We start from the raw sequence: 60948 nt of genomic DNA, 5'->3' as shown, positions 1-60948 counted from the left end.
AGAGAGGTTACCGAGAAGGCGAAGCCAATACTGAGCCAAGAGCTCTTCCCGACTGAGGAAGACCTGTGCTATCTCCCTCAGTCTCTGGATCTTTTCGTCTGATGGAAACGCTTTGTGCCTTAGGGTGTCTAATCGCATGCCTAGGTATACCAGTTCTTGAGAGGGGAGCAGTTGAGACTTCTCGAGGTTTACCACGATCCTCAGATCCTGGCAAAACCTTAGAAGCTCGTCTCAGTGGCGGAGAAGGGCCGCCTCCGAGTCTGCCAGAATCAGCCAGTCGTCCAAGTATCTTAGGAGACGGATGCCGACTCTGTGAGCCCAAGATGATACTAGGACGAATACTCCCGTGAATACCTGGGGTGCTGTGGAAAGACCAAAACACAGTACCCTGAACTGGTAATGCTTCTGATTGAACATGAATCTCAGATACTTCCTGGAAGACGGGTGAATTGGGATCTGGAAGTATGCGTCCTTTAGATCTAGTGCACATGAAGTCCTGGGGTCTTATCGCTTGTCTGACTGTGTCGGCCGTTTCCATCTTGAAAGGTGTCTGTTCGACAAACCTTTTCAGGGTTGAGAGGTCGATGACTGGTCTCCAGCCTCCAGACGCCTTTTTCACAAGAGTCGACTGTAGAAGCCTGGGGACCTGTCGAGGACCTCCTGGAGAGCGTCCTTCTCCAACATGGACTGAACTTCTGCCCTGAGGGCAAACTCCTGTGCGGATCCCTTCGCACAGGAGTTCGATGGAATCGGCACTCGAGTCAGTGGAGGGAGAGAGAGCGTGAATGGGATACGATACCCTGAACGAATCACCTCGACCGTCCAGGGTTCGGCCCCGTGGTGAAGCCACCTCTGCCAGCGGCTTTGCAGGCATCCCCCACAGGTGGGAAAAGGGGAGGATTGCCTGTCTTATTGGGACCGGCCTCGGCCAGATCCCTTCTTACCCTTTCCTCCACAAAAGGACTCTTTGCTGTGAAAGGCCTGCTTTGCATCCTTTTTACCCTGCTGTTTTGGGTCTCTAGCCCTTTTTGGCTGCGGGTTTAGCTGTGCTTTCCGCTGTGGCTGAGAGGGGTAAGGTCTAGCTGTTAAGACCTTTTGGATGAGGGAGTCCTAACTGAACTTCCTCCACCTTTCTGCCACCCGCTCAACATCCTCGGGATGGAACAAAGAATTGCCCTCGAAAGGACCATTTCTTAGTCTCGCTACTTCGGCCTGAGGGAGATGTCTATAGAACATGCCTATGAAGGCATCTCTCCTCTTCAGGATAGTGTTGGCCCAAAGGTTCACTAACTGATGGGAGAGGAACTCGATGGGAGAGGAACTCGATGGCTCGAGTGCCAGACAATATTAAAGTCTCCAAAGACTTCCTGGAGGACTCCCAAGACAGGTCTTTAGACCGCATCAGTTATCCTAAGGACCCTAACCAGAAATCCAGCCACGAAGTAGCCTGCATGGCGTACTTCGCCACCTTCTCCTGGTTTAGAATTTCAGAGGCCGAAAAGGAGACTGGAAGTCCCCTAAGTTTCTCGAAGGGGGTGGCCTTCGAGAGTGCCTCTATAGAGTGGTCGAGAGGCAGCGTTGGAAGAGATTCCCCCAAGGATCTCATAGTACCTCCTCTGAAACACGTACGGAGGAGGTAGGAGCTTGGAGGACGAGTTGGAGCGGAGAGAGGAGGTGGACCCAGTTGCCTGGGACACTGCCTTCTGTTTGGCACTCTCCAACCCCTTAGACCAGGGCAAAGCTGCACTGGTCCTTTGAGGTTTCTGAGTGTCGTAGAACTGGTCAAGGACCGTTTCTTTTCCATCTAGAGGGGCTGCCGATGGATCTGGAAGTCCATTGATGGAACGGATGCAGGCTAGGACCTGCCAGAAGGCGTGTTCCGACTCCTTCCTCTCATCCTCTGTAAGCTTAGGGCTAGCGGCTGCTGGCAGAGCGTCGTCCCTGAGATCGCTCTGCCGTTCCACGTCCGAGCTCTCATCCATAGGAGCCCGGAGTAGATCGAAGTCGTCAACTGTATAGACTGGGAATAGGGAGACTACTGGGGAGGTGCTCGCTTCCGGCGTCCTGGGAGGCAGTGAGGAAGGAAGCCTGGCCGAGGATTTGGGAATGGTGAACAAATCCTTCGGTTCCCTCCCACGAGGCCAGAGGTCCTCTGTCCCCAAGGGTTTAGAGGACTCCGTCGGCTTACGGGTGGAATGTAAGTCCGTTGCCGTACGGGGTGAGTCCTGTCCGGTCGCAGGTCGTGCCTCCCTAGACATTCTCGACTGTTAAAGGACGGAAGAAGTCTCCATAGGAAGTAACCCTATCCTCCTTGGGGGGCGAAGGAAGAATCCTTTTCCTTTTCCCCTTTGGCCTGGCCTGTGGCGTTTTAAACTGCAGGGGGCTAACCTGAGGTTCCTGCCTAATCTCCTCCAGAGGTCTTTTGCGAGGGAATGACCGTCTCCCCTTGCCTGAAGGACCCACCTGTGAGGGATCTTCCAAACTCCTCCTAGGATCGGAGGGAGGAGAGGACCCTGGGAAGAGAGGAGGCGACAAGGGAATCCTACAGTAGGTGTGTTACCTAAGGACTGGGAGTAGGGAACGACTCCTTTCATGGCTTGGCCCATTAGATTGAATAAGGTGCTAAGCCACGGGGGGTCATGGGCTCCTGAGGAACTAAGGGGAAGGTCCTTAGGAAAGAACTGCTCCCTGGGTTTAGGAAGCTGGGCAGGTTTCCTAACCCTCTTGTCTGATGGAGGCTTCCCTACAGGCAAGATCGGCACAGGCCTACCCTTAGGGATAGGGTCTGGGCTCGGTCACGCAGGCAACTGTTGTCTCTGTTGAGGCCTAAAGGGCCCGAGAGACTGATTGTGAGCGCCAAGATGGTCGTGCGTTCTTACGCCAAACTGTTGGTAGGCGGAAGGGTGCTCGTGCGCGCGCCCTTCCCGATTGCGCGCCCTTCCCGATTGCGCGCACCTTTTTCGCGCTCGTGGAGTGCATGAGGTTGTTCGCGCACCTGACGCGCATAAGGTTGCTCGCGCTCATGGCGCGCAACAGGATGTTCGCGCGTATGGCGTGCCATAGGATGAACCCGCACACTATGATTGCCATTTTGTTTGCGCGCGCCAAGGCGGTCATGCGCGCCAAGTCGGTCGTGCACGCCGATTCGGTCGTGCGCGCGAGAGCTCTCAGGTTGGTGAGAGGACTCACTGCTACGCTCACCCGAAGGTTCATGATAGCTTGTGTTGTGTGAGCGCGAACGATCAACACAACGAGAGTTAGAAAACTCTCTGTCATAAAAAAAATGACTCTGGTCACGAGAACTCAAAAGTTCAGCGTGAACTGTGTTAAGTGAACCCGAAGGATCAACGCAACGAGAAACCGGAGTTTCTCTGTCACAATACAACGAAGTGTTAGCGCGACTAGAGTTACGAATCAGCGTAACAGAAACCCAAAGGTTTCAAGTCGCGAGAGCTCGAAGGTTCTGCGCGACGGAGACCCGAAGGATTCCTGCGGTCATGAGAACCCGCAGGATCAACATGATAAGAGCCCAAAGCCTCACAATCACACCAGCCCAAACGGTGATCGTCACGAGACCCCGAAGGGTCAACGTGAGGAGAACCAGCAGGTTCAAAAAGACGTCTCCTCACAGCCCGAGGAGGAGACCGTCCGAGGTGGAGAGGGGTTACCCACCCCTCCACTCTACGAACCTCCGGAGAGGAACGTTCCACAGACTCCGCCCGAGGGGGAGACTGATTAAGGTCAACAGATAATTCCTCAGTAGGGGAGGAGAGTTTGCCCGAAGGAGAACTACGCTTATAACAAGGTTCTCTTTCCGCTCTGGAGGAGAACCTAAAGCGTAAGGAGATTGCCGATGCACAGAGGCAATCTTCTCTTGCAAACGAGAGATATGTTCCCCTAAAGGGGAAGCTTGCCTTGGAGAGAACCCTGCCACCACCCCTGTGGATTAGCTAACTCCTCGGTGTCGGAACCAGACTCTCGGCCTGACCGACAGGCAACAGCGCCGGCGCCCAGAAGAGGAGGATCGACCTCCGCAGAGGAAGGAGATGACCGCCTTCTCTCTGCTCCCCTTTGGAGGAGTTCGAGGAGAATTTCCTTCGTAGGGAGACCATCGACGCCCAGCGATGGATATAAAGACACAAGGTCTGGAAAAGAATAGGTGCTCCCTGGGGGAAGAGAAGGAGCCGACTCACTAGGGGAGCCGCCACCTTCGTCTATCCCACAGGGTTGACCCGGAGTCAAGAGCCCTGCGCTACTGCTCGACCGTGGCCCGGAAGGGCCTGGTCGAGGATTAGCTTCAGGCAGAGATTTGGGCGTAGAGGAAGCAGAAGCCCGCGATTTCTTCGATTTCAAGGAAGACCCTGAAAGCGAAGATTCGCGTTTAGACTTCTTCTTCTTATGCGTAAACCTCTCCCACTGGGAGGCAGGCCACTCCCTACACTCGGAACAGGTGTTGTCTCGCGAACACTGAGTTCCCCGGCAAGCCGGGCATAAAGGGTGTGGGTCTGTCTCCACGGATGACATGAAGGTGCCGCAGCGGCGGCCTTCAATCCCTGGACATGTCCGCATAGCGGGACAATAACCAAACACACAAAAGAAAAAGAAAAAGTAATAAAGTCAAGGCAGTTTGTTTAACGGGAGCCAAAAGCAAAAGTGGTTACTCAACCGACACGTGTGAGTGAGCCAACCCCCTCCCACTAACTAGCAGATGGGGTAATTATCCCTCACTAAAATTGTCTTGGCTGGTTTTCAGCGTTGCTGAAAGTAATACCCTATAAATAGCAAAGGTTTGTATGTGTCGAAACAAACAGATTTTAAATAATGTATTAGATTTAATTTTACCACTTACAGTATACTATAAAATTTTACAGTATGGTCTTTTGACCAAATTTTCTCTTTTGTCATTTATATATGCAAAGTGAACTCTTAATTCCATGTCTATTCAAAATAAGCCAAATAATTTTTTCAGTTTACCCCTAGGTATTATTGAAAGTTGTTTTGCCTTTATAGTCCAATATTGTAACTGTTTCTGTCTGATAGCATTGCCCAACATACTGCACATAACACTTTTATTATTAAAATTGCAAAGGAAAAAGATTAGGATGTGTTAAGTAAATTTGTAAAAGAAAAAATACAGAGTAATGTATGTTAAAGTATATTCTAAAAGATTTTTGGCTGTGAGAGCAACATTGCTATTGTATTCACAGCCCTCAGACCTCTTTGGTAACCGTAACAGAATAATTAGCTTGGATCTGCAAATACTCAAATCTATAAGGATGAAAACTATTTAATAAAAAAAGAGGACTTCTTAGAATGCAACATACCACACAACCTGTCATCCAATCCAAACATAAATAAAAAAAAAAAGTTCCAAAAAGACTTAATGTCAAAAGTATAAAAATAAAAATCTAGAAAAGCAAAACAAATACAGTATCACCAAGATGAATTATTCTTAACATAGAAAAATAGATATTTCACAGAAATCAAAATTACTGGAAAATGCAATACAGAAAGTATGTAAGTTCCCAAGTAAAAAAAAAAAAAATTTAAATTACTTAAAATTGTAGAAGCTACATTTCCCTTAGAAAATCAAAGCCAACTATTATTATACTAACCTGCAACATTACTGAATAATGAATTGAAAATTCTTCAGTACTCGAAAGAAAGTGCATTGCTATCTGGAAATAAACTTCTCTAATACACTACAAATTCTAAATGGCAGATAACTAACTTTTCAATAGTAGTTGGCCTTTAGCTTTGCTTTATAGTTTGTGAAGATTAGTAACCCATAGCAGTACAAGTCAATTTAAAATAATTAAACACTGGATAGGTGCGTTCAACACTGAAATGAAACCCAACAGAACAATTTCAAACCTCATAAATCACAATGACTGAAAATATGATGAAGGTTATGCAAAATAATTGTACTATTGATGACCTTATGAGGTAAATAAGTTATGAATAAACTATAAAGGGAGAAATTAGACAAATACACTTCTTCCTTTGAGCTTATCCTCACCTGAAGTCATCTCTCCTTCCTTCAAAATGAAGGATGTCAATTGCTTTCCTTGAAATAATAAACCATTTCGGCACAAATACCTTCCGTAACATTTTTGGGAAGCGAGTCCCTCAAAGAATTTTTTTCACTACACAAGCCTTCTATACAATATAAAATTGAGTTATGTTCCTAGTCAATAATTTCTCTAAAATGAGGAAAAAAGGACTATTAACCATCACAATATGCATCTTTTAAACTCTACAAATGCATGAATGAGAAAAGTATGCGTGCACATTCTAACGTTACAAATATCAGGTACTGATTTGCTACAAGGAAGAGCAGTAAAACCATCTCCCTTACAACAAATGTTCTGGAATTTCTTAAATCGAACACAATATTCCTTACAGTTTGCGGATGTCAACTTAGAAGCAACCTTGGCATATATCAAAAAAACATACAATGATGATACATAAACAATTCCCCAAAACACATAGATCACACCAGTGGCAAATGATAAAATGACTGTAATTTGAGAAACCATTGACATCAAATGCTGTAATGTCTTAAGGACACTCAATTGCAAATCTTTAAAATTGCTCCACAACATGGAAACATTTAAACATCCTAGCTGAATTCATGACAAAAAAGCAACCCCCTTCCATAGTACGATGTCTATACTTATTTTGCACCTGGATAACCTTGAACAGAAGGCAATGAAACAAAATATTATAAGCCTATTAATAACTACTGTTCTGTACATCAGTGAAAGTTGTACCTGGCACAGTCCTGATAAAATCACGTCCTTTTTCCTCTACTTACAAAAAAATACAAATACTGAAATGTAAAATTTGTTATGGTTTTGTCCAATTAAAACATACCAATTAAACAAATACAGAGACCTATTATAGGTTCTTCAGGCAACCTAGGTGAAATAAAAAGTAGATTTGACAATCTGCTGACAGATGTACAGACATTTATACATTGTTATAAGTATGGTCTTAGATGCCAGAGCTGTAAACTATCAAATGACCTTGACAATCACTAATCACTGATGATAACATTTGTTTCAGTTGCCTACTCAAAACACAGTACCTGTTTAAGCCTTACAACCTCGTTCGATAATCGTTAACCCGTACTTTGCATGAGAACTCTTCGAGAGAGAGAAATATTCTTCGAGTTTTAAACAAAGGAGCACCAATTGCATAGGGAAATCTATTTTTGAGTTCTTCCAGATAAGGGGCATTGGGATAAAATTCCTGGAATCACACACTATACTGTACTTGGCATATAAATCGTATTCATCTTCTCCTTCACAAATTCTTAGAAGCGCAATGTACATCAAGGTTACGCCTACCTTTGCATCAGCATAGTTGTGAAACCTTTACATCAGAATAGTCGTGAAACCAGGAATCATAAGTAACCCTCATTACAAAGCCCTTGAATTGTTACCTCTCAACAAAACATCCCATTTATGTATTCTTCGACTAGTTTGCTGTAATAAAACTAGTAATCTTGACTTCAAGAAACTGTATTCAGTACTATACCTTTGTGCAATCTGAAACAACTGCAATTAATACTGTGCCAACAATATGAGGCAACGATGTTTTAAATTAAGATACACACAAATAAAATTGCTTCTTTCATCATATACAGGATACAATGTTTGAATAGTAACTGACACAAGGAGTATTACATGTAAGAATAGGCAGTTAAAATCTCCAGGCTTCTTACATCAAATACATCTATTGAAGAATAATGGAGCAATAAACACAGAAATTGCACAACTATTAACACACCTGGCAGAGAATATGGCTTCCATGAAGCATTTTCAAGTATATGGCACAAGACCTAATAACGATGGCACCGTGGGGGAAAAATTACACTGGCTACCATCTACTTCAATGGTAATGTCTGGTTTCATTCTTGATAAAACTACAAAGGAAATGCATTGATATTCTATAGCAAAAATCTCACTTTTTTCAAGGAAAATATTGTACAAATATTAAAAAAAAAAAACAAGATGAGGTAATGAATAAAACATTTCAAAACACCATCATTCACAAATCCAAATACTGTACTGTACTTTCTCTCAAAGACCCCAACAACGAATGACGTTTTCTCAAGTCACGCACCACACTGAGTAAGTGAAAAGCATTGTATTTCATATCCAATCATTCATCATCACCAGGAATAATTTTCTTTTGTGTATAACACAAATCAAAAATAATAACAACTGAAACATTTCAGCCTGTCTCATCTAGGTTCCATCGCCTCCACTTCACGAGGTTTAATATGTTTGATCACTTCCCAATGGCACTGGCAGCATATTAAGGACATTTCCATCTTTTTCAAATTCACCTGAACACTATCAGAGCTGTCATAGTGTCTTGAGCAGCCAGGACATGACATTTTATTGATGCGGCGGTTCATGAAAATATCACACAGCAAAACAGAACACTGAGGATATTGATTCTGCTTCTCAGCCACTAAAGGCGACTGAGGAACAACATTCTGCTTCTCAGCCACTGAAGGGGACTGAGGAACAACATTCTGCTTCTCAGCCGCCACTAAGGAGTTATTTATCAGTGGCAGAGGTGGTGTTAGCACTGGTAGAAGACTTCTGTACTTACTACCTATAGGCCCATTATATGGAACTTTATCTGAATTAACATTATTGAATAACTCCAGCGATCGGTCAAACGACCGAAGTGATTTGTGTCTTCTTTCGTTAGCTTCAATTGCAGCTTTCCGTTTTGGTCTTTTTTCTTCTACAACGCTTCCAAATACAGAATTTCCGGCAACTTTTACATTTGGTTTTTGGTTCTTGTCACATAAACGACTGCTATAGCAACTAAAATTGTCTTCAGTGTATATGCGTTTTATCACAATACTACACTTTTTAATCTTGGGTATAGAACATCCAAAGCCCTCACTGGATGTACTGGAAATCAATGCCAAGTCTTCACTGGTCACTCGGTTCATATTGGCTTGTTTCCGACTGGCACGAGTTGCCCGAGAGGCACTGCTTGAGCTTAAATGACTTTCATTGTTAGGGGCACTAGCATACTTTTGATACTTCCTGATATTCCTCAAAGATATCACTTCACTCTTAGGTTCACTGAAATTCACCATATCACTGGATCCTATGTATGGATCTTGTTCCCGTTTCATAGCACTATTTACATCTTCGCACTTCACAATCAGTGATTTAGTATCAGCAGTTTCCACAGTAGAGACACGGGCACGCAGAGGATTTGTGATTGTGATTTTTAAAGGCTTTTTCATTAAATTCTTGTTTGTGTCAAATTTCGTTACTTTGGAACCAGTAAGCGAGCCCGAGCTCCTTCGTTTACGAGTTCTTCTAGGGCTTTCGGGTTGAGAAATATGATTGTCGGGGTTGTCGTCTTCTTCCTTCTTAATGGTCCCTGGACTTAAAACCTCTGTAGCCCCATCTTCTCTTCCATTGATAATACTATCAATAGTCCACCTAGTGTATTTAACCATTGGATACCTGACATGATTTCCCCGGTCAGACCCAACCTCATTTTTACCAACATACTTCCCACTAAGAAAACTACTTTCATCTGGTTTGCTATGAAGTAATTTCATCTTGATAACAATTCTCTCCTGAGAACTAGGAGAGGCAACAAGATTGGACTTCCCAGAGGACTCTGCCTCATTCTCTTTCTCAAGATTTTCATCAGAGCTCATGCCAGCTGTAGATCTTAAAGAACTAAAATCCCCTTGTTTATAGTTTTCTTCTTCGTGCTGCGAACTGTGGGACGAGTATGGCTGTTCCCTTTGGTTACTGATCATCTCAGGGGAAGCACCATGAGACTTTCCTCCTACTCTCGTGTTGTGATGACCAGCCACTAATTTTTCTGAATTCATCGGTGCACATTCCATTTCAATCCCGTCGTCATCGTCGTCGACTTCGTCCTTGTCAACACCTATACGCGGAGGTTTGCCACTACAGGAAGCATCTGCAGTTACTTTGTCATCTAAATTTTTTGTGGACACAAACTGTTCTTGGACTTTCTCGTTCGAGTAATTGGAAGGATTTCCGTCATTGGACCCTGATAGGTTTTTTTCACAGGAGTCATTACACGCTTCCCGACAACCTGTCGAACTCCTGACATCCCCACTCACGCTGTCGTTAGCAAGATTTTCACGTGAGCCTCCACCGATTGAGTTTGCAATGATTTTTTCGTAAGATGCATCTTCACTATACTTATCACAATTGACAGAGGTTGAGCAAAGCCTCATATCACCATAGTAAGAGAGATCTCTTGCATCTTTATAAGAAGACTTATTAATACCTAACTTATTGTGACTAGCATTTTCAAAGGATTCGGTGAAACTAGGAAGCACAGCAGTTTTTGTTTCACCAGACGTCTCCACAAATTCCCCCTGGGGTCTGTGCTGAGAAAGGACTCGGAAGTTCTGAAGACCGTGAAGATCTCCGTAATTATTTGTGCCAACAGCCTCCTGTGATGACGTGCTACCAATTGGTTCATCATACCCGGATTCAAACTCGTGAGCATCTCTTTTTAACGATTCAACAGAGTTACAACAATCTAAAGAATTTCTTATGTTCACATACCCAGTGGACTCTTTGAGCCTTGACAAGGCTTGCTGATCGGGACATGAACTTTCTATGCTTTCTCTATACCCTGATAGAGCCTTGTTGGGACTGCCATGTCCAACTCCATCTGCAAAATTAGGAAGGCTTTGTCTTGGGCTGGTCTGATTATTTTCTTGATAACCTTGAGTTCTATCCTTCTGTATCAAGGAATAAGCCTGTTGATCCCTTGGGCTTGAGTGGTCCATATTTCCCTGATAAGACGGAATACTCTGCTCCACAGGAATCGCATGAGATGGAACAGGATGATGCCTTGGACTAGTGTGGGTCAATGAATGCTGATAACCAAGCATGACCTGATCTCTAGGACTTGAATGAACAACGTTGTCCCTAAAACTAGATATCTCCTGGTCACCGCTAGTCGTGGGACTTTGCATCTCCTGAAATCCTGGTAACATATCTCTATTACTACCGTGACTCACACACTCTCCATATCCCTGTAGCTGCTCTCCGGGGCTAGTATGACTAACTGCATCTCTATATCGGGATGAAAGTGTCTCAGTGGGACTAGCGTGATTTACTGCCTCTGGGTAATTAGGTCTTATGGTACTTCTAGAATTTACGGGATTCATAATATCTTGGTATGAAGGAAGAGGTATAGGTTGTTCCGTCGGACTAGTTTGGGATACTAAATCTCGGTAGCCTGAAGCGGCTTGCTCTCTGTTGTTTGAATGTGAATTAGATTCCCGAAAACTTGGTGGTAAAGATGGCGTTTGTGTTGCTAGATAGTTATTCAGTGTTTCAGAGTCTCTGTAACCAGTTAGAACAGACTGTTCTCTATAGCCACTATGAATATTGGAGGCTCTTGTATCAGAGGCCTGATAGTCATTTGGACTAGTGAGTACAGCATGCTCTCTATATGAGGAGGAAGCAGTAGTATTTCTCATTCTTTCAATGGCAGCTGAATCTCTATAGCTATTTGAAAGATGGCTTGCTTTATAATGAGCAGAAGATGATTCCCTAAAGTTTTGACACATACTAGAATTCCTGTTGCCAGAATGAGATGAAATCTCCGAGCTTGGCCGTTGGTAATGCGACGACACCCTGTACCCTAGTTGTAACTGCTGATCTGCATAATTTTGAAGAACGTGTGTTTCGCGTCCCATAGAACCGAGCGATGAATCCCTCACACTGGGGTGAACTGGCATGATTTGGTTACAATTCTGTAAAGGTGTATCTCTGGAACTGGGGTTCGAAAGGACCTCTCTTTGGTTATGCGAAATCTCTTGAGAACGCACTTGGTTTGATACGTGACTGGAACTACTATACGGGGGGAAATCTCTATAGGGAGTGTGCATGGAGAAGTCACGGGGAGTGGCATAGTTCAACACTTCCGAAGAATTGGCACAACGGATGTTATTTGCACCGCTGTGGATATTGTAAACACCGGGGTTAGGGTGAGAGCCATAAAGACTAGAGATGTCATGCAATGGAAAGCCCCCGCAGTTAGAAAGGTTACCAAATCCCATGGTGTTTGAATTTGAAACCATCCCTCCTGAGGCATTGATACTTGGATACTGTGAAGTAGTCCCTTCCTGAGAATATCCTAAAGCTGGACCAGGAAAAGATACACCACCACCACCTTGACCTAGAAAAGATCCAGCATTTGGATGCATGCTAAAAGTCCCAGAATTCAATTGTGCTGGAAATCCTACAGCATTTGGCTGAGAGGACAATACTTCGGAACTATTACATGAAGCATACATATCTGATACTGAACGGCCATGAAACTCCGACTGATTAGTTGTAAAGCCACTCGGTCCACTAGAACTCGTCAGTCTTCCTGACTGGCTTCCTTGTTGAAGTGAACTTCCCGATATAGCCTGTGAAGGAAGAGTCATGGGTAAATTTTGTGCTACATGTGTCTCAGAACTTGAAATATGTGGATGACCAACAGAATGCAAGGGAGATGGATTCACACCTGGGTGATTATGATTCTGGTGTAAAGGTTGAACATTCTGTGATTGATGTCCAGATCTGGGCTGAGGAGAATCTACTGAATTAGACTGCGGAGATAATCCTACACCCCTAGACTTTGGAGAATGATCAGACCTAGCTAAAGGCGATGCTTGTGCTCTTGACTGGGGAGAGACTTCAGACGATCTTGACTGAGGAGAGGCTTTCACAGATCTTGACAGCGGCGATATCTGGGATGACCTGGAATGAGGGGACATCTGAGCGGTTCTTGAAGTCGGTGAGGCTTCTGACGATCTGGAGTATGGCGACATGTCGGCAGATTTGGACTGTGGGGATACTTCGCAAGACCTTGATAATGGAGAAGGAGTTTCAGGAAATTGAGAAACCCTTGCAGGTGTGCTTGCCTGCTGGTAAGACCTAGACTGAGGGGAACATTGAGCAGCAGACCTACCATGATAAGCCGAGGGACCAAGTGGGGCAGACATCTCACCTGAATTTGTTTTCAATGCCCCATAGGTATTTGAGACTGCGGATTCTTTGACACCAGGATATTCCGGAGGCTGTGAAGGGCTGTCCTGCATCGCACGGTCTTTGACATTTTGCTGCTGCTGCTGCTGCACATGTTGGCTGTAGTATGTGTGACTACTATACCTCTGAACATTGGTATTAAGCGAGGGGTCAGAATTAGCCGGTGGAGCTGGATAATGTGGGGAAACCGGAATACTAGGCTCATAATTTGAATGAGACTGACCTGATTTTGTGCGTCCATCACTTACATTTTTGTCTGACTTGCCATACAAATCTGATACTCGGGGCTGTTCATAGTACTCTCGAGAGGCGTCTGGCAAACGGTGGTCTTGTGCCCCTCCGAATCCAGGCTTAGGATCCTCAGTTGAGCTTGAAAAACCAGATGAAATAGAAGTTGGAATAGAAATCTGTTCCTTGACATTTTCTCCAATATTAGACTTACTATTTTCTTTGGTAATAAGTGGATTAGCAGTTATGACTGAATCTTTCAAAGGAAAAGTTATAAGCTCTTTTCTGATACTTTTCATACCCTCGTCTTCGTCTACCATTCGTCTAACAACGGTTACACCTCGTCTTGCTAGTTTGGACTCTATTTCCATTGCAGATTTACTTTTAACACTATTGCTACTATTACTAATACTACTATCTGCACCAACTAAACTATTCCCTCTCTCACTAGAATTTATTTCTCCAACTGATGAACTGGCTTTATCATCATTTCTCTCACTACTAATGCTTTGTTTTGCATCCAATAGTGAGCCATTATTTATTCCATTAAAGAGACTTGATCCACTGGCACATGGATGCATAAGCTTAGAGTCCTCATCTGCCTCTGAGGTATCCAAACTCACCTGTCCTGGAAGACTGTTGCAACGCCTTTCAATTTTTTGAGCATTGTAGAATGCACCAGGAGTGCTGGGTGGAGGTGGTGTTTTGCTGCCAGGGGAGTACTGAGGAGAAATGAGGGCAGATCTCCTCCGAGCTACCAGAGACCGGAGTCCTGGCATAGCTCCCAACCCTATCCTTGAGCTGAAAGAAAAATACCTCATATTAATCATGCAAGTACAGAAAAAGAATCACAAAGTATATGAATTAATAATAACATGAAACAACTGAAAAACTGCTATATAATAAAAATGGCAAACTATTGACAATATGTTCCTAAAAATTTATTTACAATTACATAATCACATAGGAATTCTTTTTCACCATAAAGCCATCACTAAAATAAGTCCACAGGCAGTTTTCATATTTCAAAGACACCGCAGTCTTTTGTCTAAAAGGATGCCCTACTCTTTTGTATTAAAAATTATATTGCTTTAACAAATGCCACCATTAAATTACTATGGTAATTAGCTCTTCTAGGACACTCCAAAATCAAACCATCGTTCTCTAGTCTTGGGTAGTGTCATAGCCTCTGTACCATGGCCTTCCACTGTCATAGGTTAGAGTTCTCTTGCTTGTGGGTGCACTCAGGCATGCAATTCATTCTGTTTCCTTGATTTCCTTTCCTCACAGGGCTATTTTTCCTGTTGGAGCCCTTGTACTCATAGCATCCTGCTTTTTCAACATAAGAGTTGAAGCTTAGCTGGTAATAGTAATGATAGTAATAGTTGGCGGGTGGGAGCTAGGCCCCGCTCACTCACCAGGCATTGTAACCTTCACTTTGACCTTAAACTAGGACTTGCAAGGTGACTGAGGCAGAAAGTGTAACGTAAAGGTCTTGGGTTTTTAATCAGGAAGAATACAAATCACTAAATTACTTGTAAAATTTTTCATTTGTCCCTACATGTAATACAAACTTATCTTTCATAGGACACTCATCCTTAAGGGGGAGGAAGTCCCTAAAACCAATATGGCTGTTTTACTAACCAGGGAAATGTCAATGCACTCTAGTCTTGGGGAAGAGCGAAGGTAATGACTCACATCGGCCTCCTCACAACATGAGTAAAGAAAAAATGATGTACAGTACATGTTATGATAGGTCCCTACCAGGTAAATGGTAGGCGGTCATAGAAGAACCTATATCCGTAAGGATGCAGTATCTGAATGTATGGTCATTATGAAAAGTGGGTTATATATATTTCATCCATCCGCACCTTCATTTGGATGGATATGGGAAATGCTTCAATAAAAAAACTCGTCTATAAAGAAATGTTACTTGATCGTGAGGCTAGCATGCATCTAGTGTACAATTCGGTATATAACGGAGCAATTGCTTTACCCCAATAACAGAGAAAAAGAAAGACAGGAATGGTAAAAAAATTCTACAACTCCTTCTGGACTTATGCCGCAATCTTAGACAAGATGCTATTGGTTCCATAAGAAAGCTAAGTTCACAACACGACTTGTTGAGTTGCTATCGCACGACCAAGGATGAGGTTATCCAGGGTTCCGTGGGTAAATTATTGTGGGTAGATGGCAGCGAAGGCTGTCTATCGTACCATATTCATTCCTTCACGACTAGTGCCACTGACAGGTTCTTTAAGAATGTTAATGTTAGGATATTCCTGATTTCACGTGCTTGAACCGGGTCGGTGCTTCCAAAACCTTTTTGGAACTGCACAACTAAAGGTGCACGAGTCAGAGGAAGCAATGTTCTTGGGTATCTTTATCTATACCCTTTCAGTGCAGGAAAGTCTTTGGTGCTCCCCAAGGGGACCTGAGCTCTTTGAAGAGCATTGCAGTACCCTCACAGGACAGAGGAGCGAGTCATCATGCAACCTGCTTGGAGAGCAGACTTCCTCAGTAGCATGTATGCTTACTATATTTCTGTTGCCCTTTGAGGATAAACAGAATTTAGGGCAATCGCATTCATAAGATCGCACTCTTGCCCTTATGATCACTCTATCCTGGCCAGGATCTTGTGCTCATTGTAGCAGCGAGCGCACTCTTCCGCTCTCTCATCATCTATCGATACCAGACTAGTTGTGTGCTTAACATCTGGGTGACCAGGTGAACCACAGCATGCTCACAGTCTTGTGCAAGCTTACATGTTAAGGAGCGTGGCACTAGGAGGAAGAATGAAGTCCTCCGGTCATTTACTAAGACTAAGGTCACATGGGAGTTCATGAACAGATGGATGTTCAAACTCTGGACCGCGAATGCGCGAAGGGGCACGTGCACAAACATAAACAGGATCCCCTTCATCAGATCTAGTCTTCAAGGTGTGATGGCAAGACACACAATATTTGTAATCCTTTTTGCGCTGACAAACAAGGGTGCACACAGTAACAGGAGAAAGACCGAAATCTTGTGAATTTTTGCTAAAAGTGAATTCTCGTGGCTGCTGGTAAGCACACACAGGAGAGGAATCCCTTATCAGAAGACGTCAATTTACGTCTTTTCCATTCAGGGGACGAATGATCCACGGAAAGCAAGATTCTTCCACAAGTTCCTTGGAACCTTGGGCAGAGAGAAGGGCATTCTTCTTACACCACGAAGGAAGGGCAGCTCCTGAGAATAGTTTTGTCAGGGGATCAAGGTCCTTGCATGTAAGTGAAAGTGCAACTAGAGTGGACGCTCCTTTAAGCAAGACATCAGTCCCTGCTATGAAGAAGTACCATCCAAACACAAGGATGGCCATAACATCATCAGGGGGGTCATCACCAGGGTCAACAACTGGAAAAGATTTAAAGGACTCACACTGCCACCAGTGGAGGGCAATGGGAAAAGAATCAATGGCAAGTACCATGGGTAGGAGGAGGAGGTCCAGCTGACTTCCTTAAGCTTTGAGGATAACCCTGAAAGAGAGAAGTTGCGCTTAAAATTCTTTCTTCTCCTGCTGCATACCTGCCACTTGGAGGACGGCCACTCCCTAAATTCCTCGCAGGGACAAACGTGAGCAATTAAGCAGGATGGATACAAGGAATGGAAATCAACCGATGACCTGCTCATGATGGTCCCACAGCTACGAATGTTACCTCTAGGGCAGGTCCACATGTCTACTTTCTGCTTGGGTTAAAGCGCCGAGGGTATGTCAGTATGCATCGGCAGCTAAAATCAAAGAGGCTACTCAGTGAGCAAGCATGGTGGCAGAGCATACCAACCACCTGCCGGTAACTAACAATACAGTAACTTGTTATAATCTTAACAGCTGCTAAATCATGCTCATATTAAAGGATGAAGATTTATATTTGTGTAGGAACAAATATGACAAATTCATAGATAATTTGTATTTTTCCTAACTATACAAACCTTAGCTATTTAATAGGGGTATTACTTTCGGCGTAGCTGAAATGACGAGCCATTAATTTTTAGCGAGGGTTAACTACCCATACCGTTAGTTAGCGGGGGGAGGGGAGTGTAGCTTGCTACCGCACCCCCCTCACACACCTGTGATTGAGCTCACTTTGCTTGGAGGTAGGACTTCAAGGGGGGCTGGTGGGTAAGTTTGCTTAAATAGCTAAGGTTTGTATAGTTAGGAAAAATACAAATTATCTACGAATTTGTCATCTGTTCCGTAACTGGAATAGAAACCACGCTATTTAATAGGGGTGACTCACCCATTAGGAACGGTGGACGTCCCAGCCAATCTGGCTTTTGGCTTTACCAGAGGTCTCCTTATCAGAGTGTGTTAGCATTCAAGGAATAAGGAGTCCCTGCACCTCGCTAAAACCTTGCTATGCAAGGTCCGCTGCCTACGCAAGCTGTGTGTTGAGGTATGTAGAAGTGTGACTGTCCTGATAAAGTTATTCTGAGTTCTTTAGAAGGAAAAACTGTGTAACTAGGACTTTCCCAATACCAGCTCGTCAGGGTATGTGGACGCAACAGTATTAGTCTTAATACTAGGTACACAAGGGAGCATGATTTACCTGCAGTGGTTTGAGGTCAGCTATGCAGAGAACCCAGGATGCTACTTTCCCCAAGAGAGGGGATAATGAAGAAAAGAATAAGGGCCAGTCAAATCTTTTCATTCATGCAGACTAAAAATGGGTAACAATGCCCTCAACCTTCTGCTACTTGTCCAATAAGGAGCTGAGGTTTTTAACTAGCTGTTGTACAGCCACCACAGGACCGATAGAAAACAGATCGAGCCTCCTGTGGGTCACGACTTGCAGGTAGTGGGATGTGAACGTGGTTTGTCGTTTCCACACCCGAGCTTGAAGAACCTGCGTCACTGAGAAGTTTCTCTTAAATGCCAGGGACGTAGCTACGCCCGACATCATAACTCTGGGGCAACGTGAAGGAGAAGGCTCTGGATTCAGTGCATGTTCTATGACCTTGCAAATCCACACTAAGATGGTGTTCTTGGTGACCCTCCTCTTAGTCCTTCCTGTGCTGATGAATAGTGCAGGCACACAGGGACGGGCTGCGGCTGTTCTCTTAAGATACAGCCTTAAACTCCTCACAGGGCATAGTAAGAGATGATCTGGGTCATCTGTTACAGTACAGAGACTAGAAATCCGGAAGGAGTCGAATCGTGGATTCGCTACTCCCGGGTTCTGAGTCTTAGCAATAAACTCAGGGACGAAGCTGAACGTTACCTTTCCCCATTCCCTTGAATGGGCGATGTCGTATGAGAGACCATGAAGTTCACTGACTCGCTTGGCCGAAGCCAAAGCTAGCAAGAACACCATCTTCCAAGTCAGGTGGCGATCGGTTGCTTGGCGTAATGGTTCATAGGGAGGTCTCTTAAGAGACCTGAGAACTCGAACCACATTCCATGGGGGAGGTCTCACTTCTGACTGGGGGCAGGTAAGTTCACAACTCCATATGAGTAAGGAAAGTTCTAGCGATGAAGAAATGTCCATTCCCTTGTCTGAAGGCGAGGCTTAAGGCTGAACAATAGCCTTTTACTGCCGAGACTGATAGGCGCATTTCTTCACGCAAATACACGAGGAACTCTGCTATTGCTAGAATAGTGGCATCGAGTGGAGATACCCCTTCCACGACACCAACCACAGAAGACTTTTCACTTTGCCTGGTAGACATCTGCTGATGACTTAAACAGGTATCCAGACATCCTAGTCGCAACTTGTTGCAAAAATCCCCTCTGAGAGGGGAGATGCTGGATAGTCTCCAGGAGTGAAGTCTTGTGGAATATGTTGGCATGTGGTTATTTGAGTAGATTGTGTTGTGGAGGGAGTTCTCTTAGGGGCTCTGTTAGGAGCTGCAGAAGTTCCGGAAACCATTCTGCGTGATGCCATAGCGGAGCTATGAAGGTCATTGAAAGATTGACCGATGTTCTGGTTTTGTTGAGTACCCTCCTCATCAGACAGATTGGGGGAAAGGTGTACACGTCGATGTTGTCCCACCGTTGTTGGAAAGCATCTTACCAGAGAGCCTTTGGGATCTGGGACTGGGGAACAATACAGCGGGAGCTTTAAGTTCAGGGCCGGTGCAAAGAGATCCACACTCTTAGAACCCCACAAAGTCAGGACTTTGTTGGCTACGAGATGGCGAGCACATTCCTTTTACCCAGAATGAATCGTGCCGATAGTGGTATCGAGTGGATTTCGGCCCATCTCAGTATCTCTACTGCTAGATGGGATATCTGCTGCGAAAATGTACCTCCTTGCTTGTTGATGTAAGCCACTACTGTGGTGTTGTTGCTCATCACCACCACTGACTGGCCCGCCAGGAACTGTTGAAGGGCCAGAAAGATGGCCTTCATCTCTAGGAGATTTATGTGGAGGTACTTTTCTGACTCTGACCAGAGGCCTGAGGTCATGTGGTGCAGCACATGGGGTCCTCACCCCTTTTTTTGAAGCATCTGAGAACAGCATCAAATCCGGGGGGAGGACGAGAAGGTCCACTCCCTTTCGTAGGTTCTCGTCTGTCACCCACAACTGGAGGTCTATCAGTTCCGCTGATTCCATGGGGATCCAGATGTCCGGGGAATCACGAGTTTGATTCCACCGGGACTTAAGTTGCCACTGGAGGGATCTCATCCTGAAGCGACCATTGGGAACTAGACGGGCCAGCAATGAAAGGTGACCGAGGAGACGTAACCATGTTTGGGCTGGAAGTTCTTCTCGTCTGAGAACGGGTCTTGTGACCTTTCTCAGCCTTGTTATCCTGTCGTCTGATGGGAAGGCTTTGTGGAGATTAGTGTCTATGATCATGCCTAAGTATACCAGTCGCTGTGTAGGAAGCAGAAAAGACTTCTCAGGATTTACCATGATCCCCAGATCCTGGCAAAGCCTCAGAAGTTTGTCTCGGCATTGAAGAAGGGTTGACACCGAGTCTGCTAGGATTAGCCAGTCGTCCAGATAACGGAGGAGACGGATGCCAATCCTGTGTGCCCAAGATGACACTAGGGCAAACACTCTGGTGAAAACTTGGGGTGCTGTGGAAAGACCAAAGCACAGCACCTTGAACTGGTACATTCTGTTGCCTAGGCTGAATCTTGGGTACTTCCTTGAAGATGACGGATGGACTGGGATCTGGAAGTACGCGTCCTTTAGGTCAAGGGTACACATGAAGTCCTGAGGTCTTCCTGCTAGTCTGACCGTGTCTGCCGTCTCCATGCTGAACAGAGTTTGTTCGACAAACTTGTTCAGGGCTGCGAGGTTGATGACTGGTCTCCAGCCTCCAGACGCCTTCTTTACAAGAAAGAGTCGACTGAAAAAGCCTGGGGACCCGTCGAGGACCTCTTGGAGAGTGCCCTTCAACAGAGTCTGGACTTCTGTCCGAAGAGCCTGCCCCCTTGCTGATCCCATGGTAAGGGAGTCTATTGACACTGGATTCCTGGTCAAGGGAGGTAGAGATGTTATGAACGGGACACGATATCCTAGACGGATCACTGAGATTGTCCAGGAATCAGCCCCGAGTTGCTTCCACCTGTCTGTTTGTAGGTATTCCTATACTGGTGGAAATGCAGGGGGAGTGCCTATCCTAGCGTTTGCGGCCTCGGCTGCTCCCTCTAGGATTCTTTCCTCCCCTGGAGGACTTTTTGCCTTTCCAGTCCTTGACTGGAAAGGGCTTATTAAACACCACTGTCTTTGCTGCTGGTTTCATCGTTATGGTCTTGGTTGGACAGGACTGCTGAGGTGCTGGAGGTTTATAGGGCTTAGTTGTTAAAGCCCTATGGAGGAGGGAATCTCGATGAGACTTCCTCCAACTCTCAGCAGCAAGTTCCACGTCCTTAGGCTCAAACAGATGTGGCCCCTATAGGGAGGAATGTCTGAGACTATCTATCTCGACGCTTGGGACCTGTTGGTGGAACCTCTCAGACACTGCATCTCGACGTGTCAAGATAGTGATTGGCCACAAGTTTGATACTTGGTGGGCAAGAAACTCGATCATGCGAGTGCCTGAGAGTAAAAAGGTCTCCATTGCCTTCCTGGTACGCTCCTTGGAAAAATCCTTGGATCGCATCAGGATACCTAAGGTCCCTAACCAGACGTCCAGCCACGAAGTAGCTTGCATCACATACTTAGTGACCTTTTCCTGGTTAAGGACTTCAGCCGCCGAGAGAGAGACCTGCCGGCTGGAGCGGCTGGAGAGAGTCTCAAGAGGGACTCCCCTGCTTAGCTCTTCCAGAGAATGGTGAAGTGGAAGAGCTGAACTGGGTTCCTCCAGGATCTCAAAGTACCTCCTTTGCTGTATGCGAGGAGGTGGGAGGAGCTTGTTTGTAGAGCCGGCACGGTTGGAGGAGGCAAACTCGGAGAGCTGTTGGGAGACCAGGGCAGGGCTGCACTGGTCTTTGAGGGTTTCTGAGTGCCGTGTCTTTGCCCTCTCGAGGGGGTATCTCTGGGTCGGAAAACCCACTGAGAACCCTCATTAGAGTCAGAACCTGCCAGAATGCATGTTCTAATTCTTGTTAGTCTCCTCCTGATGTTGGACTAGCAGCGAAGTCTCCTTCTATCCCCAAGAGCTCTTCTTGGGGTGAGTCGCAGACATTCCTTGAGTGGCTGGCTGTCTCCATTCTAGCCCTGGTGGAGGACTTTGGCAGAGTCTTGGAGTCTTTGGACTCCTTCCGAGGAAGAAGGTAAGACTCCAACATCGAAGGCCTGAGTATCATGTCCCTCCTGGTCTCAAATTGAGGGGAACTCTCCACGTGAAGGGAGGTTTCCTCCAATGGTGCGATGGAAGAGTGTCTCTCCTCGCGCAATTCCCTTGGTGACGGATGGTCTTCATCCGACAGGGAGGGAGAGTATCCCTGGGGAGATACTGGAGGGACTAGTCTTGATGGTCTGCACAGAGTCAGCTCCACCCTCAGGGAAGTGACCGCGTCGGAAACTCCTCTTTTCCTCTTCAAAGGGGTAGAGGAAGCCATGGTTACGTGTCTTAAGTCCAGAGCTATAGGTTGCTTTGATGAGCGGTCGGACAGGACAGGCTTGAATAGCTGTGTTACAGCTCTGACTAAGGCACTGAACCAAGGCTGCTGACTGACCGATACACTGTCAGACAGATCCCCTGAAGGGAAAGGGACCGAAAGTTTCCTACGAGGAGTCACCGTAATAGGTGGGTCCGCCTTAGAAGGCAGTTTAGGGATCCTGAACCCCTTTGCTTATGCCTGTTTCCCTTCTGCAGGCCGCGCTGGAATGCGTTTGCGGGGAGGGGAATAAGGCGATGGTGACCTTGCCGTGTGTAGATCCTGCGCCCGTGCCTATTGGTGCAAGCAGGAGAATATTGACAGAGAGTATTGGCGCGCGTGCTCAGGTGACGTTGGCGCGCGGGCGCGTGTGCATGTCTCAGAGCGTGCGCGCGGAAGAGATTTGGCACGCAGGAGAGCGCCGGCGCGCAGGTAAGAACTGGCGCGTAGGCGAGAGCTGCAATATGCCTGCGGTCTCACCTACAGAATGTTTGTGCGCCGAAGAATAATGGCTTGCAGGCATTCGTCGACGCGCAGGTGAGTGCTGTCGCGCGGGGGAGCGCGGGAGATAATTGGTGCACAGGCTGGTGCACAGGCTGGCGCGCAGGAAAGCGCTGACGCGTAGGAGAGTAAGGGCACGCAGAAGAGTGTTGGTGTGCAGGAGAGCGCTGGCGCGCAGGAGATTGTGGGCTCGCAGAAGAGGGCAAGCGCGCTAGCGCGTGAGCGACCCTGGGCGTGTGAGCGCAGGATGCGCAGGTGAACGTGGGCGCGGGGCGCACAGAAGAGTGCTGACGTGCAGGAGAACGTTGGCGCGTAGGCGCATGAATTTGTTGCCTTCTATGAGAGCGAGCAGGTGAAAGGACGCGCCGAAGCGCTGTAGAGTGACGAGCAGTCTGACGAGCTGCTGGTGAGCGCTCAAGTCCTGTTGGTTGGCGAGCTGCAGGGCGATGGCACGCAGCTGCGCGCTTTGGTTGAGCTACAAAATGCTCTGCCGGTGACAGGAACGGTAATGGCAGGTTGGCAGGTCTGGAGGGTGGATGGTGGACGTGCCCTTTGTAAGAGCGACCATCCACCCAAAGGGTTCGCGAACGATCAGCAGAGAGGTCCAGGACCGAAGTCACAAGACTAGTTGCAGGAGCAGCCACGATTGATGATGGTCAGAATGCAGCGGCGGCTCCTCTGCAAGGGATGGCTGCGACTACGATGAACCAAAGAGGCGCCTCTTCACTGCTGGTGAAGGGAGACCTCTAAGGCGAAGTGGAAGGCATGCTTTCCGAAAAATGCGCCCTCTGGGGGCCGCTGGATCAGCAAGCTGACCATGCGCTGCATCAGTCCTCCGAAGAGGAATCTCTATAAGTGAATTCCCCCGAGGGGAAGAAACACTTGCAGGAAAGACACGTTAAACTTAGTTTCCCTCTTGAAGGATGTTCAGGAACGGGGGAAACTGAGGCGGCAGCAACTGCTGGAGAGTCTGGAGGGGCAGAGGTGTTAGATGATACCGCATGAGACACCTCTGACACAATAACGTCGACAAGGGTCAGAGGATCTACCACTGACGGCGACGATGATTGCTTAACAGAAGCACCCATGCGGATGAACTGTAGCAAAGCTTCCTTGGAGGGTGGACCCGTAAGCCTCAAGGAAGACCAAATCTGTAAAAGAAGGGTTAACGACAAGGCCTCACCCGAGAGGAGAGGTGGGGCTGCTTCGCTAGGGGAAGCAACATCATCTCTCGAGAACCGGGGTTGGCCGACATTAACTTGGTCTACGTTACTACGCGACGGTCTCTTGTAAGAGACCAAACGAGTAGGAGCTTTGTAGGAGGGTCGGGAGACGGAGGAAGAGGCCTTGGGTTTTTCTTCCTTCAAAGGAACCTTCGTAGGAGAAATATCCAGCTTGGACTTCTTCTTACGCCATCGCGCAAACCTCTCCCACTGGGAGGAAGACCACTCCCTACACTCATTACACTTATTTACACTATCACACCGTTGACCTCTGCATAAAGGACAAAGGGTGTAAGGATCAGTCTCGACCGCCGACATACATGTCCCACAAGGGTTGCCAGAGAGTCCAAGGCAGGTGCGCATGGTCGCAGAAGTCAACTTCACACACACACTAAAAGAAAAAAAAAAAAGAAAAAGTCATTAATGGCTGCCTACATTCGGTGAGGATGAAGAGCGGCAACGTCCGTTCACCATCCGAGCCGAAAGCAAAGTGAGCTCAATCACAGGTGTGTGAGGGGGGGGTGTAGCAAGCTACCCTTCCCTACCCCCGCTCTAGCGGTATGGGTAGTTAACTATCGTTAAAAATTAATGGCTCGTCATTTCATCTACGCCAAAAGTAATAACCCTATTAAATAGCATGGTCTGTAATTAGTTATGGAACAAGTAGCAATTAACGAACCATTCCTTAAACAATACAAACAAACATAATTTACCTTTGTGTCACCGGTTCCTGTGCCTTAAGATATATGGGTAAATTCATTTAAGAAGATTGCCCACTCCAACATTTTTAAAAGCCAGTAATACTGATGGATCTGAAAATATATGAGAAACTGATGAGGATAATGATAATCTCATAAACGAAATAAATTACTTTCATGCTTAACTGAAATCCATGCGCTATCATTGCTAAGAAGGAAGTACTGTACCTTTTTAATATTTACACAGGGAACAGAAGGCCATCTGGTTAGGGAGTAGAATTCTTTTATTTCTATAAAGGCAGTCAAATAGCTTCCTTCTCAGAAATAATAGTACACTAGTCTCAGGTAAGATTCATGGAAATACTCATCCTATACACCTTCATCTTGGTTCCTGAGGCAACATTCCCCTTTAAAGTATCAACATGATTAGCTAAAATTCATTAACTGTCCCCAGAATGCCCAAGTGAACACTGCCTGCAATATGTTCTTTCTTAAGAGGACAATTCCTATCTATGTAAGTTCAAAATATAAATTACCAGCTCAAAGGCATTGGATTTGTGAATAAGTATGATTTCTTCTCATAATTTCAGGAACTGCTTCAATAATCATTGAATCTCTCATATGATCATATTTAATGGTTAATACTTGATCTCTATCTTATAAGTTTTCTTTAAAAATAAAACACCTAAACCCTCTGTCAATTATAGTTCCAGCTATCTTCATTTTATAAACTTTTTTTTTTCTAAAAACTGTATCATTTCCAGTAACCAGTTCTCCACTACTCTATCATTTCATTACAGATTGAAATATCAAATTACTCTTCATTTCCACTTCATTTATTTCACTGATAGTTGCATGTTAGTTTGTATCTTTGTATACAGTACCAAATGCCTGGGGTAATTAGCCTTTCACTGCTCAAAGGAGGCACATCTACATGAAAAAAAATTTTGCTCATTCAATACTCATATGCTATACACTGAACCATGAGCTTGGTGACAAGCTAAGATAAATATTATTGTTGTTTCAACACACAATACAAACCCTTTTGCTCTTTACCGTATATATATTACTTTGGCGAAGCTGAAACTAGCCATAAACTTTTAACCGAGGTTAGCAGGAGGGGGGGTAGAGCAGACATCCTACACACACATTGCTTGTATCACATCATTATTGCTTTTGGGTCGGTAGAATGTAGATGTTCTCTCTACCTGTCCCATTAACCATTTACATAAAACTGGCTATTTACTTGAGTTCTTTTTCTTTTTTCAGGGAGTGTTCATCCTCCAAGTTGGAGCGGTTCAGTACACGACGGCAGAAGTCTAAAGGGATTCTTCTCCTTCAGGGTCTTCTTAGAAGTCAAAGAAGTCCCAACTTCTTACTCCAGCATCTCGTTCCTTCCCTGTTGTCTCTCTTCATTTGGTTTCCTTCGGAAGACGAACGAGTAATAGTGATGACTGACTGAGCCCGGAACAACCTTTAGGTGAGGAGGAAACCATCGCTTCCCCTAGCCAAGCGGCGGTGCCCACTACCACAGAGAAGTCTCTCCCGCTGCTGCTTGCAGAAACTAATGCCTTCCTTGGGGCTTTTGGTTCTCCCAGCTAAGGAACAGCTTTTGGAGGTGCTACAGATAGGGGCATAGCTGCCTTCCCACGGATTTACCATGGTTTTCCCTTCCAAGATTCTGGGCTGGTTGACCCTCCACAGCTTCTCGTGCCCTTAGCTGCAGCGTCCTCCACATCTGCTGTCCCACCTGCGCAGTTGCAAGCTCGGGCTCCTCGGAGTCCCAGCCAGTCAGGTTATTTATACGAGGTGAACCTGGAAGTTGATTATGATCAGACTTCTAAGCTTGCTCATTATGCTATGCATCTTCAACCTGAGTTAGCTCAGCACACTGAGGTTCTGCAGCATAAGAAGAGTCCTAGTTCTTTGCTCTCCAGTATTAGGCAGCAAGTTAGGCCCCCAAGCAAGTGACAACTCCATTCTGGGATTTCAGAAAAAAAAGCGCTCAATTCATTGATGCCTTTTTCCGCTCTGCGGAACAAGAAGAGGATGGTGCTTGCTGACTATAGAGCTTTGTGAGACCAGGCCCTTCGGGACCTCCGACTCAGGCTTCCTACCCTTACAAGGAAGAGCCTGCTATTACCGCTGTGTGTCAGCACACAGAAAAGCATTCTAAGCCTTGCTCGCGACCATCCAAGTGCGTGCCTCCTCCTGTAGAAACATGCAAGGCTACGCGCTAACCTCCTGCGGGAGTGCTGATGCATGTTCGCGCTTCGTTTCACGCAGCTTTGGCAATACTTGCTTGACTAGGCCTTTGGGATGGTAATCATTCTTTGCTCTGAATTCTGACAAGATATATTACTGTACTGTAATGATTTGGGAGGAAGTAATGCCCACATTGCATAATATAGCATGTGCTTTACTTAACCTCTTAGTAGAGGCAAGACCTATGTGGAAGGTGGTCTCCAGTGATAATTCTTTACACCCAATGGAGTAAATGAGTTCATAAGGAGATCTAGGTAATTATTGGGTATCACTTCTGGATCCTAATAGATGTGCCTAGATTTAGGAGCCTCAATTATCAAGGTATCTGAAGGTGAACTATTTTCTCGTCAAAAGCCCAAAATAAATTTTTCAAACTCGCTAGCTTGTGCTTTTATGCATTGTTTAGCCATTATCGTTGGTGCATAAAAGAATTTCTCAATTCCCTTATCCTATATTTCTAACAGTAACAATTAGAGGGTTACTACAGTGTGAAAACAGGCACTTTTAGTTAGTCAGGGCACACATATCCCTCCGCTACGGAGAGACTCAACAAGGGAAAACGGAGATGGGGGGACTGCGCAAAATTCTTGGTCGGATAGGGAGGAGATCCCAGATACTCCTAAGAAAGTAGTTCGAGGTAAGTACTCCGTGTTGGAACAATTACCAGTATAAAAGCCTAACATATCTTAACCTAAGATCCTACCCAGCTGATTAGAGCATTGCTTTTCTCTTTACTTTCAACATGAAACCTGACCTACCCTAGAACGATATACAGATCTTAAAGAGTAAAGTACAGTACTGTACGCGGATGCTTCGTTATCATTGCCCACAAACCTTATGAATTTGTGACTGACTCCACCTCTAAAAACCGTTTGACAAGCAGATTCAACAACCGAGTTTGACAAACTGTTCGACCGTGCAAACTCCGCTTAAATCTACTTTTGTGACTTTACTTTCTTCATATGTTTTAACCCTTTTACCCCCAATGGACGTACTGGTACGTTTCACAAAACTCATCCCTTTACCCCCATGGACGTACCGGTACGTCCTTGCAAAAAAATGTTATTTTCCTTAGTAAAATAAATTTTTGAATATACTTACCCGATGATCATGTAGCTGTCAACTCTGTTGCCCGACAGAAATCTAAGGTCGGGATACGCCAGCGATCGCTATACAGGTGGGGGTGTGTACACAACAGCGCCATCTGTCGAGCAGGTACTCAGGTACTTCTTGTCAACAAGAACTCAATTTTCTCCTCGGTCCACTGGTTCTCTATGGGGAGGAAGGGAGGGTCCTTAAATTCATGATCATCGGGTAAGTATATTCAAAAATTTATTTTACTAAGGAAAATAACATTTTTCAATATTAATCTTACCCGATGATCATGTAGCTGATTCACACCCAGGGTGGTGGGTGGAGACCAGCATACATGTTAACATTAGAAGCTAAGTATCCCGTATTTCATTTTAGCAGTTATTCAAAATAACAAACATAAAATAAATAAGTACCTGGTAAGGAAGTCGACTTGAACCATTACTCTGCCTTTTTAAGTACGTCTTCCTTACTGAGCCTAGCGGTCCTCTTAGGATGCTGAGCGACTCCTAGGTGCTGAAGTATGAAGGGCTGCAACCCATACTAAAGGACCTCATCACAACCTCTAATCTAGGCGCTTCTCAAGAAAGAATTTGACCACCCGCCAAATCAACCAGGATGCGGAAGGCTTCTTAGCCTTCCGTACAACCCAAAAAACAACAATAAAAAGCATTTCAAGAGAAAGATTAAAAAAGGTTATGGGATTATGGGAATGTAGTGGTTGAGCCCTCACCTACTACTGCACTCGCTGCTACGAATGGTCCCAGGGTGTAGCAGTTCTCGTAAAGAGACTGGACATCTTTGAGGTAAAATGATGCGAACACTGACTTGCTTCTCCAATAGGTTGCATCCATAACACTCTGCAGAGAACGGTTCTGTTTGAAGGCCACTGAAGTAGCGACAGCCCTAACTTCATGTGTCCTTACCTTCAGCAAAGCAAGGTCTTCTTCCTTCAGATGAGAATGGGCCTCTCTAATCAAAAGCCTGATGTAATAAGAAACTGCGTTCTTAGACATCGGTAAAGCAGGTTTCTTGATAGAACACCATAAAGCTTCTGATTGTCCTCGTAATGGCTTTGTACGTCTTAAATAGTACTTAAGAGCTCTTACTGGGCAAAGTACTCTCTCTGGTTCGTTCCCCACCAAGTTGGACAGGCTTGGGATCTCGAACGACTTGGGCCAAGGACGAGAAGGAAGCTCGTTTTTAGCTAAAAAACCGAGCTGCAAGGAACATGTAGCCGTTTCAGATGTAAAACCTATGTTCCTGCTGAAGGCGTGGATCTCACTGACTCTTTTAGCTGTTGCTAAGCAAACGAGGAAAAGAGTCTTTAATGTGAGATCCTTAAAAGAGGCTGATTGAAGCGGTTCGAATCTTGCTGACATCAGGAACCTTAAAACCACGTCTAGGTTCCAGCCTGGTGTGGTCAACCGACGCTCCTTTGAGGTCTCAAAAGACCTAAGGAGGTCCTGTAGATCTTTGTTGGTGGAAAGATCTAAGCCTCTGTGGCGGAAGACCGCTGCCAACATGCTTCTGTAACCCTTGATCGTAGGAGCTGATAGGGATCTTACATTCCTTAGATGTAACAGGAAGTCAGCTATCTGCGTTACAGAGGTACTGGTTGAGGAAACTGCATTCGCCTTGCACCAGCTTCGGAAGACTTCCCATTTTGACTGATAGACTCTGAGAGTGGATGTCCTCCTTGCTCTGGCAATCGCTCTGGCTGCCTCCTTCGAAAAGCCTCTAGCTCTTGAGAGTCTTTCGATAGTCTGAAGGCAGTCAGACGAAGAGCGTGGAGGCTTGGGTGTACCTTCTTTACGTGCGGCTGACGCAGAAGGTCCACTCTTAGAGGAAGAGTCCTGGGAACGTCCACTAGCCATTGCAGTACCTCGGTGAACCATTCTCTCGCGGGCCAGAGGGGTGCAACCAACGTCAACCGTGTCCCTTCGTGAGAGGAGAACTTCTGAAGTACCCTGTTGACAATCTTGAACGGAGGGAACGCATACAGGTCTAGATGGGACCAATCCAGAAGAAAGGCATCCACGTGAACTGCTGCTGGGTCTGGAATCGGAGAACAATACATCGGGAGCCTCTTGGTCATCGAGGTAGCGAATAGATCTATGGTGGGCTGACCCCACAGGGCCCATAGTCTGCTGCAAACATTCTTGTGAAGGGTCCACTCTGTGGGGATGACCTGACCCTTCCGGCTGAGGCGATCTGCCATGACATTCATGTCGCCCTGAATGAACCTCGTTACCAGCGAAATCTTTCGATCTTTTGACCAAATGAGGAGGTCCCTTGCGATCTCGAACAACTTCCTCGAATGAGTCCCTCCTTGCTTGGAGATGTACGCCAAGGCTGTGGTGTTGTCGGAGTTCACCTCCACCACCTTGCTTAGATGGAGGGACTTGAAGTTTATCAAGGCCAGATGAACTGCCAAAAGCTCCTTGCAGTTGATGTGAAGTGTCCTTTGCTCCTGATTCCACGTGCCCGAGCATTCCTGTCCGTCCAGTGTCGCACCCCAGCCCGTGTCCGATGCGTCCGAGAAGAGACGGTGGTCGGGGGTCTGAACAGCCAATGGTAGATCTTCCTTGAGAAGAATGCTGTTCTTCCACCACGTCAGTGTAGACCTCATCTCTTCGGAAATAGGCACTGAGACCGCCTCTAGCGTCATGTCCTTTCTCCAGTGAGCAGCTAGATGATACTGAAGGGGGCGGAGGTGGAGTCTCCCTAACTCGATGAACTGGGCCAGCGATGAAAGTGTCCCTGTTAGACTCATCCACTGCCTGACTGAACATCGGTTCCTTCTCAGCATGCTCTGGATGCATTCTAGGGCTTGACTGATCCTTGGGGCCGACGGAAAAGCCCGAAAAGCTCGACTCTGAATCTCCATACCGAGATAGACAATGGTTTGGGATGGGACGAGTTGGGACTTCTCTATATTGACCAGGAGGCCCAATTCCTTGGTCAGATCCATAGTCCATCTGAGATTCTCCAGACAGCGACGACTTGACGGAGCTCTTGAAAGCCAGTCGTCCAAATAGAGGGAGGCTCTGATGTCTGCCAAGTGAAGGAATTTGGCAATATTCCTCATCAGTTTGGTAAACACAAGAGGTGCCGTGCTTAGGCCAAAGCACAGGGCTTGGAACTGGTACACGACCTTTCCAAAGACGAACCTTAGGAAAGGTTGGGAGTCTGGATGGACGGGGACATAAAAGTATGCGTCTTTCAGGTCTAACGAGACCATCCAGTCTTCCTTCCTGAACGCTGCTAGGACCGACTTCGTCGTCTCCATCGTGAACGTCTGCTTGGTGACAAAAGCATTGAGAGCACTGACGTCCAGCACCGGTCTCCAACCTCCTGTCTTCTTCGCTACCAGGAAGAGACGGTTGTAGAAGCCCGGGGATTGATGGTCCCGGACTATGACTACCGCTCCCTTTTGTAGCAAGAGCGACACCTCTTGTTGCAACGCTAGCCTCTTGTCCTTCTCCTTGTAGTTGGGAGAGAGGTTGATGGGAGACGTTGCTAGAGGGGGACTGCGGCAGAACGGAATTCTGTACCCCTCCCTTAGCAACTTCACAGACTGAGCGTCTGCACCTCTGCTCTCCCAAGCTTGCCAGAAGTTCTTGAGCCTGGCTCCCACTGCTGTCTGGAGAGGTAGGCAGTCAGATTCTGCCTTTTGAGGACTTGGAACCCTTCTTCGATTTGCCACAGTGACTGTCGGCACGGGTACCTCCTCTGCTGGAGGTTCTGCCACGAAAGGGCGGGATGAACCTAGACGCTGGTGTATCCATCCTAGGTCTAGGCACGGAAGGTAAAGCTTTAGCCTTACGTGTGGAGGACGCCACCAGGTCATGGGTATCCTTCTGGATCAACGAGGCAGCCATCCCCTTGATCAGCTCCTCCGGAAAGAGACACTTGGAGAGAGGAGCAAACAACAACTCCGACTTCTGGCAAGGAGTGATCCCAGACGACAAGAAGGAGCAAAGATGTTCTCTCTTCTTAAGCACTCCCGACACGTACGAAGCCGCAAGCTCACCAGACCCATCCCGAATGGCTTTGTCCATGCTAGACATGATAAGCATGGCAGAGTCCTTATCCGAAGGGGAAGTCTTTCTGCTTAACGCTCCCAAACACCAATCGAGGAAGTTGAAGATCTCAAAAGCACGAAAGACTCCCTTCAACAGATGATCCATGTCAGAAAAGGACCAGCAAATCTTAGATCGTCTCATAGCCAGCCTGCGGGGAGAGTCAACCAGACTTGAGAAGTCGCCCTGGGCAGAGGCAGGAACTCCCAAGCCGGGTTCCTCTCCCGTGGCATACCAGACGCTAGATTTGGAAGCAAGCTTGGTAGGCGGAAAGATGAAAGCAGTCTTTCCCAGTTGCTTCTTGGACTGCAACCACTCTCCCATAACCCTCAAAGCTCTCTTGGATGAGCGTGCGAGGACAAGTTTGGTGAAGGCAGGAGCTGCTGACTGCATGCCCAGAGCAAACTCGGAGGGAGGAGAGCGAGGGGTTGCAGACACAAACTGTTCCGGATACAAGTCCCTGAACAAGGCAAGGACTTTCCTGCGTAGACTTGGGTCCTTCTAAGTCGGAGTGCGGATCGTCCAAATGTGCAGCTTCGTCATCAGATACTCCATCATCCGAAAGCTGAGTAGGAAGTGGCAAAGGTGGAGCAGAAAGCTGAACGGCTGAATCCGGCAGCACGGGTGCATGCGTAGCTGCTGCGGATCCAACATCATGCCGCTGCTGGTCAGTCTGCGAGCTGGCAACAACAAAAGCAGAGTGCTGGTGCGTGGGAGGGACTGCCGTGGGTTGCGGAGCATGCCGTATGGGATGCGGAGCATGCCGCATGGGTTGCGGAGCATGCCGCATTGTGTCAAAACACGGCAGCTCGACAGCACCTTCCCACTGCTGATGCGGTAGCTCACGCATGTCAACGGAGGGTGCAGCATGAACATGCGTCTGGCAGGGTGGACTGTGCATCGGTGGTGGAGCTCTCACAGGTGGAGTGTGGGAGCAGGCAGCCGCAGTATCTGCTGAGCGCACAACCGTGGCAGGTTGTAGGTTAACTGGTGCCGTGTCAACCTTCTCAGCACGATACTCCTGCATAAAGGAAGCAAGCTGAGACTGCATAGTCTGCAGCATGGACCACTTAGGATCTACCGTGGTTGGTGCGGCAACAGACGGAGTAGTTGCCTGCTGCGGAACCACTCTACCTCTCTTGGGAGGTGTGCAGTCTTCGGAAGACTGCGGCGAGTCCGAACTGACCCAGTGGCTACACCTGGGCCGTTGGACTCGCTCGGAAGGGACCTTACGCTTGAGCGGTCGTGAGACCTTGGTCCAACGTTTCTTCCTCGAAACTTCTTCCACAGACGAGGAATGATAGGGCTCATTCGTCTGTTTGTGAATGGGACGATCTCTGACAGATACGTCCGCAACCACTGAGGGTACATCCGTACGCTGATCAAGGCCTGCCGAACCCTTTGGTCCTTCGACATTGCTTCTCCCCTGGGCTTGGGAGCTTGCAAGAGGTCCCGGACTGGGAGGACGACTGGCACGAACAGATGTACAGTACCCTCATGCGCAACACTGACACTGACACTTTTCACTTCACTTGCACTCACAACACTTCCCACTGCACTTTGCGCTTTCAGCTCTTTGACATCTGCCAAAAGCTGATTCCGGTCATTAGCTAATGACTCCACTCTGTCACCAAGAGCCTGAATGGCACGCATCATGTCCGCCATGGAGGGCTGAGCACTAGTAGCAGGGTCGGGAGTCACCACTACAGGGGAAGGAATAGGTTGAGGGGCATGGGGAGAGGAAAAATCAAAAGAGCGAGAAGAAATCCTCCTGATCCTATCCTTCTCTAGCCTACGTGCATTTTTAAGGAATTCGTTAAAATCGAATTCCGAAAGCCCAGCGCATTCCTCACATCGATCTTCCAATTGACAGGATTTACCCCTACAATTGGAACAAACGGTGTGAGGATCTATGGAGGCCTTCGGAAGACGCCTAGAACAAGCCCTAACGCTACACTGCCTGTACTTAGAGACTTGAGACTGGTCAGACATCTTGAATTGTAGAAATAGTCAAGGGGGGAATTCCAAAATCTAGCAAAGTTCGTTAACAATTAATCCAAATTTAATCAAAAAGCTTGCTAAGCTAATGATAAAGATTCCTGAATAGCGAAGGCTAAAATCTAGAGCGAATACATCACCAAAATCGTGAAAAACAACTCCAGAATCAACAGCGTATCCAAGTAGGTCTTGCCGGTGGCACGACAGAGGAAAAATTGAGTTCTTGTTGACAAGAAGTACCTGAGTACCTGCTCGACAGATGGCGCTGTTGTGTACACACCCCCACCTGTATAGCGATCGCTGGCGTATCCCGACCTTAGATTTCTGTCGGGCAACAGAGTTGACAGCTACATGATCATCGGGTAAGATTAATATTGAAAACTGCTATTTACATTTTTTTTGCATATTTTTGATAACTTTATAAGAAACTTCAGACATTTTCCAAAAGAATGAGACCAACCTGACCTCTCTATGACAAAAATTAAGGCTGCTAGAGCAATTTAAAAAATATATATTGCAAAATGTGCTTGAAAAAAAAAAAAAAAACACCTGGGGGTTAAGGGTTGGAAAGTTCCAAATAGCCTGGGGGTAAAAGGGTTAAAGCTGCATATAAAAATTATGAGAAATGAAGGCCAACTCATTTCCAATAAGACTACAGGTACGCTACGATTTCCACAAATAGCTATTAGGCTTGTGGATTTATCATTTGACAATATTAGTAAATTCTTTATTAACATAAGGACAAAGGTTTTTTTTTATATCCAATGAAGCTAATACATTTATTGTGAAATAGATTTAATGCTTACGGTCATTAACAAATTGGAAGGCTAAGACTTTGATAATGCAACCATCATGTAACACTTCTTGGTTTCCTTTCAAAATTTCTTCCATTAGCAATTTGAATTACATTTTCAAATATATTTTCCCTTTCACTTAATACTTTAATAGGAACTATTTTTACGATTTCTGCAGAACTTCTTCCCTGTAGCACAAGCCCCTCAGTTGAAGCAAGGTCCAGCCTAAGAAAGTGTTTCGAGGTAAGTCTCTGTGTTGGAACAATGATATTTTCATAATGAAATAAATTTTTGAACATACTTACCTGGTAGTTATATATATAGCTTAGTCCCTGACGTCACGGCAGAAATTTCTAAACTCGTGGCAATCGCCGACTGGGTAGCCAGGTGTACCACCAGTGCGCCCTCTACCCAGGTACCTGGAACCATTCCAGTGATTCCTCAGATCTTCCATGCCCATAGGTCTTTAGAGGGGAGGAGGGTGGGAATTAAATTATATATAACTACCAGGTAATTATGTTCAAAAATTTATTTTATTATGAAAATATAATTCTTAAACATCTAACTTACCTGGTAGTTATATATATAGCTCATTGACACCTTTGGTGGAGGGTCAGAGACAGCCAACATTGTTGGAATTTACTTAAGAGTTAATAAACAAGCTTAAGGGTTCGTACCTGATAAGGAAGCCGACTTCAATGAATTCCTGCCTCATTATGTCCGCTTTCCTTGCGAGATCCAGCGATCCACCCAGGGGGCTGAAGACCTCTAGGAGCTGTCAAACCAGTCTAAAAACCTCTATGTAACACGACCTCCTCCAATACCCTTGTTCCGGGTGGTCTCATGGAACAAAAGTGACCACCTGACTAAAATCAATGATTGTGGAAGACTGTCAACCAATCTCCACAAACAACCATAAAAATACAAGAGTTCCAAGAGAAGAAAAGGGTATTAGGTTACGGGAATGTAGTGGTAGATCCTTCCCCCACTGCTGCACTCGCTGCTACGAATGGTCCCAGAGTGTAGCAATCCTCATAAAGAGTCTGGACACGTTTCAAATAGTGTAAGGCGAACACAGATTTACTCCTCAAGAAGATTGTGTCCATAATGCTTTGTAAAGACCTATTCTGCTTGAAGGCTACAGAAATTGCCACAGCTCTAACTTCATGTGTCTTGACCTTCAAAAGCTTGAGGTCTGCCTCACTACAATGTGAATAAGCCTCCCTTATTAAGAGCCTGATGAAGAGGGATAGTGCATTCTTTGACATCTATAACGAAGGCTTCTTGACCGAGCACCAAAGTGCTTCTGACTTCCCCGTAACTCTTTCGTTCTTTCCAGGTAGAACTTCAGGGCTCTTACTGGACATAGGACCTTCTCCAATTCCTCTCCAACCATATCTGAAAGGTTCGGAATCTCAAAAGCCTTGGGCCAGGGTTGAGAAGGGTGTTCATTTTTAGCAAGAAAGCCTAGCTATAAGGAGCAGATAGCCTTGTTATTTCTAAAGCCTACGTTCTTGTTGAAGGCATGAATCTCAGTGACCCTTTTAGCTGTCGCCAGACTGACCAAAAAGAGTCTTCATGGTGAGGTCCTTAAACGAAGCAGAGTGCAAGGGCTCAAACCTGTCACTCATTAGGAACTTCAGGACTACTGTATATTCAGATTCCAAGCTGGCGATTCCTGATGTCATTCCTTAGTTGTTTCAAAGGATTTGAGAAGATCCTGGAGGTCTTTATTATTAGAAAGGTCCAAATTCCTATGCCTGAAGACGACCGCTAACATGCTCCTGTATCCCTTGATGGTTGAAGTTGAAAACCTACGTTTCCTTCTGAGGTATAACAGGAAGTCAGCAATCTGAGTCATAGAGGTACTGGAAGAGGAAAACAGAGTTGACTCTGCACCATTCTCTAAAAACCTCCCACTTAGATTGGTAAACCTTGATGGTAGAAGACCTCCTTGCTCTTGCAATCGCCCTAGCTGCCTCCTTCGAAAAACCTCAAGCTCTTGTGAGTTTTTCGATAGTCTGAAGGCAGTTAGATGTAGAGCTTGGAGGTTTTGATGGTACCTTTCCAAGTGGGGTTGTTTGAGTAGATCTACTCTTAATGGGAGGCTTCTCGGTGTGTCCACCATCCATTCTAGTACCTCTGTGAACCACTCTCTTGTGGGCCAAAAGGGGGCCACTAGAGTCAATCTGATTCCCTCATGTGACACGAATTTTTGTATTACTTTGCGCACAATCTTCAACGGAGGGAATGCGTACATGTCCAGGTGGGACCAGTCTAATAGGAAAGTGTCAATGTGGACTGCTTCGAGATCTGGCACTGGGGAGCAGTATGTCTCCAATCTCTTCGTCTTTGAGGTTGCGAACAGGTCTATACAAGGACGACCCCAAATTCGCCACAGGTTCTTGCAGACCTCCTGATGAAGTGTCCATTCTGTGGACAAAACTTGACCTCTCCTGCTGAGACTGTCTGCCATCACGTTCCTTTCCCCTTGAATAAACCTTTTTACAAGGGTTACATTCTTCTCTTTTGCCCAGTAAAGAAGTTCTCTCGCAGTCTCGTAAAGGGACCTTGAGTGGGTTCCGCCTTGTTTGACTATGTAGGCCAACGCTGTAGTGTTGTCGGCGTTGACCTGCAACACTCAGTTCAGGACTGACCCTTCGAAGCCTTTGAGGGCTAACAGGACTGCCAACAGCTCCTTCTGGTTTATGTGGAGGATCTCCTGATCTTTTGTCCAGGAACCTGAGATCTCCAACTTGCCTAGTGTTGCTCCCCACCCCGAGTCCGAGGCGTCGGAACGCAACACAAGGTCTGGGTTCTTCTGTTTCAGGGAGAGACCTTCTTGAAGTTTGACTGGGTCATTCCACCACTGAAGGCAACTTTTTACGGATTCTGTAATGGGGATACATTTTGTCTCCAGTTCCTTTCCCTTGTCCCAATGTCGATTGAGGTGGAACTAAAGAGGGTGAATATTCAGTCTTCCCAGGGAGACAAACTGCTCCAACGAGGAGAGGGTTCCCAGCAGACTCATCCACTCTCTCACAGAACACTTCCGTTTCTCTAAAAAGCAATGAAGCTTCAACAGGGCTTGCTCCGTCCTTGAGGCAGACGGAAAAGCCCGAAAAACTTGACTCTAAATCTCCATCCCCAAATAAAGGATCTCTTGGGATGGTGTCAGTTGAGACTTGTCTCTGTTTATCAGAAGACCCAGTTCTGCTGATATCCTCAACGTCATCTGCAGATCCTCCATGCAGCGATTGTAGGAATAAGCTCTGAGTAGCCAGTCGTCCAGATACAGAGAGGCTCTGATACCTCTTGAATGCAGCATGCCCGCTACATTTGACATCAGCTTCGTAAATATTTGAAGAGCAGTGCTTAGGCCGAAACAAAGAGCCCGAAACTGGAAAACTTCCTACTTGTACACGAACCTCATGTATTGCTTGAAGTTCGGATGGATGGGGATGTGGAAGTAAGCATCCTGGAGGTCTAAAGAGACCATCCAGTCGTCCTTTCTTACTGCGGCTAGGAATGATTTCGATATCTCCATGGAGAACTTTGTCTTCTGAACGAAGGCGTTGAAAGCACTTACATCCAGGATTGGTCTCCATCCCCCCGAGTTCTTGGGAACCAGGAATAAGAGGTTGTAAAAACCTGGTGACCGCAAATCTTGCACCCTCTCTATTGCCTCCTTCAACAATACGAGAGACATTTGATGTTGCATAGCCTGTATCTTTGACTCCTCTCTGTATCTGGCAGAGAGATCTATTGGAGTTACTACTAAAGGGAGTTTCCCTAGCAAAGGGATTTTGTATCCCTCCTTTAGTAACTGTACGGACCAAAGGTCTGCTCCTCTCCTCTCTCAAGCTCGCCAGAAATTGTTTAGTTTGGCTCCTACTGCTGTCTGAAGGCGAATGCAGTCAGACTCCGCTTTGCCCTGGTTTCGATCCTCTTCTCTTTGCTCTCCTTCCCTCAGGTCTGGTACTACCCCTGCTGAAAGTTTTCCCTGGAAAGGGCTGCGAAAACTGAGGGAATGGAGCTTCTTCCTTAGGTTTGCGGCTTGAGAAGGAAGTAGGCAGAACCTTCCTTGCTGTTTTAGACACCAAATCCTGTGTGGCCTTTTGGGCTAAAGCGGAAGAGACCTCTCTCACCAACTCTTGAGGAAAAAGGGAGGAAGAAAGAGGTGCGTCCAGCAATTCCGACTTTTGTATGGGTGTAACCCCATTGGACAAAAAGGAACACATTTGGGCTCCTTTCTTAAGAACACCCGCCAAAAAAAGGGCCGCCAACTCATTGGATCCGTCTCTTAAGGCTTTGTCCATGCAAGACAATGTGGATGAGGCTTTCAGTATCCACATCCTTCAAAGCATAAACCTTTTTTCCCAAGGCTCCCAGAGTCCAGTCAAGGAAATTGAACACCTCGAAAGCTCTGAAGATGCCTTTGAGAAGATGATCAAGCTCCGACGTTGACCAGAGCACTTTGGTTCTTCTCATGGCTGTCCCACGAGGGGCGTCCACCAGACTCGAAAAGTCTCCTTTGGCAGAGGCAGGAACTCCCAAGACGAGAACTTCTCCAGTCACGTACCAAACGTTAGACACGGAAGCCAATCTGGCCGGGGGAAAAGAGAAAACAGTCTTTCCCTGGTCCTTCTTGGATTGCATCCAGTCCCCCATCATTCTCAAGGCTCTCTTAGATGAGCGAGACAACACCATCTTTGTGAACAGAGACTCCTTCGACCCCTTCCCTAGCGTAAACATAGATGGCGGGGAACGAGGAGCATCAGGAACAAAATAATTAGGAAACTCTTCAGTAAAAACTCTCATAAGATTCTTTAAATCCACCGAAGGATGAAGGGTCTTAGGATCTTCTCCTTACAAGACTTCCTCTAAATGATCACTAGGAGAAAGGTGACCGTCGATCCCTTCCTCCGACAGGTCTCTAATCGAGGTAGAGATGTCCTGTTTCCTAGCAGTTAACTCCTAAAGATCCTGACTTCAGGCATCAAGGGGTCCAATATCATGACGCCTGGCGTCACGTTGTTCCAACACTTGACGCTCGGAACTATGACGTTCGCGATCTTGACGATCGGAACTATGATGTTCGTGATCTCGATGTCCGAGGCTCTTGCACTAGGCATCCCGACGTCCAACTCCTTGATGCTCGGCGTCATGCGTACCAGTCTCTCGACGCTTAGCATGGTGTTCCTCCTTACGACGCTCGGCGTCACGGCTACCTGGCTCCCGACGCTTGGTAAGCTGCTCGTCATCAAGAACCTCTCGACTGTTAGACTTCTGACGCTTGGCGTCAAGGTGTGAAGAATCCTGATGCTTGGCGTCTTGGTGAGCCACTCTCTTCTTGTCTGTAGGCTGATAGACTTGCATGAGGGAAGAGTTTCTGCTGTATATCTTGCAGTATACTTAGATTAGGATCAACTTGTTGTTGCGGCAAAACAGGAGACGTTGCTTCTTCAACAAGATCGCTTTCTACGTCCCTCAAGAAAAGCGAAGAGCATCCAGGGGACGAAAACCAATCTGATCGCGGAGGAGGAGCATGCACAGAGGTCATGCCAGTCTCAGAAAACTGTCTTGCAACCGATGGGGCTGGACGCTTGACAGCTTCTGACATCCTTCTATCTCCTACCAACGTAACAGGGCGCTTGACAGAAGAGCATTCTTCGGAGTTGGAAGGAAAACGCTCCGGACTGCTCCAATGGCTGCAACCTAGAGCCTGAGGTGTCATGACACAACGCTGTTCGACAGGGGCAATCTTCCTCTTCAGAGGTCTCGATGCGAGATGCCAGCCCCGTCTGGGCGCTGCGTCATCCGATGAGGACGAACACACTTTCACCTCGCCTTTCCCGTGGCGAGGGCGAGCGTCGTGTGAAGCGTCAACAGGTACGCTCGAGGGGACGACTGCTCGGGCGCTAACGCCTCTCGTTTCCTTTCGCTGTTCAACATTCATTCTCCCAGGGGTTGGGTGGCTTGGAAGAGGTCTATGGCTAGGAGAACGACAGGTCCGAGCAGACGCACCCTCCACTGCACTGATTAAATTCACTGAACTTTTAGCACTGACACTAGCACTCTTTAACTCTTTTAACGTCGGACATTAACTTGGTCCTGTCCGCTGCGAGCGACTCCACTCTCATGCCCAGGCTTGAATGGCCACCATCATGTCCTTTAGAGTTGGTTCATCAGGAGTAACAGTAGTGGGATCTGGAACTACCACTACAGGGGAAGGATCAATAGGTTCGTTGAGATGGGGAGGGGAACAATCTCTAGAAGAACGAGATAAACTCTTACTCCTTCTAATCCTATCCCTCTTAAGCTTACGAGTATGGCGGTAATACTCCAACCACTCACTCTGACAAAAATGATATTTTCATAATAAAATAAATTTTTGAATATACTTACCCGCTGGTTATATAAAAGAGCTGAAGTCCCTGACGCCAGGGCAGAAAATTCAAATCTCGCGCTATCGAAGATACGCCAGGTGTACCAACCGCACCCTAGCGGTAGAACAGGTGGAACTACACACCAACTCCAGTTCTTCCATGCCTCATAGCCATACCATAGGTAGTCTCTAGAGGGGAGGAGGGAGGGTGTTAAATTTATATAACCAGCGGGTAAGTATATTCAAAAATTTATTTTATTATGAAAATATCATTTTTAAATATAAAACTTACCCGCTGGTTATATAAAAGAGCTGATTGACACCCCTTGGTGGCGGGTCAGAGACAGCTACATACAGAAAATTCACTTAAGGGTTACATACAATAAACTTAAGCAGTTCTCACCTGATAAGGAAGCTGACAGCAATGATACTCTGCCTCATTTCGTCCGCTATCCTTAAGAGATCCAGTAATCCACTCGGGCTGAAAATCTCTAGGAGCTGTCAAACGGTACAAACACCTATAACATGACAGGACCTCAACCAATACCCTTGTTCCGGGTGCACTCAAGGAACAAAATGACCACCTAGCCAAATCAAAGATTGCGGAAGACTGACGCCCAATCTCCACAAACAACCATAAAAAACGAGTTCCAAGAGATAGAAAAGGGGTATTAGGAAAAAAGGGAACGTAGTGGTAGATCATTCACCTACTATCGCATTAGCAGCTATAAAAGGACCCAACGTAAAAAGGTCCTCATAGCGAGTCTGAACATTCTTCAAATAATGGGATGCAAAAACAGACTTACTTCTCCAAAATGTTGTATCCATCAGACTTTGCAGAGAACGGTTCTGTTTAAAGGCCACTGAAGTCGCTACCGCTCTGACTTCATGTGTCTTGACTTTGAGGAGTCTCTGATCCGACTCATCACACTGAGCATGAGCTTCTCGAATCAACAATCTAACGAAAAAAGACAAGGCATTCTTGGACATGGGCATCGAGGGTTTCCGAACTGCACACCACAGAGCGTCTGAGTTGCCTCTCAGATTCTTAGTTCTGTCCACATAACAACGTAGAGCTCTAACTGGACAGAGAACCCTTTCCAATTCATCGCCAGCCAAATCCGAAAGGTTAGAAATCTCGAAGGATTTGGGCCATGGTCGAGAAGGGTTTTCGTTCTTGGCCAGAAACCCCAGTTGTAAAGAACAAATGGCTTTCCCATTCCGAAAACCAATGTTCTTGCTTAAAGCGTGAACTTCACTAACTCTTTTCGCAGTGGCGAGGGTAACTAGAAAAAGGGTTTTCAAGGTTAAGTCCTTAAATGAAGCCGAGTGTAAAGGCTCAAATCTGTCACTCATGAGAAATTTAAGGACAACATCCAAATTCCAGGCGATGGGAGCCGTTTGAATCATCTTGGTCGTATCAAAAGACCTAAGTAAATCTCGTAGATCCTTATTATCAGAAAGGTCTAGGTTCCTGTGTCGAAAAACCGTCGCCAACATACTCCTGTAACCTTTAATAGTTGATGACGAGAAGTTATGCTTAGTTTTAAGGTCCAAGAAAAAATCTGCTATTTGGGAAAGCGATGTACTGGAAGAGGAAATCGCGTTAGTTCTACACCATTCCCTGAACAACTCCCACTTGGACTGATACACCTTGATGGTTGAAGACCTTCTTGCCCTTGCAATTGCCTTGGCTGCCTTCTTCGAAAATCCTCTAGCTCTAGCGAGTTTTTCGATAGTCTGAAGGCAGTCAGACGTAGAGCTCGGAGGTTTTGATGATTTCGGGCCAAGTGAGGTTGTCTGAGAAGATCGGGTCTCATGGGAAGGCTTCTCGGGACATCCACCATCCATTCCAGTACCTCTGGAAACCAGCTCCTTGACGGCCAGAACGGAGCTATCAGAGTCATTCTGGTCTCCTCGTGTGAAACGAACTTCTGAATCACTTTGTAAAGGATCTTGAACGGAGGAAAGGCATAAACCTCCATGTGTGACCAGTTCATCAGAAAAGCGTCTATGTGAAAAGCTTCGGGATCTGGAACCGGAGAGCAATAACACTCTAGTCGTTTGGTCTTCGCGGTGGCAAAGAGATCCACGAGAGGTCGACCCCATAACCGCCACAGACTCTTGCAGATGTCCGGGTGCAGAATCCATTCTGTGGAGAGAACCTGACCTTTCCTGCTGAGTCTGTCTGCGCTCACATTGTTGACTCCCTGGATGAACCGCGTCAAAAGAGTCACCTTCCTTTCCTCCGCCCAGATGAGGAGCAGTCTTGCAATCTCGGACAGAGGCCACGAGTGGGTCCCGCCTTGTTTCGCAATATAGGCCAGAGCTGTCGTGCTGTCCGAATTGACTTGGACTACCTTGCCCCTGATCTGCTTTTCGAAGCCGATGAGAGCCAGATGAATAGCTAAAAGCTCTTTTTGATTGATGTGGAGAGAGGTTTGCTCTACCGTCCAAGTCCCCGAAAGTTCCTGCTTCTCTAGAGTGGCTCCCCACCCCGAGTTGGAGGCGTCGCAACACAACACGAGGTTTGGGTTCCTCTGAAGTAAAGACAAGCCTTCTTTCAGTCTGGGCTCGTTGTTCCACCATTGAAGATGAGACTTGATGGAAGTCGAGATGGGAATGCAATCCCTGTCGAGGCTGTCCCCTTTCTTCCAATGGCGGTTGAGATGAAACTGAAGAGGACGCAAGAACAACTTCCCCAGGGTCACGAACTTCTCTAACGACGAGAGAGTCCCCAGAAGGCTCATCCAATCTCTGACGGAGCAAAGATCTCTCTTCAGGAACGTTTGTACTTTTAGGAGGGCTGCTTGGATTCTCACCGACGACGGAAAAGCCCGAAAACTCCGACTGTGAATCTCCATCCCCAAATAAAGAATCTCCTGGGATGGAATGAGTTGTGATTTTTTCGAGCTCACCAGGAGACCCAGTTCTCTGGAGAGATCCAAAGTCATCTTGAGGTCCTTCAAACAACAATCGGCTGAGGAGGCTCTTATCAGCCAATCGTCCAGATACAGAGAGGCCCTGATTCCCCTCGAATGCAGCATGCTTGCCACGTTCAGCATGATCTTGGTGAACAATAGAGGAGCCGTGCAAAGTCCGAAACAAAGAGCCCTGAACTGGAAGACCTTGTTTCCGTCCATGAACCTCAGATAACGTCTGCAGCTGGGATGAATCGGAAGGTGGAAATAGGCATCCTGAAGATCTAAAGAGACCATCCAATCGTCCTTCCTCACAGCTGCCAGAACTGTTTTCTGAGTCTCCATGGTGAACGTCGAGTTTTGGACGTAACCATTGAGCACACTTACGTCCAGAACCGGCCTCCACCCCCCGGAACTCTTGGGTACTAGAAAAAGGCGGTTGTAAAACCCCGGAGACGTAACATCTTGCACTTCCTCTATTGCTCGTTTCTCTAATAAAAGAGACATCTGTAGAAGCATGGCTTGTTTCTTGGGACCCTCTCTGTATTTGGGCGAAAGGTCCACTGGATCTGTGACTAAAGGAGGATTGGTCAGGAAGGGGATCTTGTAGCCTTCCTTTAACACCTGGACGGACCAGGGGTCCGCTCCATTCCTCTCCCAAGCCTCCCAAAAGTGAGTCAACCTGGCCCCCACTGCTGTCTGAAGGAGAGGGCAGTCAGACTTTACCTCGGCCGGACTTGCCCCCTCTGCCTCTAGGTTTCCTTCCTTCTGGTTTAAAAGAGCCTCTCCCAGAGGGCTTCCCACGAAAGGAATGAGGACGAAACCCAGAAGAAGATTCCTTAGGTTTTCGAGAGGAGAAAGACGGAGGCAAAACTTTCCTAGTCGAATGAGTAACTAAGTCATGTGTGGCCTTCTGAGTGAGAGCAGTAGCCACCTCGCCCACTAATTCCTGAGGAAATAAAGAATTAGACAAAGGTGCGAAAAGAAGGCCTGTCTTCTGATAGGGAGACACCCCTGCGGAGAGGAAGGAGCACATCGTGGCCCTTTTCTTGAGAATTCCAGCTGTAAACAAGGCAGCAAGTTCGTTGGAGCCATCTCTCACACCTTTGTCCAAGCAGGACATCAAATGAACCAAACCACTGGTGTCCGTTTCCGTCATATCAGAGACCCTCTTACTCAAAGCCCCCAAAGCCCAGTCCAAAAAATTAAAAACTTCGAAGGCCCTGAAAAGACCTTTAAGCAAATGGTCGAACTCTGGAATGGACCACCAAATCTTCGTCTTCCTTAAGGCAAGACGACGAGAAGCATCTACCAAACTTGAAAAATCCCCTTGGGCAGACGAAGGAAAACTCAAGCCCAACACTTCACCAGTCTCATACCACACACTAGATTTAGAGGCTAACCTAGCGGGAGGAAAGGCAAAGGCCGTCTTGCCAAAAGCTTTCTTGGAGTCCAACCAAGAACCCATTAACTTCAAGGCCCGCTTAGAAGATCGAGAAAGAACCATCTTGGTGTAAACTGGAACCTTAGTAGCTTTACCTAAGATGAATTCAGAAGGCGGAGAACGAGGGGCCACAGGGGTAAAAGAATCCGGGAAAATTCCAGTCAAAATAAGCATAAACTTGCGAAGGTCCACAGCATGCTGATAATGCTTCTCCTCCTCATTCTCAGAGACTTCCTCAATAGGATTATCCTCATCCGACTTTTCCTCTGGTTCGTCTTCTGGCAGTGCAGCAACAGCTGCAGCCTGAACCGAAGGAACAACGTCTGGATGGGACTGCCTGTCAAGGCCAACATCTGAGTCAATTTGGTGGGGAGAAGTAGAAGTAGATTGATGCGAAACACGGACATGTAGACGATCATCCTCAACCAACAACTGCTTAGACCGCTTAGAATTCAACTGTTGTTGAACAGAAGAACGCTTGAAATCAGAAGGTAACTGTTGAAGATCGCCGCGAGGTCGCGTAAAGTCCGAGGACTGTTGCTGCGAGCGATCAAAGGAGTCAGGATGTCGCCGCTGTAAACCAATGTTTTGACGCGCCGCGTCCAAAAGTTGTTGCCGCGGGCGATCCACTACTTCAAATTGTTGCCGCGTCTCGTCCACTTGTCGACGCCGACGCTCTTCCCCGCGACCAGAAAACGCAAACTGGTCAACCAAAACTCTCTGACGCGACTCATCAAAATCAACCTGGCGTTGAACACTGTGAATGGGAGACCGTCTAAGTGATAACTCGTCAAGGCCATATACCATCGAACGTTTGTGCGATAACTGGTCTGACATCGAACGCCCAGACACAACGCCAACACTTGGTTGATAAGAATCCATCAACGAAGAGAGTTGTTCCTTCATAGACAAAAGCGCAGTCCATTTCGGATCAACAGAACTCCTAGAAGGAAGATTCGCACTAATGTCACCACGCATTTCAGGGGAAGAAAGCCAATCCGATGGAAGAGGAGGTGCATGAATAGTTACAAGGTCCGAATCGGAAGGAATCATATCCGCACGAACACGGTGATCTGAACGTTTGGCCGGAGTGCAAGCGCTGGGAGAACGGAAACGTTCCGGTGAACCCCACGAACTACATCCTGGCCGCACAGGCGATTCCCGACGCTGTGTGTCTTGACGCGCCGCGTCCAAATCAACATGGGAGCGTTTAAGCGGTCTCGACGCTCGCCGCCAGATCTCACTACCCGACCCTTCATCGGAAGACGGGGATAACGTATGAACCTCACCTTTCCTACGATGAGGGTGAACGACCTGAGCTACGGCAACAGGAACGTTCGAGGGGACGTCTGCACGATTGATGATGCTTCTCGTTCCCTTAAGCCGTTCGACATTACTTCTCCCATGGGTTCGAGAGCTCGAAAGAGGTCTAAGGCTAGGTGAACGACAAGATCGTGCCGACGCACCCTCCGCAACACTAAACACATTATCAACACTTGTCACAACACCGAGAGAGTCACGATTCTTCGGTACCACATCAGACACTCGAGTCGACGCACCTTCCGCAACACTAACCACATTATCAACACTTGTCACAGTTCCGATAGGATCACGGTTTTTCAATACCTTTAACTCTGAAAAGATAGTATTTCTATCGGCTGCTAAGGACTCAACTTTCTCACCAAGAGACAAAATAGCAGTAAACATGTCCTTCATAGTAGGTTCCTGATCTACCACCACAGGGGAAGGAACAGGATTAGGAACAGGTAAATTAGGTAAGGTTCTATCCACAGATCGGGAAGAACTACGCCTAAGTCTATCTCTCTCTAATCTCCTAACATAACGATCGTAAATACCAAAATCATCATCAGTTAAGGAGAGACACTCATTACACCTATCATCTAATGAACAAAATTTACCCCTACATTTTACACAAATAGAATGAGGATCAATAGATCCCTTAGGAAGTCGTGTACGACAACCCTCACTAACACACCTACGCTGAGCAGGGGAGGAGTCGGCCATTTAAAGTTAACGTGAGAGACCGACAAGCAAAAAGTAAGGGAAAAAACAATAAAGAAAATCTCAAACAAAAAGATTTCAAGATAAGAACCAAGGAAATTTAATCAACGATAGCTTAAACTCAAAAAAGAACGTTGTACATCACCAAACAACTTCCCAAGAGAGTAAAAACACGAGAGCGAACTTCTGTATGTCAGTCAGCTATGACGGCAGAGAGAAGAACTGGAGTTGGTGTGTAGTTCCACCTGTTCTACCGCTAGGGTGCGGTTGGTACACCTGGCGTATCTTCGATAGCGCGAGATTTGAATTTTCTGCCCTGGCGTCAGGGACTTCAGCTCTTTTATATAACCAGCGGGTAAGTTTTATATTTAAAATAACACATTCAACCTCTCACACACCTAATAGTTGAAGAAGAGTCAGACATTATGAATATTTTAAAGAGAGATCAAACAAGCAAGGGTCAAAACAACAAAATCTAATCGAGGTTCAAGAAAATCCAAAGTCAAATCCAAACGAGCGAAAGCCAAAGCCAAATTGAACATCACCAAGATAACTGCAATTATACACAGGCTACAGCGAGTGAAAAATCCAACGATGTCGCCGGTGAGGCGGCAGGAAAGATCTGAGGAATGACTGAACTGGTTCCAAGTACCTGGGTAGAAGGCGCACTGGTGGTACACCTGGCTACCCAATCGGCGATGGCAGCGAGTTTTGAAATTTCTGCCGTGACGTCAGGGACTAAGCTATATATATAACTACCAGGTATATAAGTCAGATGTTTAAAATATCTGAAATTGGTGCTATTTTGGTATGCGATCTCAAGTTGTGCTTTTGCTTTGGTATACAACCTCACCTGATAGAAGCGATCTCACTTCACTTCACGGCAGCAAGAACAATTGATATTCCGAAAAATATATACCGTGAATAATTATCCAAGAAATAATAATCAATCATTGATGTTAGCGTGCGAAGCCCAACATTACCACTTGCCAGTACAAGCTTAATGTTTTTAATTTTTCATGAGCGAGCTCACAGCGAAGCAAGAACCATTAAGAGCTTCTATTACTCGTTTTCTTTACCTATTAAAAGTATTGAGATCGCATACCAAAGCAAAAGAATAATTTCTGAGATCAGGCCATAAATGAGATCGCATACCAAAACAGCACCTCGAAATCTTGCTAAGCATTTATCGGGTCCAAATCAATTTCCCATGATATCGTACACTTCAGGATGAGCAAAAAGGGAATAAAGTCAGGCAGAGGCATTAAATGTACCCAAGACTTCACAGAGAATGTCTGAAATTTCATGGAATTAATACAAATAACAATAATGCATAGTAAATATACAAAGTATTCATAATTTGAAGCCTTTGTATATTAGCGGCCAGTTCCTGCATCGTGCTTAAAAGATGGACACCAACTGATTTAAACTTACCCTTCCCCCTTAATCTAACCTACAAGCCGTGTCCTTATCTACTTACCTAATGGGGGGGCTAGCAGCCCCTTACTACCCCCCTTACAATGCCATATTCATAGTCAGCCGTCATCATACATACAGGTGGCCACTATCATACATACACCCCCATAATTTTATTCATAAATAAGCCTGACCTTCAAATAATGATCATTAGTTTAATCTTATCATCACTACATGGGGAAAATATGCCAAAATATGTCTCAAATACCATTTGCTATGTAGTTTAGATAGTTTTATTATAGTTATAGTCAAGGTAACATTTTCTAATAAAATACACTGTTTTTCTATAAGTTTTCTTTAGGAAAACTCCCATTTGCTTCAAAAAATTATTTTTACTTTTGGGGCTAATAAATAATCAGTAAGATATACCCTAATATATCTGCCAATAATGAGGGCAAGATAGTTGGGAACCAGGGCAGTGTTTAGGGTGTGGAAAATATAAATAATGGTAAAACAAACATGTTCACGGATCTGTATCTTCCTCTTTAGATAGAGCCTAAGAACTGATTACAGATAATATAGTCACTAATACTACAATGGTTAGGCTACTAAATTTCTGTTGACTACCATAAGCCAATCAGATTTAAAACATTGGTGTAAATGGTTTCATCCTAACAGGCTGGCCTACCATAAGAGCCTAACATTCTGATCTTTCCCTGACAGGATCTGCCTATTTGAATAGGGCAGCCAATTACGCCTCCTTGTTTAGGGCCACCCATTACGCCCATTTGAAAACGGCAACCAATTAGCACTACCAAACCAACTAGGGTCAATTGGCACTATGCCAAAACTATCTCTTTGACATTTCCCACACAGAGGTGCCAATGCAATCCATTTAAAACCTGTAATGTTAATGAATTAATAACACTACCGAAAATGGCATCAGAAAATCGAAAATTTTGACAAAATTTGACGTAACAGACGAACTCAAATTTTTTTTTTTACCTATAGAGGAATTCCAATTGATTTCCACCAATTATACAAAATGAAATACCGCTCGATGAATAATACACGAAAATAAGCTTCGTGTCACATACCCAAAACTGTGTATGGCCTCAAAGGTGGAAGTATTGAACAGCAAATAACAGTAAATAATGAAGCATTTGTTTACAATTGAAGATTGGCTGAGAGAGAACGGGTACACCTCCTCCACCCCACCTAGCAACCTACACTTTCCTACATCGCTATTTAGCCGCTAAACGTTAATTATTTCGGTTAATTAAGGTCATTATTCGTTTTTCTCTTACCTCATGAATATATCTGATATGTAGATGGTATTATTCATTAAGTAGGTCACCTTCAAGATGAAAAGGATACTCCTGCGCGTTTACTCTGCGTCTAGCTTTTGTTATGGTAAGAGTTGGCGATTGTTTAATAAACAAATAACAAACAATAATCCTCTGGTATTTATTTTGCTTTATGTTTTAGGTTTAGTCTATTATTTTGATAATTTATTTGCAAAATTAAAATTTTAAAAAGCTACAAATTACAAGATGTCATATTAAAATGTCAGACTAATCGCAAAGGTTAGGCGGGACACTTGAAAAGAAAGTCTGAAAATTCGGTTGAAATACAACCTGGAATATGACTTTGAAAACATACAAAAAGGATTAAATTATTTAGAAAATTTCATATACATATTTATTCATAAAAACTACTGATCACATTCTGCGGCAATCTTTAATATAGTGTCTTAAAAGGAGATAATAGGTCACGTATAGATTTCTGGCAACTTGAGATGATTTTGGTAATGAAGATATACGAGAAATGTTCATTGAAAAATAGCTTCGATGTATATATATATATATATATATATATATATATATATATATATATATATATATATATATATATATATATATATATATATATATATATATATATATACAGAAATATGTGGTGTGTCTCTTAATCATATATAGACCTTTATAAAACTCACTTTAGAGAGCCAAAATATTCTACATTATTCTCCAGTGGAAATTTCCTTCAATGATTATGGTAGAAAAGACAACATTAGTTGAGACCAGAAAACTTGTTTAACTTTCCTAACATGTGTTTTGCATTTGAATTTCACATTTTAGTGTTATATATATATATATATATATATATATATATATATATATATATATATATATATATATATAAATATATATATATATATATATATATATACTATATATATATATATATATATATATATATATAAATATATATATATATATATATATATATATATATATATATATAAATATATATATATATATATATATATATATATATATATATATATATATAGTATATATATATATATATATATATATATATATATATATATATATATATATACTATATATATATATATATATATATATATATATATATATATATTATATATATATATATATATATATATATATTTATATATATATATATATATATATATGTATATTATATATATATATATATATATATATATATATATATATATATATATATATGTATGTATGTATATATGTGTGTGTGTGTGTGTGTGTGTATGTGTGTTTGCACGCGCGCACGTGCGTGGGCAAGGGTGTGGAGTACTACATTTTGATGAACCTTGACTCCTGAGAACTACATTTAGACAAACCTCTACTACTGAGGAACTATATTTAGAATATTTAGACAAACCTCTACTAGCGAGGAACTAAATTTAGACAAACCTCTACCACTGAGGAACTAAATTTAGACAAACCTCTACTACTGAGGAACTAGATTTAGACAAACATCTGCTAGTGAGGAACTAAATTTAGACACACCTCTTCTACTGAGGAACTAAATTTCGACAAACCTCCACTACTATGGAACTGTATTTAGACAAACCTCTACTAGGGAGGAACTAAATTTAGACAAACGTCTACTAGCGAGGAACTACATTTAGACAAACCTCCACTACTATGGAACTATATTTAGACAAACCTCTACTAGCGATGAACTAAATTTAGACAAACCTCCACTAGTGAGGAACTACATTTAGACAAACCTCTACTACAGAGGAACCACATTTAGACAAACCTCTACTACTGAGGAACTACATTTAGACAAACCTCCACTACTATGGAACTATATTTAGACAAACCTCTACTAGCGAAGAACTAAATTTAGACAAACCTCCACTAGTGAGGAACTACATTTAGACAAAACTCCACTAGTGAGGAACTACATTTAGACAAACCTCTACTAGCGAAGAACTAAATTTAGACAAACCTCCACTAGTGAGGAACTACATTTAGACAAACTTCCACTAGTGAGGAACTACAATTAGACAAACCTCCACTAGTGAGGAACTACATTTAGACAAACCTCTACTAGCGAAGAACTAAATTTAGACAAACCTCCACTAGTGAGGAACTACATTTAGATAAACCTCTAACTACAGAGGAACCACATTTAGACAAACCTCTACTACTGAGGAACTACATTTAAATGATTGTGGGCGGAGCCTGTTATAATAGAGATTGTAGAATGATAAGAAGTAAATCAATATGAGGTTTAGCTTAAAAATATTAATTTGTTTTCGTTGCAATCGCATGATAGGAAGAAATATTGATTAAATGGGAAACTTAATTGAATATCAAAATAACTTAAAGAGAACAAACTATTTTAAAGTGAATGAAATGAACATGGGCAGATTTGATAGTGGATTTTTGAATAAAAGTTCATAATAGTGAGATGCTGTTTTCTTGGTCTGTGTTTTAAATCAATTGGAAATAAGAAAATAATCGATTTTGTCATACCGCGAACGTGCTTGTTCAAGTGATCAATTGAACATTATCCTTCCCCAAAAATATTATATATATATATATATATATATATATATATATATATATATATATATATATATATATATATATATATATATATTCCTAAATGGTGATTTAACGTGGTAAAAGTGTTTGTGTATTGCTTTTCGTATTCACCAAACTTTCAACTGGGCTCCACAAGGCACTAGAAAAGTTGGAAGACCCAGACCTACATGGCTAAGGGCTAGGAAGCGTGAAGTATGATATGATGAATGAAGTATTGATTTAAAAGCTCAAGATAGTGACGACTGGCGAAATCTAACTGAGGCCCTTTGCGTTAATCATGCGTATGAGGAGATAATAGTAATAATAATAATAATTATTATCATTATTATTATTACTAGCCAAACTACAACCCTAATTGGAAAAGCAAGATGCTATAAGGCCAAGGGCTCCAATAGGGAAAAATAGCCCAGTGAGGGAAGGAAATAATGAAATAAATAAATGATGAGAGCAAATATTTACCTCCGCCAACGATGAGTTTTTTTTCCTGCTACATATAGTAGGCCTATTGGTATAACATGTTTTATTAATAGTAGCAGTATCGGTATAGGGATATGCATATTTCATTTGTTTCTGAACTGCTAAGACAAGACTATAAGGGTAATGAAAATCTGATGGTCATACTACAAGAAATAAAAGCTAAATATCCGAATTAAACACACACACACACACACACACACACACACACACACACACACGAAGGCCCATAAGACATAAAATAACAATTTTTCTTTGAATGGTGCCCGTGACCATTTGATCATTGCGGTACTTTTAAGTTGTCAACCATAGTATTGAGATCAGATGCATCCATTTTCCTTTGTTAGAATAACGAGACCATTTAGTAATTCAGTTTATCAGTGGCATCAGTCTTTATGATTTCAACTTGGGACACCAAGGGAAACAGACTTCATCATCAGTAGGTTTTACACATTCATTGCAGAGAAAAAAAAATCTGTAAGAATTTTTACTTGTTCCAAATTGAATTAGATATACATTTTCATCTATAAGTTGACAATAGATATAATGAAAAGACAGTGAAATTTGCTAAATTGTACGAAAAGGGTAGATATTATTATTATTACTGCTTGCTAAGCTACAACCCTAGTTGGAAAAGCAGGATGCTATAAGCCCAGGGGCCCCAACAGGGAACATAGCCCAGTGAGTAAAAGGAAAGAAGGAAAGATAAAATATCTTAAGAAGAGTAACAACATTAAAATAAATATTTTTATATAAACTATTAATACTTTAACAAAACAAGAGGAAGAGAAATTAGACTGTAAGGACACCGCTCCCTTCGTCGTCCAGAAAATCAACAAACTGCTCATTTATTGGAATTCTCCTTTCGCCACACCGTGGTTTCCCATGTATATGTATTCCGCTCTATCAGAGCTACATTTTGATGTATGTATCATTCCATAACATGTTTCTGTTAACTCATAATTCGTATATTTGTAAGTGTAAGAAAACACATATATTTTGTCGGGCAATTCATTCTGATTTGGCGCCAGCGCCATCCTACCTTTCCGTCCGCACCTTGTAATATACTCCCATGCACATTTGAATAAAGTATCAGTTGATCTTGGTGACGCTTGTCTCACTGTCCTTACAACTGGTGACCCCGGAGTTGAAAGTAGCCTCAGCGGTTTTGGCTTTGCCATTAACGGACTTATTACGGCCATGCTACCTTCTCTATACTCCGTTACCTTAGGCATGAGCCTGCCTTTGGTTCTCCCACACTTCGGTGCATGTAAGGCAGTAGGATGAGATTAACCGACATATCAACTTCTCACCTCTTCGCCGACTCGTCGTCTGGCCACGATGCAGGAAGCAACACGCCCATCGCACCCAACGGCCTCGCCTCCACGCCCAAAGTCAAACTGCCGCCCTTTTCTCAACACAACACCGCTTCCTGGTTCCTGAGAGCAGACGTACTCTTCCGTGTCGCTAGACTCAGCGACTCCTGCGCCAAGGCTGACATCGTTCTCACCTCCATACCTGAAGAGGTATTCGACAAGATTTCCCCATGGCTCGACGCCCAGGCCGGCCAAGTTTCATACGACGACCTGAGAACGAAACTCATCGGTATCTACTCCCTCTCCGTCTCAGCAAGGGCACAGAAAGTCCTGGACCTCGCCGGCAAGCCCATGGGTGACACCTCTCCTGTCGAGGCGTAGGACGAGTTAACCAGCCTGCTCTTGCTCCCCGAAACAGACAGCAACGGCCGACGACGTGAGATTATCTTATCTCGCGAGATCTTTCTTCGACGCCTACCACAGGACGTAAGGGCCCAATTGACAGACACCAACACGCTCCCGATGAACGAACTCCTGTCGAAGGCTCAGAAGCTCCACGAGGCCTCCAAAGCATCTCGCCTCGGAGCATCATCGTCAACACTGCCTTCATTCTCCTCCTTCAGCAGCTGCTCTTCCATAGACTCCTTGGCAACGGCCCCTGAGGACGACGAGATCAACGTTCTATCAAGAAAGAAACCGCCGCAACCAAAACGACCGAACCCTAGGACTAACCCAGCATGGTGCTTCTACCACCAACAGTTCGGCAGCGATGCCAAGAAATGTAGAGCACCATGCAGTTTCCCTAGAAGACGACGCCAGAAGCATCCACCTGCCACCATCGCAGCCGCAGGTAACCAAAACAAGAATGGTTTCTATATCCTCGATACCATTTCCAACCGTAGACTCATGGTAGACACCGGCGCAATGCAGTCAACGTTCCCACCTTCCAAGTCCGACCTAGACCGTGGTCCCGACAAAAACGCTCCCTCACTCATCACCGCCAACGGATCTCCCATATGGTGCTATGGGATTAGGACCCTCAAGATATCTATCATGGGCCGTTCGTATTCTTGGCCCTTCGCCATCGCTGACGTCAATCGCCCCCTCCTCGGTGCGGATTTCCTCGCCCACCACAGACTCCTCGTCGATGTCGCTAACAAACGTCTCATCGACACGGGAACCTGCCAGTCCCGCGCCCTAGAACACGGCCCTGCAACAATGTCCGTATCCGCCGTAACGACGCACCCCTATGCCGACCTCCTACAAGAATTTCCCAAGGTTTTCAAGCCCGAGCTCCGACACTCGCCAGCACGGGATCTACCACCACATCACAACGACAGGACCTCCTACTCACGCCAAATTCCGCCGCCTACCGCCCCAGAAACTGAAGGATGCCAAACGCGCCTTTGAGGACATGGAACGCATGGGTATCTGTAAGAAAGCATCGAGCCCCTGGGCATCGCCCCTACACATGGTAAAAAAGCCGGACGGGTCCTGGAGACCTTGCGGCGACTACAGGCGCCTCAACCTCATCACAACGCCCGATCACTACCCGCTGCCCAACATGCAGGACCTAACGAACGCGTTGCACGGCGCGAAGTATTTTACCAAGATGGACCTCCTCAAGTCTTACTTCCAGGTCCCCGTATTTCCGGAAGACATCCCGAAAACTGCCATTGTAACGCCGTTTGGATCCTACACCTTCGCATACTCAACCTTCGGTCTACGCAACGCCGGGGCGACCTTCCAACGACTAATGGATAGCATTCTGGGTGACCTACCTTTCTGCATCTACTACGTCGACGCTCATCGACAACCACTAACTAGACCTTATCGAGGCCCCTACCGGGTAATTAAGAGGACAACGAAAGCCTTCCTTCTCGACGTCCATGGCCAAGAGGACTGGGTCTCAATAAACCGCGTGAAACCAGCATTTCTCAAAGGAAGCGACACCGCCTCCAGCGGACCTGGCAGATCCAGAGTTCCACCTCAAAACAAGGCGCCCAACGAAAGAAAAATCATCAAACGACGACAAGAGGAAGAGATCCTTACGCCGACCACCGGCGCGCCCCTCCGTTCAAAAACAAGAGGAACCCTCCGACGCCCGAAAAGATACGAAGATTGATCATCAGTCTTCTACGCCGCCCGATGTCTTGGGGGGGGGGGGGAGTACTTGTAAGGACACTGCTCCCTTCATCGTCCAGAAAATCAACAAACTGCTCATTTATTTGAATTCTCCTTTCGCCACACCGTGGTTTCCCATGTATATATATTCCGCTCTATCAGAACTACATTTTGACGTATGTATCATTCCATTACATGTTTCTGTTAACTCATAATTCGTATATTTGTAAGTGTAAGAAAACACATATATTTTGGCGGGCAATTCATTCTGATTTGGCGCCAGCGCCATCCTACCTTTCCGTCCGTACCTTGTAATATATTCCCATGCACATTTGAATAAAGTATCAGTTGATCTTGGTGACGCTTGTCTCACTGTCCTTACAAGACAGAACATGTGCCCGAGTGTACCTTCAAACAAGAGAACTCTAACTCAAAACAGTGGAAGACCATGGTACAGAGGCTATACCACTACCCAAGACTAGAGAACAGTGGTTTGATTTTGGAGTGTCCTTCTCCTAGAAGAGCGCTTAACAATAACTGAAGAGTCTCTTCTACCCTTACCAAGAGGAAAGTAGCCACTGAACAATTACAGTGCAGTAGTTAAACCCTTGAGCAAAGAAGAATTGTTTGGTAATCTCAGTGTTGTCAGGTGTATGAAGACAGAGGAGAATCTGTAAAGAATAGGCAAAGGGAAAGAACCGTAACCAGAGAGAAGGATCCAATATAGTACTGTCTGGTCAGTCAAAGAACCCCGTAACTCTCTAGTGGTAGTATCTCAACGAACAAAATAGTATATCCCAAGTTTGGACATATTTTCATTTCGTATCCATCTCCTCAGCGTCGTAAGAAAGTACAGACGTTTTCAAAAAGGATCCAAAGGATATTTTCGTTTGAAAATTTCCCATTAGCAGCTGTGTTCCTGCATCAATTCAATTTATATATCTAAAACTAAGTTATCTGTCCTTCCCGCATGTATGAAGTCAATTCGACCAATTCTTTCGTAACAAACTGTAATACAGGCGCCTTTGAACGGCGACAGATAAGGACGTGTAGGAGATAAGAACATTAAACATTACACAGGTTATGATTGAGATAAACTACAGTAACGATTTTATAGCAACCTTATCTAGCAGATTGAAATCGCAGTTATAACATAGAAAATATTAACTGTAATATTATATAGGTTATCATAAGCAGAAAAGTAACTAGTGTTTAAATATATCACCAAGGCATAGATAAACATGCTACAATATTTAATTCGTAATTACACATTTTATAGAACAAATGCGCCACTGTACTCAAACATGACAATACCAGCGGTTGCTATGCAAAAATCTGGTAATTACCAGAAATAGGACTTCGAAAAAAGCTATCTAATTTTTATTAATTTCAAAAGGCTCTAAACTTTATATATGATAACTGTGCCTTCTGAAGTGAAATATATATATACACCTTTTTTTAATTGTAAGAAAATAGTTTTGTAAACAAATATTTATATATAATAGTAAATCGTAATCATTAACTGGAAACGAAATAATGAGATATTACCATTAAAAGGTTAACGTAACCGATTCCATAAGCTTTTACTTTAAGAATTAATGGTTTTCACAGTTTGGAAAATTCTAAATTAAGACGGTTATAATTTAACTTATTATGTAACCGAAATGCATGAAGTATACGAGGGTGATGGTAAGAGCCAAACTAAAGAATATGTGTTGCTAATAAAAGAGAAAATCATAGAGGAGTTAATCGTATCTTACTAAGTAGTAAGTAATTAATTATATATTAATTATTAACATCTATACAATAGGAGTTAAGTCCCTAATAGTTTCTGCGCATTTAACTTGAATTCTTAGGGATCAAGAATGTACATGTGAATTTTGGTACATACTATTTTATTTTTATTGCTATGTTGTACTGAAAATTATTCGTAAACAAATGATACAGTTTTAGGTTTTACATTCTCAATCACGTGTGAATTTGTTTATAATTTATTACTTTTTTCCCAATACGTGCTATTTTTGTTGGTGTCATGTTGAAGCCTGTATTGTGTGTATTTGAGATTGAAGAAGAGAGAAAGTCAGTGGCATGAAACAATGACCTTCTACGTAAATTTACCAGGTTTTTTTATGTCACTGAATATATTTCAAAATATATTTGGCAATATGATGAGTTTCTTAACAAGTGACAATTTGGCAAATGCATTTCTAGTCGAATTGATTACTTATCCGCGTTCGGGCTCTATCAGAATGCAGAATTCCTGGAACAGTCTATGACGTCACTGAAAGTGAAAGCCAATAATATTCGATAATCCCATGACGTCTATGGCCCGCCGACCAATCAGATTCGACAATCCCATGACGTCATCGCCGCAACGTCCAATCACATTCGAAAACCTCAAACGGTTTCTGTTATGGTGCCGATCCAGGACGCAAGATATTTTCTTTTAAGAAATGTCGAGTCGTGTTGGCGTAAACCTTCGTGCATCAGCGTATCTACACCAAGGTGACAGGAAATACATGGAAGATGAATTCCAAGTGGCTTATCAGAGAACGCACGATAAGAAAGACATCGAATACGCGTTTTTTGGGATCTTCGATGGCCATGGCGGGAAAGAAGCAGCGAATTTCGCCAAAGATAATTTAATGGACCAGATCGTTTCCCTCAGAGCTTTCTGGTCAGACGACGACGAAGATGTCCTAGCTGCCATAAAAGAGGGATTCCTACAGACGCATTTGGCCATGTGGAAGGAATTGGGTGAGTTGTTGGTGGGTGGGACCAGTCATAGCATCATCAAAAAGTAAACAAACATGGTCAGACCTCTGGCTTAGGGTAGCCATTGCTATGATCGTTATTCATGGCATGATAGTTATTTTTAACGAATATTATTTTTAATAGGGTTCTAATTTTATTTTAGACATCAGTTACGTTAACCTTGACCAACTTAGTCTTTATATAGGCCACCAGTAATTTATCTGTTTTACATTAATTTTTAACGTTAATTTTGGTTTTTATTTGTATGGTTATGCATGCAGTTGGCCTGTTGTTGTAGAAGTAGGTTTCTTTATTGCCTATTTGGTAAAAAAGGATAGTGAGGTGATGTCTGGGGTTTGGTAGGGGTTAGTAAGGTTTCTATAATTAGAATATGGGGTTTTGTATAACTTAACCTAAATCATCTTTGAGGAGCCCTTGTATATCAGTGGCCACCTCCTCCCTTGTGGATTAAAAATGGACATCAACTAAGCTCGACTTTCCCCCCTAACCTAACCTACAAGTCGTGTCCTTACCTACCAACCTAACGGGCGACTCCCCCTTACACTGCTGTATTTTTAGTTAGACGTACTCATACATGCAGGTGGCCGCCATCATACATACACCCCATCTTTGAAATACTGTAATTGCCGTAGAAATGTATCAAGGTTTAATATCGGCAATCTAATCGGCCAATTTAATTGAGCGGCATAGAAACCAAGATCGGGTAATTATATACCGTACTTGAATTTTTAGTTGAAACAGGTAAATATGTATATTTTAGTATGTTTTACAGCTCTAAAACAGAATATGGAGTAATTATAGCTGTGTTAAAGATTGGTGTACCATTTATGGTCTACCATAATTCGGAGGCTATGGTTTGCGCTAGATATTGTCATCTGGGTGTATGTATGATAGCGGCCACCTGTATTTATGATTAAGGCCACCTTAGAATACGGCAGTGTAAGGAGGGTCGCAGGGGGGCGTTAGCCCCCATTTACGCAAGTAGGTAAGGACACGGCTTGTAGGTTAGGTTAGGGGGGAAAGTTTAGGTTAGTTGACGTCCCTTTTATTAAGCTAATGATTGGGGGCTTTTGTATGTTAGTGGCCAGTTCCTCCTACCTGCAATAATAATTGACATAAACCAACATATGATTTCTATTATTGCATGGAACATTATT

General features: G+C 44.7%; 2 protein-coding genes across 3 annotated transcripts in view; one reads left to right on the top strand and one right to left on the bottom strand.

Annotated features, from left to right (window-relative positions):
• Nucleotides 1-2935: 2935 nt before the first annotated feature.
• Nucleotides 2936-50614, bottom strand: LOC137629669 (serine-rich adhesin for platelets-like). Of its 2 annotated transcripts, none has more exons than XM_068361218.1 (3): nt 50502-50614; nt 24785-24883; nt 2936-14114 (listed from the first exon to the last, which is right to left on the bottom strand). In XM_068361218.1, the coding sequence occupies exons 2-3, from the start codon at nt 24829-24831 to the stop codon at nt 8252-8254; spliced, it is 5910 nt and encodes a 1969-aa protein (XP_068217319.1). In that variant the 5' UTR covers nt 24832-24883; nt 50502-50614; the 3' UTR covers nt 2936-8251. The 2 variants fall into 2 exon arrangements, with proteins under 2 accessions (XP_068217319.1, XP_068217328.1); XM_068361227.1 differs by lacking the exon at nt 50502-50614 and adding an exon at nt 50292-50403.
• An 8788-nt stretch (nt 50615-59402) lies between these two features.
• The window catches only part of Pp2C1 (protein phosphatase 2C), an 18142-nt gene continuing 16596 nt past the window's right edge, over nt 59403-60948 (top strand). The window contains exon 1 of the mRNA XM_068361206.1: nt 59403-59773. Within this exon, the coding sequence (XP_068217307.1) occupies nt 59470-59773 (304 nt within the window). The 5' untranslated portion in view covers nt 59403-59469. The remainder of the gene's footprint in view (nt 59774-60948) is intronic.

This window comes from Palaemon carinicauda, chromosome 2 (genome assembly GCF_036898095.1).
Source record: "Palaemon carinicauda isolate YSFRI2023 chromosome 2, ASM3689809v2, whole genome shotgun sequence".
Classification (NCBI taxonomy): domain Eukaryota; kingdom Metazoa; phylum Arthropoda; class Malacostraca; order Decapoda; family Palaemonidae; genus Palaemon; species Palaemon carinicauda.
The sequence above is the reverse complement of the archived record's forward strand: the minus strand, read 5'-3'. Positions and strand labels throughout refer to the sequence as shown.

Excerpts from the sequence above, each read along its gene's own strand:
- LOC137629669 (XM_068361218.1), bottom strand. The coding sequence starts at position 24,831 with ATGAATTTACCCATATATCTTAAGGCACAGGAACCGGTGACACAAAG. Across the intron at positions 14,115-24,784 it reads CAGGAACCGGTGACACAAAG|CTCAAGGATAGGGTTGGGAG; the intron begins GTAAATTATGTT and ends TTTTTCTTTCAG.